Source organism: Xiphophorus maculatus, chromosome 21 (assembly GCF_002775205.1).
Source record: "Xiphophorus maculatus strain JP 163 A chromosome 21, X_maculatus-5.0-male, whole genome shotgun sequence".
Lineage (NCBI taxonomy): Eukaryota > Metazoa > Chordata > Actinopteri > Cyprinodontiformes > Poeciliidae > Xiphophorus > Xiphophorus maculatus.
Window position 1 is genome coordinate 9,519,238 of NC_036463.1, and position 72,089 is coordinate 9,591,326.

A 72,089-nucleotide genomic window follows, 5' to 3' on the forward strand; every position below is an offset into this window, starting at 1 on the left:
ATAAAAGAGCACATTCAGGCAGACTCGTGAAGTTATGTGTATGTTGAAATTATCAATGAAACTATTGTTTTTCTTTGTTTAAGTGCCTTTGAGTATAACTGACATTATATAATTACTACTTTACTCTTAATTATTAACTTTGGATTTATCTAACCACTACAAAACAACCAGCCATTATCCTTAATTTATGGTAAGATTCTAACAAACAGACATGCATTGACTGTTAAAGTTTAACAATAATCTAATACTTTATCTTGGAAGTTTGTTGGCTTTTTGTACTTTGCTGTGCTTTGGAATACAATGTAGTTAAGGTAAATTGTTCAGGGGACGAGTAGGGCTAACCCTATATTTAACCCTAACCCTATCTTTAACCCTAACCGTCAAGGACCTGGCAGACAGGAAAAATGCACTTCAGATGCTTTGTTTGGAGTTCATTTCGAGTCCAGTGAGGTAAGGGGGGCAGGACCTCCCCAGCACTTCCAGCCGAGTGAGGGGCCAACCCTATAAAGCCTCTGGTGTGAGTAAGGCTCTTTGGGTTAACGGTGTTGGTCCCCAGGCTGACACTTAGCTGGAAGTCTGACGGGGACAGAGACACCCATAGAAAAGCTCCTCTAATGCCAGCTCGAACTGAAATGCCCTCCAACATGCATCATACCTGGCCATTCCCTCGTTCTTGTCAAAAAGGCTCCGCAGCTCCTTCACAAAGTAGCAAAGCACTTTGTCCAGGGTTGAAATAAGGCAGTGTTGGAAACCCGTGTCCCGAAACGGGATAACCAACAGGTTCTCCACCAGCAACATGGTTAATGCCTGTCCACAGAAAAAGGACTTGGGATCGATCTCCCAGGGAATGTCGCACTTGAATCTGTGGACTTGCTTGATCCGTACTCCAAGCTGGAGGACCAGCTTGTCCTTCAAATCCTCCATGTGGACGATGTACTGCCACTCCCTGGACAGCAGCACTCGCTGGAATTGAGGGTCTGAGAGATGGCAGGTAACCAATGCACCACTGACTGGATGCCTACTGTATATGTCAGTTGTATGTGGACGTGTGGGGAGTCCACATACAACTGCACAAAGTTAAGCTTACCGTCAAGCACCAAGGACATCCATGAGTGCTGACTGCAAGCTGAGTGGTAAGTGATCCAGATCAGTTTGGTAATCGGTGGCGTTGTGGATCCCTAAGATGGAATAAAGGGATTGAAGAGGACCTACCATGTCCTGCAGAGCATACCTGGAGAACAGGAGGTGGATGTCCGGGTCCCGGGCTGATATTTTTCACGCCACATGGACAGACAGACTGGCGACACCGTTAAGATCTACCAGGTCTGTCATATCCACAGGATCCTCATCCTTCTGGCCGAACATGGTCAAAAAGAGAGCCGGCTTCAGGAGGTGGCTCTCACCAATATTCCTGATAGCCTTGTCGACAAGGGAGAGGATAAAAATCAGGTCTCCCCGGAGAACATGACATCAACTGGTATTGGTCAATATTTGCTTCTGCAGGGTCGGCTTGCTTTTATCCTTTCCCTTTGTTATCATCAGCTCCTTTTGGAACTCAAACACAATGCAATTAAACATCTCACAAGCATAAATCCCAAACAGGGACATCTTTGTGAGACATGTGTCTGGGTCGGTCAAGGAGACAGGCGTGAATATTAGTCTCAGTTGGTAACCACCATCCACATGTCCAATTGTGTACCCACAACTGTGTCTTAGGGCACTCAAGGCCTGTGGGGTACACTGTGTCAGGTCCACATGCTTTTTCAGGAAGTTGTAACAATCCTGAAGAATGTTGACCTGACAATGCAGCAGAGCTAAAAGTGCCATACCACGTTTTAGCTCCACCAGGCCATCAGTGTCGAACCTGTACGTGACGTCACGTTCAGGTTCGCTAACATAGGTAGAGTGAAAACACATTCTGATGTCAGCTCCCAGAAAGTCTGACAACTTGGCATACTGTGACACAGCATGGCTAAGTGTCTGTGAGTTCAGGGAGCCAACCTCATGAACGTCAGACTGGGTGACTTCCATGGTGGCCACAGCATGGCAGTCAAATGTCAAATGACTCAAAGATAAGTTTCAAGTTACTTATAATTAAAATACAAGCTTATATTAATTGCGCAATTACATAACTATAGTAATGTAACTAATGTAATGTCTTAAATAATAAAATGTACTTTATATGTAAAAGGGGATATAACAAATTTATGCTTACATGTCTCTATGTTTCCCCCATGTATTCAACATGTCCCCCATGTCCAACGTGTCCAGTCAACTAGTCCCATGTGTCCAACGTCTCCAAAATGTGCAACGTGCCTCCCGTGTCCAACATGACCCATGTGTTCAGCGTGTGGTCTGTAAAGAAAAAAGAAAACTGAAAATGTTTTACCACATTCATGAAAACTGCACTTTGATCAGTTCATTTTGAGAAAATAGGGCCACAGTGGTCAGAAAGTTTTCAAGAACCAAACTTTGCCAGGATAATCGCTCAAGTTCTTACATTTTAGATCCCAACATATAAAGGGCAGTTATTTGCAATAACTCATAGGGAATTACATTTAGGGGAAAACTAGTATTTGTAATAATGGCTCTCATAAATTTAGGGACAAAATACTGATATAGCGGGTCCTGCTTTTGATGTGGGACCTTAACAGCATTCAGAAAATTCAGTGCCGTCCATCTGCTTATTTAAACCAGGCAGTCAAGGAAGACTGGCTATATAGCTATTATCAGCATAAAATTAAATACATTTTACTTAGAACCAACAAGTGGCAGCAGGTACAAAGACCTAGAAAATATATTCTTGTGGGCCTCAGTTATGTGCAGATTTTTAAATAGTATTTCAGACCAAAAATGATAACCTGGACTGGCTTTAAATTGATAGGGCCTAAGCTGTAGTTGACAGCTACTGTAGGTCACATTTATGACCTAAGCAATTATCTCCTCAACCAAGTATTGGAATATTGGTTGTGAAAGATGGATATGGTTGACAGAGCTTTATTACACTGCGATCCAGTATGAAAATGATGAGTCTGGGTGGCTGTCTCTTGTGTCATGCCAAGAATCACAAACCATCTCTGGTGTAAGTAGCAAGGAAATTGACTTCATGTAAGCAGAACCAAATGTGTTTACTCAAAAACAAACACTGAAGCAAGCAGACCTTTCTGAAACATATGCTGCTCCACTGCCTGTCTTTATCAAACATCAACAGTGTTTTGATTTCAGTGTCTAAATACAGTCTTTCAAATATTCCAAAGTTTCCCCAAATTATTCTTGCTTCGTTTTGTTGTCTATGTCTAAATATGCGGTCAGAATGACCAGATTTGTAGGTCTGTACATCAGATCATTGTTTTAGCTTCTTGTGTCAACAACAAGTTTGTTCCTTTCAAAATGTAAAAATCATAATTTGCAATCCACATGTGGACTGAACTTAAAATATAACAATTTCAATAACCTTAAGGCAAAAATCAAAGTTGGATAAATTAGCATGCAGTGATATATTTCAAGTCAAATCTTAGAGAAAATTAAAACCTTGAAGTTTTAAATAAATATTAAATTCAGGAATTTCAGCTTTCTCCCAAGTATCAATTGTTTTTAAACATCATTCGTTGATTACAGAGGTTTAAAAACAAAAGACTGACTGAAAAAAACTGAAATTATCAAACTAAACAAAGATGGCAAACAACGCTATGCCCAAAATTATTCATAAACCTGGCAAATTTAAATTGAAAATGTTATGATGTGAGAGTTTAAGAATGGATCAAAATGCAGACAGGAGCTGGGAGTATGTATCATGTTAAACAATTTAATGGAGAAATAAAGACAAAAAAAACCATGGGAGCACAGGGACTTGGAGCCAAACAAAAACCAAGAGTCCAGAACAAAACACATTCAGGAAAATCAGGGGAAGTATCCAGGATCAATGGGAATTAACAGGAGGAACAAGCAAGGAGTATGAGCAAGAGAAGGGTTTAAATACCATCAAAATGGAAAACATCCATTTCGATAGATGTTTTCTCGTTCCAGTTGTTAACATTTGTGTGAAATGAATATTGCTGGAACAAAGCTGAGCTGATGAGCTAACAGGTTGCAGGTGTGAGGAGAGAGAGACAACATGGCACAGGGGGCGAGAGAGAGCACACGGGGCCTGGAAACTAAATCTAATACTAAGGAATTAACTCAATCGAAGAAATATAATAGACAAGAAATAAACTAGAATAACCAATAAAACAGAAACAAGATTGAACAAAGAAAGAGACGAAAGAACAAAAAATAATAAATAAACCTCAAAACATCTCAGGATCCTAACAGAAAATGTTTTTCATTTTACCAAGAAGTTTGTTTCTGAAAGGAAATAAGATTGGCATATAAATGTAAAACATGCAATGTGCATCAGTTTAAAAGAAAAAAAAAAGTATTTACATTTTATTAAGAAAATGGTGCACTGATGTTTATTATCTTCTCAATCAATGAGAAAAAAATATGGAATTACATCTATTAAAATCTTAATATGGTTGCAAAGAAGTTCTTCACATTTCCACTGGTATTTCAGCTCGTCTTTGGTAATATCTTGGAGCTTTCTTTCAATAATCTTTAGAAAAGATTATATCTACTTTAGGATTGATGGATTGTAAACAGAGGGACCTGAACACAGGCCTCTTTTTTTCATGCACTTTTATTGACCTAAGACACGTAGTCTCTGTGTACCCATGCTGACACACCCTGACACCAAATTACCCTACACTGCTATTTTTTTCATCTGAAATTCAACCTACAAAGAAATGATTGAAGGCGCAAAAGTCAGACTAAACACTCTGAAAGATCATTCAGAAGTCTCCAGAATAGCTCATAAAAGTTCTGCTTTGATTTTTTTAGCTGGCTATAAATGGAGCTCCTGTGGCTTTTGACAACTCCCCATCCTCCACCCATCTTCTGTTCCACTTTTGTCTTCTCCATAAATCAATTTATGTTTGGGAGTGTGGGGCTGCTGATTGTTTTTACAGAGTGTAGATGTGTAATTTGGATAAATGGTATGTACAAACAGTTTGCTATGACGATGGTAAACAGTCTGGCTGGTTAGAAAGGGAGTGTGCTGATGGTCTCAAGGCATACAATCTGCTATAATTGGTAGTGTAAAATCTGAGCATATTTGATTACTCACCTGGATGATAGGTGTGATGACAGGCTCGTAATAATTCCCCTTGTTTTGTTAAATCGCCCGGATCAAAGTTCCCATTTCTTGTCCCTGCCAGCCCATCATTGTGTTGCATATAATCATAGATATTAGGCTGCCAGAAGGGAGTCCATCCATACAGGTATATTATTTGTGATTTTATACATAGGGTTGAAATGGTACATTCTATTGACATTTTAAAATCTTCCCACAATCTTAGAGTGACGGTCAGGAGGAGTGTGGGGTGTCGGACAGCGGGGAAGTAGGGAGGGAGAGAAAAGGGGGCGGTGGGGACTTAGTTCCCCAAACCACACACATACGCACACAAACTCAGGATGAGTGAGACCTCACACAGGATAAAAATCTTGCAGAGTCCAATGGACCCCGTCTCTTGAGACCACGTCTACATAGTGTATTAATACTATAGCTACATTCACTGCAGCCAAATATTGCTTTGATTTTCAAGTTGATGGAATTTAATCCAACTGCTTGCTATGTCTGGCAAAGAACTTTCGCTTGCAGCGAGACAATAAGTATGCATCGAACTAAGAATTTTGTCTTCTACAAAGTTTAAGAAACATGTTTGCTTCTTATAGTTTTCTTGCAGTAGTTGCTTTCCTCTTGACATTTTTCTATTCAGCGAATATTTGTGAAGCATGATTAATGTTTATCAGATTCTTCCCCCTGAGCCTTGGGTGTTTGCAGCTGATACTGAGTTACCATAACCCTCCTGGTTGATACTATACTAAATGCTCTCTTTGCCAGGCCTTTGAGGATAGGTGGCCAGCCATGTTTTGGAAGGTCTTGTATGCTGTTTTAAGATTGAAAGGGATTTTATTTAGGCATATGGGGTTTTTTTAGAGTAAAGGGGGCTTGTTAGGCATTGTGCATCTTAAGATGTGCCTTTATAGCCTTTTTCTACCATTTTACAATTATACATTGCTTTGTGTTGGTCTGTTGCATAAAATCCCAATAAGAAACATAAATGGTTGTGGCACATAAAATTAAAAAAATATATATTTTTCAGAATATTTCTGCAATTATTGTCAATACAATAGATGTGTTCATTCTAAACAGAACAGGATGGGGAAGTTTAGTAAATCACCGGCCAAGGCAACAATAATAAAATTGCAATAAAACCGTATTTATATTAAGTTTCGGTTCACAACAAAGGATGCAAACTTTGTCCAAATAATGTGTTTCATTTAAAGCTGAGACACACTTAATGAACAGGTGTTGGTCCAGCAGAACACATCATACATTCTTTCTTTATTGTTCATTTGCATGGGGAGACATGCTCATTATGAACAAAAACAGAACACTATAACATTTATGGCCTTATCTAATTTGCAATGCATGTCCCCAGATGTAGCTTAAACAACACAAAACAATTTAAAAAGACACAAAGCAACATAGCAAGATAATAATAAAGTGAGGATGAAAAGAGCATATGTTAAAGAGGTCTCCCACTGCCAGTAATTTGACAGTACAAAGCATGAGTTAAGTGTATAAAAAAATATGTTTTTACTTTACAGTTTTTCTATGGATGTTTTCTCGTTCCAATTTTTAACATTTGTGTGAAATGAAGATTAATGATTTCAAAAATCTCATGGAGATGCACATGAGGCCAAAAAATACACAGCTGCGCTAAATCTGTCGTCACGTTTTGCCTCTTTCTAGTATTTTTCCACTAACTCTAAATTGCACTGTGCCTGAACCAAGATATCCCCAACCTCCGCCCTCTTCCTCAAACATAATTAGAGAAATTTACAGTGAGCTAGCCATGTGGTATCGTGTATATACAATGTGCAAGTGCACAAATAGTTGGGCCTCTTCAAGTGATGTGCCTGGGTTTAAAAGCTCTGGCTGCATTCCTCATAATTCCTCACAGAAAAGCTTATTTGGGCTAGATATTAAAGATAAGTTTCTGGAAGTTTAAACATTTTCAGAATTTTTCAGCATGAAGCCAAGCAGAAGTTTGGAAATCACCTATGTTTAGTTAGCAAATAGTTGGTTTAGTTTACTAACAAATGTCCTATGTCAATAGTGAATTCTAATTATTCTAAGTATTTTTTTAGTGCAAAGTTCAGTTTTCTTCACAATTTTGCCTTGTGGTTAAAGTTGCTGTATATAACTTTTATTAAAAATATATATTTTTAACATATTTATTCAAACTCTCACTAAGTTGTGTCAGTATGCTGTTTTTGATCCAAAAAGGAATTTCGAGTGTCTTTTATGAGTAATCAAAGGCAACAGAAGCCTATGTATGAGAAATATGAAATGTTAAAAAATATATATATATATTGAGGACCTACTGCCTTCTCCCAGTGCTCCAGCTATAAACAACCAGAGCCACATTTTATTGTGAAAAACACAAAGTGGTGCGTGGTTGGAGAGTGGAAAGAAAATATTTGGATTACAATTAAAAGTCTGAAGTATGGCCTTTATTAATTGGATATTATCTTGAAAGCACAATGCACCATGGTGGGATAATTTTCCCCGCAGCATGAAAATGGATGGAGCTAAATACTGGGCATTGCTGGAAAAAAAACCTAATAGATCTATTAAAAGTTGCAACACAATTAAAACTGGGGCAGAGGTTGTATTATCCAGCAGGACATCTAAACTACAGCTGAGCAACAATGTAATAATTTAGAAGAAAGGGTATATAAATGTGTTTGAATACCCCTTGAAACATGCAGACTTAAATCTTATTCAGAAACTGTGGTAGTATTTTATTTGCAGCTGTGGACTTAGAGACTTAAATCTGAACTCAGATTACTGCTTAAAAAATAAAATAAATTAAAACCAAGCATCATAAGAGGTAACTTAACTTCTTCAATGTAACATTTCAACAAAATACGTTTGCAGAACAATGCACAGTAGGATGATTAGGACAGTATGTGCCACAGGCAATTTCTTCCTGTATCAGAGCTGATGCAATACTTAGCTTCGTGTTTTTGTTTTTAAAGGTCATACCTTAAAAGTGTAACTGAAGCACCCCAAGTGATCATTAAGAATTTGTTAAAAATAAGCAAAAATCTTGACAAATATATCAGATTTTTACTAAATGTTTTAGGTATTTATTTGTTACATGGTCAGGAGACAGAAATGATAAATAGGTAGCTGCTATTGCCACATTCCCCAGTTTTGAGTCAACTGTGATCACACAGTGGGTGGGATTAAGGAATTTCAGTTGTGATTATAGTCACATTTCTTAAAAATCCATTCAGGGCAAGCTGTGGTAATACCTAAATCACTGCACTCCCCCAAAAACAGTATAGTTATTGACATATTTCTATTTACTTTAATGCATGTTATTCTGTTACTTTACTTTAAGCATGAAATATCAACAAGTTAAGATTCAAATACAATATCTTCTTTAAATTTCCTTGCTTTGGACTAAAATAAATCAAGCTTTCTTTATCCCTTCCTCTATTTGATAAAACCATCTATGTGGCATTTTTCTATCTCGGTCAGAGTGCAGGTTTTGCTACATTCCTGGTTACAATCAATGTCACCTTTCAGAGGGTATGAAGTCGAGCCAGTTCAGGGGAAATGATGGACACAAAGGGCTCTTTCAGCAGCAATAAGTCTCCCTCCCTAGTCTGACCCAAACCTCCCCCGCATGCCCCCCTCATCATAGCTGGCTCATAGCAGCTACTCAGACATTCAGCCTTCATCTCGGCTTTACAAGGAGCAGAAACGTGCCTTTGGTCAGGCAGCCAGTAGCGTAGGGTGAAAACATGGCCCCTAGAGGTGGGGACAACTCTCTAGAGGTTGTGGATGTTAAAATATAATGAGAATTGATAGAGATCTGAGACCTTAGATGTTTCATATCAGTGTAGCACTGGTTTGAATTTATTCAAACTGACTGAACATCACTATTTTAAAGCATGACACCTTACCCTGATCCACCCGCTATAGATTCCCCATCTGCACTTTTTCAGTCTTTACATCTCTGACCTGCAAAGTTTTCTTTAGGTTACATGTACATGTTTACACACTCCCTCCAAGATACACTGAACTACATTCTTACCTATGTATATCATCACACCACACCCCAAAACACACATGTGCAGCTCCCTTCAGAGCAACCAGGTCTGATTGATTCTACATGTGACATGTCCAAACTTGAAAACAACCTGAAACAGGGATAACACCATGTAGGTCTGACCTGCAGAAAGGAACTTTGACCTTTCTGCAGGTCAAAGGTCTGAACATAAATCAATGGTGAAACTCAGATATTTAGTTTAGTGTGCTTCTTATTGTTGAAGTGAGAGTGAATATCATGGTAAGATCAAAAGAGCTGTCTAAGGTCCTCAGAAAGAACATTGTAGCAACTTCTGAGACCAGATTAAAAAATATATCTTAAATGAGTTTAAGGCATAGAGATAGAAGTGTCAAGTACATTTAGTACAATTCTGTTCACTAATTTACACTTGTCCTCTTATGTCACTTCACATTTAATAAAAAAGTAAATTAAACTGAATTATATCAATTCCAAGTCAGGTAGATGCATGTCAAATCGATATTAGTTATTAATGAAATCAATATCATGAGATGCCCAAGTAGAATGGGCATCTCACGGCAATACCAGGCAGGTGATGTAATCCAAACATTGTTCTGCAGATGTCGGCAGGATTTACGGGAAGGGCTGACCTGGTTTGAGAAACCGGAACAGGCGCATAATCATCAAAATAATACAGTAGCAACCATTCTTAAACAGATTTTATTCAATCTTGACAATAACTTAAACATGTTGGCTTTCTGAGTTTCAAAATCCAGTCACTCACATCTCTCTGGAGAAAAGGCATTTTTTATTTACAGAAAAGCAAATGTTTGACATTTCCAATAAAGAAAAAAAAGCAGAGAGCAGTAAAATGTGAAAATTCTAACAGGTGAACTGAAATCTGCTGACTTGCTTGTTAGTGAAAATACTGAGAAAACTAAGATAGCCCTTTTCAAAGTTTCTTCAACAGAAGTCTTGAATAAGCTGCTTCAGTACAGAAAAACAAATTAACATGCTATCCAGCAGATAAAGAAGTCGAGTAGCACCAGTAGTAGAAAGCTTCAAACGTTTTATACCTGAAACACAATTACTCTAGTTAAATGTGCACATGCTTCAGCTGCTTGTTTGTGAAGATACCAGTGTGTATGACGGCTACCAGGATGGTAAAATCAGTATTATAAACATTATGGCAACCTACAGTACACATAAATGTTGTTTGATTTAGCTTTATTTCCAATCTACTCTATGCCATTTATTTCAGTCACTTTTCTTTACCATTTTCACTCTGTTTGACAGAGATTCTTTGAAAAAAAAATTTTTCTTCAAAGCGTTTCCTTTAAAAAAGAGAATTGTATCGTGAAATGACCAAAAACAAAAACTAACCAAAAAATAATAATAATTATTATTATACTAAAGCAAAAATAAAGAAAAAATAATTTATAGTAGGGCATTCAAGGACAGTTCAAGGATCAACAAAGGACACAGCGATGTAGCGAGTGCCATTGGTTGTGGGTAGACCTTCGTGGAGATGAGTCAGGCGTCCTGGGTGCATGAAGCTCCAGCCTTTTCTTGGTGATTCTATGGAGCAGTTGTACCGATGGAAACGGCAGCCTCCACCCTAATTTGGGTGTAAACAGAGCAGATGAAAAACATAATTGTGTATTTAAGATACATTTTGGAGCCCAAAGTACATCATACAAGAACTTTCACCAAGTCTCTTTAATACATCCTTGCTAGACCACAGGCATTTTCATTTTAAACTCTTATTCCAAGCAAGTGTTGTCCCACCATATCCAACATATGAATGTCAATAGATGCTTTGCTCCAAAAAAAGAGTTTTACTTCTGTCTCGCAAAATAAATTCCATTCGTCTGATTGGAAAAATTTACAACACAAAAACATCAGCTAGAAAAACAGTAAACAGTTGCAAACACGTAACCTTGAAAGGATTTGAACACCAGACCAGTAGCCAAAGAAAGAAAAATAGCCATCCTAATAGCAATATTAGAATAAACTGCTCCAGTCTAAAGGAACTAAAATGCCAGTCTGTGACTTATTTTCAAAATGCATCTTACCTGAAAATCTGTATTCTTATTGTTGAGAGCGATGTTGATGGTGAAGGTGGAGGAGTCGTGATGGGGCTTCAGGAAGGCTTGTCTGTGGGGGGTGTATTTAACTACAAAGTTCATCAATGCGTATCCCTGCCGTGATAGAACAGAATTACATTGTGTTACTTGCTAGTCAGAGGTTTATACTAAGAAATTAATGCATTTGGAAAATCTGAATGACACACAAATAGAGGCCTGTCAACAACATCAGGGTAAAAGTTTTTATAAAGTTACATGTGCAAAACAATTCCTGGACTGTGTCCTTTGTTTAAAAGAAATGTGTTTCTGGCAGCAAAACAACACAGCCAGAAGGGTGGAGCTGTGTGTGGAAAGTGTTGCGGAGGGGTGCTCTGTGAAGCAGAAGGTCAGCTGGAGACTGTAGCTCCAGGGAGGAGCTTTGTGGAAGTAGTTTATGAGAGATTCAAGGTTTCCTCAAACATGAATGAAGGAATCAAAGCAACACACCAGGTATGTTTTGATGAGGGTATTACATTAGAATCTGAAAGTCAATTTGACATAATATTCATGATATTATTACTCCCCCCGGGGGGGTTGATAAGACAAGTTTTAGCTTTTAGAAGAAAGAAGAGGGTTTTGAGTCATGTCAAACTAACTTTTGTGTAATAGCCGGAGAAAACTTTCAATGTGACGGGCGATATGAACTCTCGGAGAAAGTGCAGCCACTCCTTATCAAACCCAATTTGTTTCATGTGAATGTCATCTGTCGGAACTGTCTCGTAGCCTCCAGCGATCCTCTTGTCCTGAAAAAAGGACGAGAAAAGAAAGTAGTGTGATTAACAATGGAACAAATGACCCACCAATCTCAAAGTGTGTGACCACAGTGTTCACCGTGATGATGATGTTGGTGTGTCTGTGTGCCAATAAAACCACAGACAGGGCTGTTGTCTGTCAGCAGGAAGCTTAATGACCCATGCAGGAGAGTCACTTCCAAAACAGAGCTATTCAAAGTGTCTGTATGAATTCAGTCTGTCCCAGCAAACTCAGAGACCCACCGTATTACCAATAGCAACATAAAACAGGCCAAACCCCATAAAAATAAATGCTGATCATTATTTCTTTCTTTAGTGCAGCTTCTCATTTTAGACATGGAAACTATTGTCTGCTAGTTCTGTGTCTATGAGCTTTTCTGTTATAAAGTAAAATAGGAAGGCAGCATTGTAAGAACTCCCAAACCAGGGATGCAATAACACAATCTTGTAGCCCTGGGAAAGAAATTGGATTTGTATCCTTGCAGGGTATCTATTGAACTTTATTAGGTTTAATTGTAACTTATTTTCAGGAGATTTTATGTCACACCCAGTGATTGAAGTTATAACCTTTTTAGGCTGATTGACTCTTATTAAAGCCCATGCTGTCATTCAGCTAAGATTGTGATGTATTTTGAGAGCATGTAAATATCTTAGCCCCAAACTAGCTACTTCAAACTAGCTATTCATGCTTTTGGATTTTTCATTTATTTATGAAACTAAATACATTTAAAAACAAGGAACTAGCTGTATTCAGTTACTACTTCTCCGATATGACTTTTTATATTATATATACTCATTGCAAAAAGAAGATTGTAGGAATTGACACATTTTGTAAGTATCTTGGGTTTCTGTAGTGTATTACGCTCTTTTGAAAAAATTCCATCATTGTTCAATAGCTATTGGCAGTGAGGAATTTGTGGTGAGTGGTTTTGTACACTGAAATAATTATAGAAACCAAATTATGCCACATCATTTATACAGTGAAACCTTAGAACAGGGCGTACTTTTCTCTTACCATGACTGTAGATGTAGCCATTACTGTAGATGTAGCCATTAAATCAAAAGTTCTACATAAAAAACTAAATTTGCTTAGAAGCAGAATATTATTTTTAGACACACAAAATGCTTATAAAAAGCAAAAGATATCACAGAATACAGTGGCCACAGGCATGCGCTTGTATTGCAATATCTTTCACTTTTATGCTCAGGAAGTCTCCACCAACAGTACTGACCTCATGTTTGCCTCCAGACCATAAACCATAGTGCTCCATCTCCTCAACTATTTCATCACACGCCTTCTCTGAGAGCACCGGGAACCAGAACACATCTGGACAAGGCTGCAACACACATGAACACATGCATAGAGTGACTACAGAGAACAGACTTGACTCACATCTTCACCCGGGGTTGTAGCTGCTGTAATACAATACCCAGACATGCTAAAACCAGATGTTGGGATTTCCATGCGACATTATGTCACTGTCTTTTTCGCACTCTCAGTCTGTACATGTGAAGCCACACATGTAAACACAAACCTCCTCCAAGTGGTTCTCAGTGAAAATGTGTGTGTAGTTTGGGTGGATGTACTTCTCCTTCCAGTCCTGCATGTAGAGAGATTTTTAGATAAGCAGACATTTTTTTACACTGTTTGCCGACTTGCATACCTCACAGGACTAATCGCTCTCCCTACCAGTCAGGAACCTTTTTTGCATTACAGCTTTCTATTGTCTCATATTTCTAATTCTTCCATTACCGCTAATAAGTTTTACAGGTGGCTGCTGTTTATTTTGGGAAAAATAGATTTCACATGCGTGTAAAAATAATGAAAGACTATAATGACTTACCGCAGGGTTTTCAAATATCTGCCACAAGTCGTTGTTGTAACGAGATACGTTGTAATTAGCTGTGGAAATGAGCCTCCCAAACTCATGACGGTTGGTTATGTACATGAATACTCCCTGCAGCAAATAGGGAAATAAGTGCTCTTAAATTCTATACAAATGCTAAAGCTGAAAAATCTCTTGATGTCTCACAATTTACAACAGATGTGCATCTACATAACCATAAAACATGCAGATTTAAAGCTCGGTAAATCCCTTAGTGGTTTTCACTGGCATACAGAGAGAATAAAAATTGATTTAAGTGTGTCTAAAAACACACTGAAATCATGCTTAACTCTATGTTCAAGTAGACAGGTGGCATATAAATAATCTGAGATTATTTATTGGTCAGTCTTCTCTGAGTTGCTCTTGTAAGGACAAGACAGAGTCATTAAGGTGTTTGGTGGGAGGCAAGACCAGAAGGACATCTTGGGATGAAGCAGATCTAGAGAGGACGCTCTAATTTCAGTGTTGCATAGGGAGGGTGCTGTGTGGGACAATCAGACTAGGCTTTGTTCATGTCAGAAATCACAGATTATGGGTCTGTTTTGCAGTCTTGTGGTGTTGAGTTTCCAAATTGCAAATGTCTCGGTTTGTGTCTGTGAAAATGTGATTCAGGCCAAATGCATAAGAAGTGAAGTAAAAGGATGTGTTGTTTTGGAGCCTAGTCTGAGATCAGTCGGTGTGTTCAGTGGGGGAGGTGCTGCTAACGCGTGATTGGCTTGTAAGGGTAAATAAGGGTAAAGCATCAGAGTAGAGGACTTGCAAAATGACTCTTGAGCCCTTTAAAGTCTATCTAAACCTAGCTACTTACAAATTTAAACTTTTCACAAACAAAAGGTTCACATTATTTTCCAAAAAACTGTAAGAAATCTTTTTTTGTTTGTTTCTTACACTGTGACAGACATTGCAAAAGCCTTCAAACCCTTGAACTTTTTCTTATTATTTTTTGTTTTTTTTTACATTTACTCATGTTTCATACACAAACACAGAGAATGTCCTATCTGTTTTTCTTTGAGCATAGTAGAGAAATTGAATGAAAATAATTTATTTGTATCGATGCCATCATACTGGAAGATGAACCTTTGCCTCTTACAGCTCTAGACAGATTTTCCTAATTGCACTGCATTTACCTCCTTCCATCCTCCCTGCAAGTCTCACCAGCTTCCCTGTCTGTGTTAAAAAAACAAAAAATCATCCTCACAGCATATTGCTGCTCGCACCACAGAGACTTCTTTTTTTCAGGTTGACAGGAATTAATTGTGAACTGATTGCACTGGTTTTTATTTAGAGCTACTGAGAAGTGAATGCATATACAGTACATGCCACACTTTTCAGGTAAAAACATGAAATAAAAATGATGTATTCTTCTCCTTACATGTCACTAATTTGTTCAACTTGTATGTAGGTTAACCATATAAAATTCCAATAAAATACACTGAAGTTTGCCATCGTAAAATGACAAAATGTGGAAAAAGTTCAAGGGGTCATCATATTGTAGAAAATTCTAGATCTTAATGTTAAATGTTATTGGAACCTGACATTTTAACTTAGCACTGCGTATTACAAGAATCACAATCAATTAGTTTCTGAGTGCAATACCATTGAAAATTAAAATATCAGACAGCAGAACAATCAAAGCAAATATTGACCTTTGGGGACCTGAGCATATGGAATGATTCCGGAGAAGGGGAGTCTTTTTCCCTGTGACTGGTCTACAATAAAGGAGAAGCATCATGTAAATAAGACTGCATAAATTTTACTCAAGAGTAAGAGACAAAGTGACAATTAAAATATGTCCATGTCACACATAGTAGAACTTAGTAGGAGTGAAAACGCGCCTGCATGATCAAAAGAGCAAGATTCCCTCTGAAGCTGATGTTTTTTTGGGATTAGTATGGGAGGAATGCATGCATAGCAGGGTAGTGGTTCATCAGCGGTGATGAGAGGTGACAAGTAGGTGGCACAGAGCGGAGCTAAGTGAACAGTTTAAAGGTGTTCAGAAAAAAAGGAAGACGCAAGGTACATGTCAGCTGCCAAGCATTACAACTGTCTGAGATCATGACATTAATGGTAGAAAAAACAACCAAAGGATGATGGGATGCAAGTAGAGCAGAGTATCTTAATGCTCTGTAGACAAACCATGAACACAGTTGGGTCATGCCTTGGTGACAATACATTTCAAAACACCTACATACTTCCCTGGTTTTGGTTTCCATTGAGTCACTGACTTATTTTAAAAGTTAAATGTGTTGCATTTTCTACTTGCACCATTTAACCCTTTTGGTATATAAACAAAATCCCTTTTTAATACCTTAACACTTCTGTCACACTATTGCCTAGCTGCCTTGTATTTTTACTACTTCCAGCATAACATTAAACACTCCAACATTGCCATTCTATAAAACTAATACTGTAGCATATGCATATATCTTAAAAATATTTTCAGATGTGCCAAAATATGTGCCAAGTATAGAAACAGTGTGGCAGAAGCGTGTTAATAGCAAAACATATTCATTGTAATATTAAAAATCCTATACACCATTTTTTCCCATCTTCTTACCATTTCTCTGGAGTTTCTACACAAAGCCATATCTGGGTCCAGTTTCTCCAGAACAAAATGATTCCTTTCTTTAAGTTCATTCCTCAATACAGTTCCTTTGATGAGGTATATGTGCGCCATGTAAGGAATGTTCCACACACCCCTTAAAGCAAAAAGAAACATAAAATCTTTCACTTTACTTCCATACTATCCTAAGGGAACAATGAGAGTTTGGTGAGTTTATTCACTCCATGCATGAGTTAGGATTTAGCAACTACTGACTTGTAGTAACTATGTGGTTAACAAAGTTGATATATGTTATGTGATATTCAAAAGTTGTTTTCTTTTTTTGTTTGTGACTGTTTGGGATTTGTTCTTACGCCTTTACAAAGAGAGTTACAGTGAGAACGATTCTGTAACAGTTGTCCTGCAGTACAGCAAAGCAATTTGCTGTCATGAAAAACACAGAACATATTATGTTGTCTTGAGTAGCAATGGAAGGTGAGTTAAATGTAACACAATCACAGCACTATATGTAATACCTAACAAATGTTACAAATGTAACTTTAAAGGTGAGCTTTCAAGTATTTGCACTGATTCCAATGAGCTACTGGACTTATGTTGCTATGTATCGCTAACAGTGGCTAAGAACGTTTTCAAAACACTGAGACGCATTTGATAAGAGTTACATCAACACTCAGAGATTAAAACTTGCATGCTGTGTTTGAAAACTTGAAAAAAATTAAACGTTGTTAAGTGGTATATGCTTGACTCACACGCGTTTCCTTTGTACAATGTCGACATAATCCTCAGATCGTGCATAGTAGCCGTCCAGACTCAAGGCTCCCCAGAAATTTGACCAGAGCTTGCCATGACGAGTGACAAGTGGTCCAATTACTTTTCTGTGGAGGCAAAGTGGGAAAGAAATGGGTGCTTCTGTAACAGTGGCTAAAACTAGACCACCATCTCATGTACAGATGCCCTGCAAAAACCTTGTGCTGGAGCTGAGCAATTAACTTTTACTTGAAATAACTGCCAATTCAGTAACAAATCCCATAAACATTTAATGCAAACCAGGTCCACTTATTATGCTTGATTGAATTAAAATGATTCCCATGCCTCGTCTCTGGTAGCTCTAAAAATGTTTCACTCTGTCACATTTTGGAGGGGAAGTGCTTCAACAAATCTTATTATTAATAAAAATATTCTACATGTATTGTGGAATATTGTTTCGTTACAGCTTAATAAAAAAAAAAAAACATACCAAAATTGTTTTCATTTAAATTAGATAGGAGTATGCTCCATGACAGACTCGTGCAAAGCACATTTTCTAGTTTTTTCTTCTTTTTTTTCCCCCAACAGCCCAAGTGCCAGTAGAAAATTCCCAGGGTGCCTTTAAATATCCTAGAAAGTCTCTTGCCTTGCATGCTTCCAGTCAGTAACAAAAGCCACAGTGACATCCAGTTTATGGGAAGGTTTCTTCACAAGCATATGCTGCAAATGGGAAAAAAGGGTTTGCATGTATATATATTTTTTTGTTTCTTTTTTTTTTAAGTATTTATTTCCAAGCAGCATTTTAGGACTGGTGCACCCGACTCCATTTGTTTCTATGAGGAGGGGCAAAAGAACTGGAACCCAAAGCAACCTTTTTAAAACTTTAATTGACTTGGCTGTAATGTTCCTGTGGGTTTGCCACTTCAGGAATGAATCCCACACTTCAGCAAGCACAACAGATGAACTCTGTTATGACTCCTGTTTCAGCTGTCGCGTGAGTACCTGTTTTGTTCAATAAGGAGCTTCAGTGTTTGCCGGTTGGTGAGCATGACGTCGGAATCTATGCTGAAGTAGTAGCCACATGAAGCGTCCTTGCGACAAAGATCCCTGAAAAAATAAACATGGAACATTGTCAAAAATGTCTTGTTTAAATTCATAAGAGAATTTTAAGCACATAGCCTGAGTATCTTTAAACCTTATATAGATGATGAATTATATATGTAAAAAAGAAACATTGGTTGTATATTTCATACTTAGTGTCATCTAGCCAGATAAATGCAGAGAGCATGAATTGTTTATAGTGGGATTCTACTGATTTTGTCTTTCAGACTGGAGATGCAATACTGTTAAGGAACATACAGTTAACATCTGTAATTTAAACGTATTGAAGAAGTTTTAATTAGAGATGCACCAATAAATCAACTTGTGAACAAAATTCAGGAGGACTAGAAACTCAAAAATATATTTTTCCAGCCATAAAAAGCCCTGTATGTTAGCATTATGTGCTCACAGTGCGGCAGTTGTTATTTAAATGGGAAATGCAATTTCTATGGATTCATTCAAGTGTTCATTCAGGCTACGATAGCAAAAAAGTTAAACCTACGAATGGTTGAGAATCATTTTTCCTTTTTCTCTACTTTTTCAGTTTGGATAATTTCATAACTGACTTTTTTGTGTACAAAAAATGATGTCTTTTTAATTACAGTTCTTGAAAAAAAGCTTGTGCTGGCAGGTGACATTGGTGCATCAGTAGTTTAAATACAAAAGGTTTTTCAGAGCTAGTACGTTATGAACTGGTTAACTCAATCTTGCTTTGTTTATCAAACACAAAATTCTGAAAGATATTTGATTTATAACAAGCGTACATACATTCCCATGTTCCTGGCTTCTCCTTGGCTCAAATTTTCCTCTGGTCCCACAACTTTGAAGCTCTTGAACACATCCCTATTCTCCTCCCAGAATCTCTGAATGTGCTTCTCGTGATAAACCTCCTGGGCAAGGAGCCAATATTAACAGATTATTGGATGGGATTTGAACTACAGTGATCTAGAAAAAAAAAACCAAAAAGCAGCTGCACACACTCACGTTGTTATGAACAAAGAGTTTCAGTTTATCTTTTGGATAGTCTAGAGTGAGCAGTCGCTGGAAGAATTCAGGGAGGAATGGAGTTGGCTGTTCAATGAACACTCCGACCAGCACGTCTGGATACTCCTGTTTGGATAAAAGGAAAGATAAATCATTTCTGTTTTAAACAACTAATCACAGTGATACCACACTGTTTCAAATAAATCAAGAATATTTACAGTTTGCTTCAAACATATTGATATATAAACATTATGGCTCTGCAGATGTCTTCAACATTACTTAGTGCTATTCTTTGCATTGCATGCTTTTCTCCTACACTCAAGCCCAAGTGATGATTGAAGGCACATAAAAGATTCACAAAATGACACTGTGGACATGCTATACATAGATGGGAATAAAGGAGGACACAGAGATGAGGAAAGACTTTCCCATGATACTCTGCTTAGCCCACACAGGCCAGTCTGGACTTGTGATCGTCTTGACCAGTTCACAGCAAAAGGTCTGGGACAGGGATAAATGCCTTCTTAGCCGAACCGTCTAATTTGCACGTTCCGCAATGACTGTATTTCAGGCACAGGAAAGGAACCTCAAACATCAAGCCAACACAAGCTTAAATTGTTACACCGGGGCTGTAGACAGGACGGACCAATAAAGAAGAAAAGGTCGCATTGACAAACTGGAACATTTACAATGAGGTTTAACACGAATCAGACAGAAATTGGACTTGTCTGGATGGCACGCTACTAGTCTTTGGTGGGTTAAGACTTCCATTGTCCAAAGGTTCAAAGTTAAAAGTTCATAAAAGCCACACAGGACTGCCTGTGGACTGAGTTCACCCGAGTAGAAAGGCCTGGTCACAGTGTTCCCACATGACCCAATATCCTGGTCGTCTCTGTCCCAAACAAACAAAGAGACACAGCGGAATGATATGTCTTCTCAGGCTATTTTACTTCAGCAAATATTTCTGTATTCTTTGTGAAAGGTCAGCTGGATGCTTTTTATGTACCTCAGTTAGTGTTAATGTAGTTTTAAAAGTTTAAAACACCTTGCAAAATATTTATAGCCATTGGACATTCTCACATTTGTGACACGGTAACTGCAAACTCCAGTCTATTTTACTGGTATTTTATGTAAAGAAAACAAATCAAAACAAGGAAAGCAGTACATACTTGTAAAGAGGATAGGAAGTTATACATTTTTCCTTTTTTTTCCTCAAATCTGAAAGTTGCATTCAACCCTCTTCTGCCAATTAGTTTTTAGAGCTGCAAGAATTTTTTGGCATGTGTCCAGCAACGTTGCACATCCAGAGACTGAAATCTGTCAATTTTCCTTGCAAATTAGCTCAGTGTCAGTGATCGCAAGCTACTGTGAGCATCTGTTTTCAAGTTTTACACAGTCTGTTCTGAATTTTGGTCAAGAGTTCTTAACTCATGACTATGTTTAGGTCCACACAATTTCATTGTAGGTCTGTTTGCATGTTAAGAGTCACAGTTCTACTGGAAGGTAAACATTCACCCAAGTGTCAAGTCTTGTCATTAAAGGAAGATGACCATGTCTTGGTGGGTTTGTGGTGGCAGGAAATTTATAGTCAACATGTGCAGAATTCGCTGAGAAAAGACACATTTTTCTCATTTTACGCCTTTAGTTCCATTGTTTAAATCTAAACCAAGGTTCGAGATTTCCACAACTTTCTCCTGGATCATTTCCTGTATTGTTCTACATATTTTTCTACTGTATTCTAACAAGCCCATGAGACCTTTACAGAAAAGCTGCATTTACACTGAGACTAGAATACACAATTGTAGTCTCCAAGGTAATTGGTAGAAGTGAAATTTTGCAGGGGTATCAGAGTAAAGTGTCCTGAATACAAATGCAAGACATGTATAAATTCACTTAAAATTAAATGCAATTTTGCAATGGACCATCACAGAAACTCCCTAAAGCAACATTGACGTTTGTGGTTGAAATGAGAATGGTGAATGATCTTTTTGAAATGCAAAGTCCTGATGTCATTAAACTGTGAAGAAAAACTTTCAAAAACAAAAAAACAATGATAGATTCCAAGCTCAATGTCCAGAGTGACAAATACGGTAACATTCTTCACAGACTGAAGCACACTGCCTGAGACATTTCCAAAAGCCTGCCAGTCTTGCCCAACTCCAGCCTAGACTGACAAATTTTCAGCATGACCGCTATAACTCACTATTGTGGAAAAAAGCCGGATTGCGGAGCCCACTAAAAGGCAGGCTGGTCAACAGTGACTCCCCTTTAAATGAGCACTTCTCAAAACCTCAGAAACCATATCCTGCACCACAGCCATGCAATGCTTCCCTTTTCTCCTGAGTAGATCACATCATGTTTGTGCGCCTTAAAAATGTCCAAAAAGTATAAGGCTATTATTGCAGGAAAGAAGGCCGAACTGACAGCCTCACTTATCTGTTGAAAGAAGACAAACCGAGCTCTGCTCCGTCTGTCTAGACGGTTACCCGTAGCTAGACGGCTCGTACTGGAAATACAAGAAACTGTTTCATCTTTTCCTTACTTCACAAAAAATTAGGTCAAAACAATTTCCATGGCAGCAGTTTTAGAAAGAACAAGCAGTACAAACAGATGGAAAAGTACTAAATGTGAATCACTTACATGTAACTGAGAAAAATCCAGAAGATCATCATCACAGTGGCTGCACCCATGTTCATAATTCCATGCGTTGGGGACATAGTTCCCTAGGTAGTTCAAGTACATCTGTGGAAAGAACGAAGTCAGTGTATAATTTTTACTTATTTTCTATTCTAGATTTCTATTCAGTAAAAGTGGTCAAAATTAGTGGGGCAACGAAACGATTGGTTTAGAAATCAGAGAATGTTCAGTAGTTAATGTAATGGACAAATCTATATATTTTGATATATGTAATAAAATTCACTGGAATACAACATTTCAAATATTATTGCCAAATATACATGACTAGCTCATATGTTATTTTTTTCACCTCAATTAACATTTTATTAATTTTTTGTTTTCTTTTGTTTGAAGTGTTGTGTTAATATTATGTTTCATTTGACTCTCTGTCAGTCTTGTAAAAGGAGAAAAGAAAATTCCAGTTTTGCTTTTCCATGGAAGAAATCCAAAGCAAAACATTTTTGAAATGAAACTTGTGTACAGAAAATGAAATGAGGTCATTAGTGACAAGAAGTCACCACCAATATTGTTTTTAAAACAATATATTTCACCACTGAGTTGATTTGTCTAACTTTAATACATGAAGCATTGTGTAAATAAAAGCAAGTCGATTTTAGAAAAGTAAGAAATATGTTTGGTAATATTTTTTTATCTTTTTGTAACAATGTTTCTCAGCAATACGTCTCATAATATTGTAAACCCTGTTTATTCCCCTACACATCGTGCCATATAAGCAAGAGACATGGATTGCATTGAATATTCATAAAAAAAGAAGAAAAAATTAAGTGTTTGGTAAAAAAAAAAAAAAAGTTGTTCAAATTCTGACCACTGCAAAACCTTTTCAAGTGGCATCCTATTATTTTTTTTATTATTTTCTAAATATTCTGATCTCATTCACTGCTGCTGAGTGCTTGGATATTTATATTAACAAAAGCATGTTGTACAAGAGTATCTAATTTACTTTGCTAATTTCCCCATGCTAAAATAGACATATAATCTTCTTGCAACCAGAATGAGCTGCAGATGATTAAACATGAGGTAATGTTTAACTATATGCCAGTTATTCAACTGTCCAGTCCTAGAAAGGCATGGATTTAGTGTTCTACCATTAAGCGCTTCCACTCCAGCTGGTATGACATTTTGGGGAAAATGACTCAATAAATTGGTGGGTTTTGTTCAAAGCTCGTGTGGCCGTTAGTGGAAAAAGATTGTGATGAGTTAAAGGTCGGGAAATATCTGACTAAACTTCCATAGAACTGCAGCATTATCTTACAGACATCCTGTTAACTTACTGACTCTCTTGGACTGATAACTGAATGATGGCATTGCGCAAATGAGAAACACATGGTCAGAAGCATTAGCAAGCAACCTTGACATGGATGAGAAGCCAACTATTGTCAGGGTCATCTGGCAAGTATCCAGTAGGCTGCATTTTTTCCACCCAATGTGGGGGAATGTATCAAGTGAAATACACTGTTCATGATGAGTGGTTACTGAGAAAGACAAAGGACTAGGGTAAAAAGAAAACCATGCAACATCAAGGTATACCAGATTTTTAAAAGTTGTGGTTTCAAAACCACCAAAAGTTCTCATTATACTGTTCCTAGGGTTTTACAATCCTTACGGTAAGCTGCTAGAGAGACTGGAATATGTCTTATGGAGCATAGTGTAATGTAGTGCTGCTCCTCCCCAACTTGTTGTGGTCAGGTGGCTGAATAAAAGCAGCTAAACTTTTCCCTCACTTATAAGAAGGACAAAATCTTCTCTGGAAATATATCCAAGTGTGAATAATGACCATCTTTAAAACCTAAACTGGTTTGAACCTTATTGTCCTACTTTAAGTGTTTCATCGATCTTATTTCCTTACATGTTCTCCATTCATAATTACCATATTTTGTTAGTATTGCCTCAGTTAGTTATGTGCACACAGCCTACTACAAATGGTAAATAGATTGAATATTTATAGCATCACATTAACCAAAATGCTTTAGCACAAGTGCCACATTCACTGAGTTGAACTAGCTAACTAGCTTGGTGTGAAGAGGCTTGCCCAATGGCAAACCAACATCTGGCAGAGAGGGAGCTGGAATTAAACTCATAACTTTACAATTGCAGGGTAACTACTCATTCCACTGAGTCATAGCTGCCTCAAGGTGAAATAAAGCACTGTTAAAAGTGCACTCGCTTTACATAGTAATGCATAATTTCACAAAAGAACAAACAAACAAACAAAAAAAACAGCTTACATTCCAGCATAGTCAAAGTAAATACTGGTTTAGGATGACATAGCATAACTATGTGAAAAACTAGCATTTTGTTTTATAGATAGTAAAATGTATCTAACAAGAGTTTGATTCATTAAAAAGAAAGTATGGCCAATAGGGCACTTAAATTTTGATGTGGTTTTAAACCACATTTTTCAACCATCTTCATTCCTCATTCAGACAGCTTGACTAATTACACAGTTAATATCAAGTAGTTATACTCATGTTACTCTATAAAAAACCAAAGGATAAAAATATGTATGTATAATCAACACAATTACCTTAAAGTTCAAACAAACGTTACCAGGTGGTAATTCAAAATGTTTGCTTTAGCAAATGGTTAACAAGGAAAAAAACAATAAATGTTAAATATGTTATTTTTACAAAATAACATCTAACATTATTATAAAATAACTACTGTATGTGATAGATTATCTGAGTGGCAGTAGAAATAATTGTTGTTTTTTTTTAATCTGACTGTTAAAGAAAAAAAAAATTGATAATGATACACATTTTGCTTATTTTGGGGGTAGCTTAGAAACTAAAATATTCTTAAAGAGAATGCCATTCATGAGAATTCTTTGCAAGGCCATTCCCTCTTGTACCAAAGAGCAGAGCTTCATACTCACTTTAGTGTTTCCATTTCCATGGACGACAACAGGCAAAGAATTGTACGCTGTGTTTCTTACTCGCACTCTGTCAGTTCCAAACTTAAGAAGCACCTCATCTGCCAAAAAACATAAAGAACACCAGATTTCAAGGTTAGGTTTGAAAACCTGAAATATGCCACACAATGTCAATACAAAGTTAGTTCAGCAAGAACTAAGTCTTTGCACTAGTTCAATAAATTCTAATAATTACCTACCAACAGCCCCGTTCAGATTCTGGAAAATCTGGCACTTGTGGTCCAGAGTCATGTTAAGAGATTCCTGTAAGATGTGAACATAAAAATGTAATAGGCTGTCCAAAGCATTTCTTATGAAAAATGTCAACACAAAGAAAAACAACGACCTACTCGTTTCAATGGATCCAGGTAAATCTTAGTGTAAAAGAGCTGGTCGTCATCATTGTCGTGGAGATCCCACTGTGAAACTATTCTGTGTACATATGGGGCGTAGCCAATTATACCTGAAAATAAATGAACAGTGTGAAATGCATACCAATGTGTAGATGATATGGTGAGAGATGTTTACACAACTGGGAGGATGCTGGGTGGCTTAACAGCCTCCAACTTCATCCGAGGAAGCCATGACGCCTTAAACAAAGTGTGATTTTTGGCAATTATCTGAGGCACACATAAACACAGGGCAGAGACGTTTTCTTTTCCGCAGAAAGTAAAAGTGGTTTGCAAAAAGCTGCAATCTATTTGTTATGACCAGCTTACATCACATACTTAAACTCTAAATGTACATTCTCATGGTATACTCCTCTATAACTTGAGTTCCTTTTTCTTCTCTCACTCTGTCGCTCAAGGACAGCAACCACAGTAACAGATTGAAGGGTTTAGCTATGTTGCTGGTGTGTGTCGTTTTATATCCCATCATTGGAAAAAAACCTCAGACACTGTAAACAAGTCAATGGACAGACATGACATAATATAAATGGTAGGAACGAGGGAAGAAAGTTCAAAGCAAAATCATCAATTTTATGCAGATTATATTGTTGGTATGTGGTTCATTTTACAGATCCTGGGAAAGTGCAGTGAACATTCTGCCTTAGTCTTCCTATCCTTTAGAGCGAAAAAGACACAATGATTCTCTGATCCCTCTAAAATATTACCTCTGTAAAATACTAAAAAGACATAAACAATGTAGCATAAAACTTCAGGATTTAATTGAACACGGTAATAGATTTTTATGCTGAATTTACCCCAATTCAAATTTTCCATCATCAATTAGCTTTATCCTGGGATCCCCAGACAAGATCACAGTTTTTGGGATGCTTATTAAGGCCTTTTTGAATGCCTTGATAATACTTTGCATTAGAGCAGCTCAAGGCACTCAAATCCTGATCTATGTTGATGCCCTGCTGTCAATGCTTTTATGTTGTCTGAAACTAATTACGAGAAATGTTGTAGTGGAATATGCCGAGCAGTGTGGTGTACATGTCTGCAGTTTGCAACCTTCCTGAGCATTTCCAGCAAATTCCAAAAGTGCTAGACCAAACTGTGATCCAATCGAGGTCATTGGAGAACAGTATGACATTAATTGAGCTTTGCAACTTAATCATTATGCTGGAAGGATGAGTTTAACTAGTGTGGAATCTACGATGTAAAAATTGAAAGAACAGTATATAAAATTGAGACTTGGCACTGGAAAACATTTTGCCTGACAAAACTTTGTTTTATATCGAGGATCAAAATATAAGTGACCTAAAGTGACCTTCTTGTTCCTCTGTTTAAATATTCACAGTCTAACACCAATACGGAATCTCTCCATCTCAGCTCCATCCCCAGAAGACTACAGTCTCTGTGACACAACTGTGCACGTCCAAATGCTATAAAACTTTCCTCACTGGTCACTTGGGCGGTAGCCGTAGGAACACAAACAAAACCTGCAATTTCATGCAAACTGTGGCACACTCAGGGGCCCAAGACAAATCCACATGTCAAGTCAATGACAATGAACGCAAAAAGCAGTCTCTGATCAGTCTGAGACAGTAAGGCTCCACTATGGGAGGTCACACCAAATTGATGACCACAGGGAAAGGAGCAGTTCAATGCTCCAGAGAATTGGAAAGATGCGGTTTAGGTTTGCCACAAATAAGCTTTTGCTTTGTTGCAAAATGTTCTACCTACGTAGAATTTTTAAGTCTGCAAGATGCACCATTTGCAATTACTTTTAGAAAACACCCCAACATGTAACCGTAATTATGTCTAATCGACCACTGGGAGGATAACAGCTAAAAAAAGATGTCTAAGCATAAGGTTAAACTTTGGGCAAATTTCCTCCTCCCACATTCTGCTCACCATAGACAGGAAATACTTCACAATCCAAGTTTACTTGGGAAATATACTCAAATTTTACACCAGGAATTAGCAATAAAGGTCCTGGGGTTTTCTATTTTAAAACTAACACATGCTTATTGCTATTCTTTGTTGGTGCTGCAGCAGTCTTTACACCGAATACTAGAACACTGTGCTTAGCCCACTGAATTCCAGAAAGGCCTGCAAGTCTTCAGAGTTCAACAGCTAATGGTGGAATGTGTTACACCCAGAGAACAGGGGTGAGTAAGTGGTTTCAACCTGTGTAATCCATCATTACTTCAACTTTCTACGTATGCATAGAGTATGCTGCAATAAAATCTTCTGAAAATGTTAGACATAGTGTAAAGTGTGGTTAAATACAGGTATCAAGTTGGGGGTGGTGTAGGAGTTATTGTACCCTAAAGACATAATATAGATGGAAACCCACATGTTTAAAGCTCTGTGTGAAATCCCTGTACTTAAACTATAGAAATACATCTATATTAGTGTGTAAAAGACTGTTATAAGCTGAGACAGACAGTTTAAATAGCTATATAAACAAGCAGTGATTCCAGTGTTTCTTGCATTCTTCTAGATTATGCCTTCAGGTAAGGTGCTGAGACACTGTTTTTCCCCTTACAGGTTCTATTAGCGTTTTTGCATTATATCGTCAAACCACTGCGAAAACCATACAAAAATGTCTTAATAGAAATTTAAAACAAAGTGCAAATAGTGATTTGATTTAAAAATGTTAACTAGCCAATGTTAGCTATCCAAACCAACCTTATGTGAAAATGCATGTATCCCCAAGTTTCCATTTCAGCAAAATTCTGTTTTAAAATATCTGTTATCTCAGTGGTGCATAAAAAAAACTTTATTTGATGTGGTACATGTTATGAAAAGCTATTTATGTGTTAAAAATATCTGGTAGAAAGAATTTAATGCATGACTTGTGATACATATTTGATTGACAACTTTTACTGATATCATTGCACATTTTTACAGAACATCTGCAAATGTTCTTTAAAACAACAAAACAATAAAAAAATAGAAGTTTGAGAAATGTGGTTGTCTCACTTTTGTGCTAGTCAATGAACATATTTTAGGTGCAACGTTAGTTTGTTTCTGTGGGTGAGTTTGACAGTGTGAACAGGAATGATCAGGCTTCCAACAACAATCAAAACACTTCAGTCCTAAAAGACAAACTGAACTTTTGGAACCCACCTCCAGAGTTGAGGTAGCGCTTGCCACTTCGGACTAAAGGATACTTGTCCGCTAGCCTCTTATCTGGCCATATCAATCCCTCTGCAGCAAAAAGCACTTTGTGATTGGCTTGTTGGAACTTCCTGAGAATCTCCTCTGGTCCCCCAGCGAAGATAAGATCATAACTTACGGGGGAAGAAAGCAGATAAAATATAACAGATCGTTAGCCTTTTATTTATCCTGGAGGAGCAGTTTTGTCTTCAACATATTTCACTGAGTTTGACACGTAGTATAGGGTTTGGTAAGACTGAATTTTCTGAGAGCCTGTGCAGTGCCATGGTTTCAAATGGGGTTTATTTTTCCAGACATTAACACACCCAAAACAACATAATTATTCAAAGGGCTGATCTTAAAGTATCAGTAATTTAATTTATTTGGTGCTTTTATTGGTTTGGTGTGTGCAGTTGGCCTTTAAAATCATGATAATTTCACAAGAGTCATTGACTCGTTAACGTCTTCAATTAATGGGAGCTTATTCTGCTTGTGTGACAGCACGAGTTTGAAGGCTTGAAAGCATATACAGCTTGTATGTAGGTCTAAAAATAGTGCAGTATATGGCCCATTTATAGAAGATGGCAGGAAAAGTAAAGGTTGAGCCACGAGAGGAAGCCTGAGGAAGTTGAAAGTTTTGCTAACATCTGGCAGACACATGTTCATATAAAGATCCCTTGCGACTTGTTAAATCATAAATCACATACTTATCCCATTAACATAGGCCTGCTCTCCATAAAACCATTCAAGATTATGTCTGAGAATTACACGGAAATAAATTCAAGACAAATCCAGCTTGGAAATCTCAGATTTCCATTTATATGTATTTTATTGTATTGCTTTTCAGGCTGTCTGTAGTGTTTACCAAAACCTTGGAGCTTCAGTAATGGAACTAAAAAGGTTAAATAATATCATATGATTGAGAAGGATATGTTAAATGATTTTAACACTGAATTGAGTGTTTGATGAGTTAACCAGCAGCAAGAGGACCAGCAATATCTGCCTAAAAGAGATCCAGGACATCCTGACCAGAGTTTATTGGAAGCCAGTTCTACAAAAGTACTCCCACAGGATGATGCCAATGCTTTATGGAGGTGTGATGAGGATGATGGGTAGTCTTAGTTTTTGCTCCCTTCAGCATTTACCATGAAGACCAGAAAGTTACATTTTGGTCTCATCTAAACAATTAAACTTGAGCGTACTTGCTGTGGACTCTATTCACTAATTAGATTACTTTTGTAAGCAGTTGATTTCAGTGGAATTTACTTCGGGATATCATAGAAAATTATTCCATGCCACAATTTTAAAGATTTGTTTGATAAATAATTGTATAACCATGTACCATTTTCCTTCCACTTCCCAAACATAAAATATATTGTGCTTTTCTATCTCTGACGGTACCGACGCAACGTTAAAGTTTGAGGCTGTAACTTTACAAAAATGTAAAAAGTTATAGGGAATGAATAATTTTCCAAGGCATAGTAATGCAAAAGACATTCAGTAATAGGTTTTAGTCTGAAATTATGCTGCTTGACAAGTGTTTGTAGTCTTTTCTATTCATTTCAGAAATTATGCATGTTTCTTTACAATGAAAAACTGCTAAATTAATTCATACTTAACTTTATAGTTGACTGAATCGTAAAACAAGATCTAAGGCCGAATTAGTACCTGCCAACACTCTCCTGGTGGGCCAGGAGGATTTCAAGTATAAAACACACTGAATTACTTGTAATCCTCTGACATTTCCAAGTAGTTTATTAGACTACAACTGCTTCTTTCCAAAGAGAGAAAATTACTTTCTAACAACCTCCTTCAAGGTGCTATGAGCTGCAATTATAACTAAAATTATAGATTTGAGTTGTCACTGTAAATATGATTTTTTTCCTCTATTTAAAGATAAAGACTTGTGCAAAATGTTTATTTTTAATCCCCTCACTTTACCCATGGAAGTATTTTCCATCAGTGTTAAAAAATTACAGCTCAGCTACCTGTATTTGAGAATTGTTCTCCTCGTGTACAATAATGCCTATTTTTGAATGTTTGATTGGTGTTTTTGCTTCAACAAAATCACCTTTCACTAAGAAGTTCTGGCTTTCAAATATGTTATTACAGCACATGGTGGTTCGCATTTGCACCATGCTGGCTCCCTTTTTTTGGTTGGAACGTAAATGTAGATCAAATGAAAGGTAAATCAAACTAATGTTAGTAAAGAAACAAAACAAACTCAAAGCCAAGAATGTAATATGTTACAATAAAAAGACTGATGCAATATAGAGATACCTTTACATTAGTTTGGCTCATAACATACCTATCCACAAACAAAATGACAAGGTCTTCCTGAGCAGCCAGATTCTCCATGGCCTCCTTCAGTAGTCTGACTTTTTGCCCTCCACCAATAGAACGACCAACATCACCGCCTTTCCACATCTCTCCCATTCCCAAGACCTGATGCAGACAAAAAGACAGACAAAGTGTCTAAACTGTGAACTCGCTTGAACACATAAAGTTTGGCTGTGAAAATGTCCATTTACATCTATATCTAAGCAACCATAAGTCTGGAAAACCTCTGAAGGAGTTGGCCCCATGTTTCTATGTCATACGTAAGAGAGCTGGAAGGAACATCTCACTAATTCCTATTTATAAATGCTACCAAAAAACGAAAATATCCATGTACATTCTTTAATGGGGAGATTTATTTCATGTGTTTATGCTGATGAACAGTGGATATGAAGAGTCTACCCACACTTCTTTAAATACCATGTTTTGTGATGTAAAAAAAAGACTTTTTAGAACAACACATGTCTAATTCAACTGGAAAAAAATTCTAAGAGGGAAAATATGAATATATAGATTACACCCCTAATCCACATTTTGATTCAATTCCAGTCTTCTTGTATGCACTTCTGTCATCAGAAGCAGAACTAAATCTAAGAGATGATCTGTGAAAGAATCCCCTGGAGAGGGCTATGGATGAGAGGAGTGATCAGAATCTGACAGATTTGGGAATCTTTATATAACAGTGGACAAATACTGATGAGTTAATAAATGGAACACCTACGGAAGAAGACTGAATAATGATGCTGAGTGAAGTATTAGTTGAAGATATGCAAAACAAAGCAACTAGGTTTTTGCACCCTTTCAACCACCAAAATTTGAACTATTTTACCTCAAACATTTGTGTTTTAGTTAGTGTTTGAAATCAGGATTTATTTACAAAAGAGATGATGATAATTGACAGGAAAAATTAAGACAGGAAGTAGAATTTCATTAGTAATCTTCTGTGAAATTTATACTGGTAATCAAAGTCTTAAGTAACTTGATAGAGATATAAAGCAGTGTAAGAAATGAAGTAAATTGTTTTCTACTGTACTGATATAATGACAGTACTTCTTAACTATTTAGAAAAAGGGTACCAATTAAGTATATCTATGAAATTAAAAACATAATAGCTTTTCAATGAGTATTAATCATACTTTTCATTACGCCCACACTTATGTTTTTTTTATTTATATGTTTGATGAAATTCTAATTTTAAATTAAGTTTTTAACAATTATCATTTAATCACAATTAAGGGTGAAGTGAATTATAGGAAAAATTAAGATTTCAAAAATAATCTAATTTACTGAAAATGATAACAAAATTAAGACACCACTATACTTATCTTCTTTGGTTCTGTAACCTGATTACTGAAGATTTGAGATTAGTATTGTAATCAAACTACTGTAAAAGTACTGCATATAGGGGCACATGAGGTTAGCAGTGCAGGCATGTCACCACCAACCTCCAAGCTAAGAACAAACAAAAAAGTTTCTTTTAACCACAAAAGTCCATTATAGCGCTACATCATGGAGTTTCGCTTTGGGATGTAAGTTTTCCTCATCTTTGTTTCCTTTAACAGGCTCAATTGATTCTGGCAACTGTGTGTGGGAAGTATTTTCCTGCTGCGTGTGTGTTAGTTCTGTATAATTACAAACAATACGAATGTTTGGGCATGGATTTAGTAAATGAGATACTCTTACCTTCACAGTGTAGTTGAAATAATTGGTGGTCTGCATAAAGCGCTGGAAGCCATCTGTTTCCTTAGTTGCCACAGTTAAGACCACCAGCTTTTCTGAAATGGACACAACTTTGGTTAAAATTCATCACATATTTTTTGGCTGCTAAATTATAGGGATGAAGGGATATGTCCCTATACAGTGAAACTACAACATATAAAGTTGTAAAAAAAATTGGCTGGAGTTAAAACATATGCGCAAATATTTATTTTTCTAAGCTTAAATATAAGTATTGAGATTCCCTCTGCTATCCTATGAAGCATGTCCCTTGTAAACCTCAAACCTATGTCAACATACTGTTGACCATTTGGTTTAGCAGTCTGAACCTATGTCTTGATTTAGGAATGACTGTTGTAATTTTAATTTTATTTAAAAACAGTGGCATATTTTCAAACATAGACTCAATTATCTTTTTCCTCTTGGGATAGAGAGGTTCCCAGAAACCTCAGGGACATTTCCAGTTGCCTTGAGTGCTGAAGTTTGAGGTTTAAGGAAGGGTTAACCAAACACACATTTTCACCAGTGGTCTAATGTAACACTAGAAAGAGGAAGAGTTTTTTGAATAGCCTCCAAACCTTGAATCAAATATGCTCTGTTTGTTTGAGGAGACAAGTTGAGGAAATTTCCAACACCTCTACATCTTGTTCATCAGTTGTTATTACTGTATGAAGGGAGAAGACTAATTTGCTACTGGCAGACAGTAGAAGTCTGCTAAACGTGTGCTAGTTTTCAGAGAGGGTAACAAAAACGTATTGGCCCATTAAAACAGTTTTATAAGACTACTTGAAAATGAAAAGCAAATCTGACCTATATTTATTAGACAGCGTGATTACATCAAACACTTGTAAATAATTTATTAGTCAGTTAAACAACATTAAATTGGTTATGAATCGAGTCTGAAAGATAATTCCACTGTATCTTTTAAAGGGCTTTAACAGAGCTAATTGAAATAATATTTTGAGCCTCGTCATAGCTAAAGAGCAAGTACAACTCTGATCTCACTAACTTAACACAACAAACTATAATAATGCATTTCACACTGATGAGGTATTACATTATGACCACCTGGGTAATAGTGTGCTGGTTCTCTTTTGATGCCACAAGGAATGTCCTTCAAGGAATGGACTTTTCTAGATCCCTGAATGTATGATGCATTACATGGCACCATGATGTTGGTGGCAGAATTTTCTTTTACCAAGTTGAGGTTGAACCTCTTTAGATTCAACTTTATTATCCTGCATGGTCCATAGGTGTTTGGTGTAATTGAGATCTAGTGAGTTTTGGAGGCCTAGTAAACACCTCAAACCTGTTGCTGTAATCATTTGCTTTTAGGATGAGAACATTATCCTGATTTTTATAGGTCAGTGGTCCAATTCTCATAGCCATGTGCCCACAGCTGGCACTTTCAGCAGTGGGAAGGGGTCAGCATAGACACCCTGACTGGTTTGAAGCTGTGTAGCACAAAACATATCAAAATGTGATCTGCCAGGGTTTGAAAAACTTTTCTATCAGAACCTACTCAACTTCTTCCAAATTAGAGCTAAACAACGCCAGCAGTTTGATCAGAAGACATGGTTCAAACTTCATTGCCCACTTGCAACAAAAGAGCATTGGTCACTGTTACTTTCTTCAACCACTTCCAATAGGTACTGCAGGTAACACTGCAAAATGGGAAGAACTTCAGTTATAGAGATTCTGTAATCCAGTCCATCCCAATATGAAAAGTGTAAAGATTTGTGGAACTCTAAAATCTTTACACTTGAATATTCTCTTCCTGCTTCAAACACATCAACTTTAAGAACAAAATGTTCACTTGCAGCATGATATATCCCACTCCTTAGCAGATAGTATAATGAATAGATGATCTATTATTCACTTCACCTGTCTTTAGTTACAATGTTATGCCTGATCATCTTGTGCTAGGCACAAGATGATAATTGTTACTTTCTGTTCTAGTATTACAATACATTATCCCAAAAAAGGCAGTTAGGAAGACCATTGGTTTTACCCTGTGGAATAAAATGTAACCTATTGTGAGCAACATGCATTCCCTGTTCCAATTCTAAGTGTGAAGGAAGACTTGTGCAAAGCACTGCCAAGAAGATAATGTCCCTAAGGAAACACATTTTTCCTACATCTGTGTAAAACAGCAGGAGCTGTTTAACAGAGATGTAAAACAATTCCAAACAAGTTTGGATGAATGGATGAATGCATCAATTACAGGCCTCTATTTCCCCTAACAGTTAAATCTACACCCATTGTCAAATGTTTCTAATGTATGCTAAAGGGGAAAACTCAACTAACACATCACTTTTATTTAAAGAATAAGTATTAAGGTTCACCTTTCCTTTATGTTGCTACTGTATTTTGTAATTGCATGCTCACTGTTAAATCCTTGAGCAGTTCCTTACTGATGATAATACTTTTTTTGACTTATTAGTCCTTACTATCTATCACAGTGTACTTGGTTCTGTTGATACATATACTTTTTAGAAGGTGATCACAGATACTCAATTCAGTTAAGATCTACAAAGTTTCCTGGAAGTAGTTTAAAATCTGAGGACATTGTTATCAATGTTTCTTTAAAGCCTACAGTTTCAATTTACAAAAAAAAAATAGAAATGTTTCTGGACTTTTGAAAGAAGTTACTCTTGGTGGACATTATTTAACTCTGGTCAAGGAGTTATTTTTTAGAATTATGAGTAGAACGACTACCTTGGCTAAGCATCAAACCCAAGCATGTACAAGAGCAGAATGTGTCACTGTTGGCTCAACACTTTGTAGAGTTACCCTTGTCCTCTCCAAAGATATAATATTCAAAATATCCCACATTGTAACAAAAGTCATTCAGTTACTCATTGATGTTTTTCTTGGACATAAGCTTGGACAAGCATGTCTTGTCTCAAGGCCAAAGCTGAGAAAAAATTTTAAAAAATCTGTGAAAATATTTTTAATGTTGAAGCAACAAAGCTATATTTTCATCTTATTACTCTGAACAAATAGTTTGAACTTTAAACATTCACAAAGAGCCGAACAATGAGAGGTTCAACGTCAGCGAAGATAATGAAAACTAAAAAAGCCTACATTGACATGCTGTTTATGAGTATTTCATAAACTATGGTCATCATGTCACCAAGACATTTCACAGTAGCAAAGAAGAAAATGAAAAAAACAGAGATAACATCACTAACAACCCCTTCGACATTTCCTTGAACTTATGGAATCCCACCCTTTAGTTCCTTCATAAACATAAAGGCCAAATGAATGTATTCAAACATGCAAGCTCCCACGAAAGTACACCCTGATGCACACCGTCTCTGATTTAAAAGAGATGGGGAAAAACGTAGGGTTCTGGCTTTACATGAACTGCTCAAACAGTTTGCTGTGGTTTCTCCAGATACAACTTGAAGAAAAAAATGTGTCATCTACTGCAAATAATATTGGAAAATCTTTGTTGTATATGAAATGGACCCCTTTTGCTCCAAGTTATCTTAATGTACTCCTCCTCCTCCCAAAACAATAAGAATTTAAGTATTTCTAGTATTCCTTCAGTGGTCAGTGAATAAAAAAGACATGATTTACCTTAAGACACAACTGTGTTCACTCCAGATTAAGTATCAATATGTAATGAACTAAGAATGAAATAATGTTCTTTTGATTCATAAACACCCAAAAATGCCAGATGTCTCAAATTGTTCTCTTGGGGACTATAACTCGTCTTTTCATGACAGTGTTTTAGACACCAGTTTTTGAGTCCTACTCAAGTATTTGAATATCTATATGTAGAGATACTGTATATTGTAATGCTTCATTGTTATTGTTTAGACACAGACAAAGAAAGTTTATCAAATCAAATTATGTTACATTTTTCAACTGAATGCAAATTGTTCACTCATTTGAAGTGCTTCTTTTGTTTTCTTTATTGTCAGAGACTGACAAATGTTAAAGCACAGTTGAGATCCAGATATCATCAGCAAATAAGGGAGCTTTTTATGTAGCTGGTATTTTAGAAGATGAGTGTCCAGTCAGAATAAACAGCATTCTCTCCTGGCAGTGCTGTTTGAACAGCCCAGGAGGAGAGGAATGTAGAGCAAACAGTGTTACTGAATTTCTTCACCAAGAAAGGCATAGACTCTAAGCAGTCTTTCCATTGCACAATTTTTGTGGCCCACGTTTGGTTGAGATGTTTGGCTAAACTTTCACACTTCAGTGAGCAGAAGTCCTGATTTACTCACTAGAGAATAGCTAAGGTATAGGTTTCTTTTCAAAAAGGAAAGCATTGAGGGAGAATATCACAAGCTTATATAAAAGAGTAACAAGATTTATTTGTTGAGGCTTATGAGTGCAAACTGCTGCTCTATTTTGGGCATTCAAACAAAAGAAGGTTTTTACTACAAGAGTCACTAAAACTCTCAGTTCAGGGGAAATTCAAGTCATTTTAGGAACTTTGATACCATTCCTGTGATCAATGTAAGCCAGATCACCAGTGCCATCTTTTCTATTCGTGTTTGTATTTCTTCAAAACACAAATCAGAAAATGGGAAATCTTCCCAATCTCAGGAAATAGCGCCATCTCTTGAGGAAGATAATTCATCAGTAATTGTTTATGTTTTTAGCTAAAAGAGAAAAAAAGGAATAAGCATATTTGTGCGAAATATTAAGAGAACTTTGCAAGATGAACATAAAACTCAAAGAAGTCAGATTGGGGTATTTGGAAGTGAGTTTGGCACATTGCAGTAATCTAGTCAAATAAGAAAAAAAGGGAAAAACATAAAGACATCCTATTTATGTTATTTTAATGTTGCCCTAATGCACAACATTTTCATGACATTATAGGCACACTCTGAACCCACAGAAAAAATAATAATATTTTCAATTACATGTGTGAAACCACAGGCACTTTAGCCTTAGGATGTGGCATGGTCTCTAAAATATTTTGCCAAAAAACATTTTTATCACGTCAGAGAAAATACTGCATCAAGAATAGCTCGGAATTCTACAAAAGCAGCTTTGATGTTTGCTTCAGGTGGTGTGCCAGCAGTTATGATGGCCATTTTCTTTGGACCATTAAGTTTCCTATTACTGAGATAATCCTCACTGATAAATTAACATTGCACATTATGAGTCAGATTTACCAAACTCCATAATTTAGCAACTGTTAACAAGTCATAAATAAAGTCTGTGGAAGTGTTGATTTCAGTGGGCAAGGTCCTAAAACTGCACCTAAAATTGCACCTGATATACTCCAATTTTATTTTATTTTTGAAATAAGCAACCATTATGTTGGCCATGCTGACTATCCTAGGCATTCATGACTCTGTTGTGATGAACCAGCTGTAGGGTAGCAGAGAGCAGCAAGAAGGGTGTGAGCAGCACTGAGACCTTATCTGTCTCTTACCACAATGCCACGTCATGATGATAGTTTTAATATATGTAAAAAAAAATAAATAAATGTATTTATTTTTTTTTAAATAAATGCTACAAACTGCAGCTTTAAGATATTTAGCTGGAGTTTTGGTTTGGTTCAATTTTTGGTTTGTATTCAATTTCAAATCACACACACAGACCTGATTACTGCCTAAGCTGTAGAATTAAAAAAATCCCTTTATAGTACATATGAGGATGTTTTGTGTAACTCAGTAGTTTTTACAGTGCTTTACCTCAGACACTCTAAGTTAAAAACAAACAGCTCAACACATGTTTGGCTGAAAGAAGGCATGGACCCAACCATGTGGTGATAGAGTGACAATGTCTTATGGGATGATTATAGACCATGCCTGCCAGCAGGGTTTGTTAGACTGGCATTACAGTCAATAGAGAGTGTTGTTTTACAGAATGGTATGGACAACCTTAGGTGGAGTTTCCTTTACTTTTCCATAAAGTTCTCCTTGCTGTCACGTCAGAGATGTCTGGGTAAGGTATAATCTAGAGTCGCTTTTACTGTGTAAAAGAGAGACACTTTACTAGATAATGAATGATGGCGTTTACCAAGCCTCACCTAAGTATTCCTTCAGTGTTCCAAAATAAATGTTGCCATTTAGGTCTCCTGGGCTAGTTCGACGACATCTACATCATTTTTGTGTTTAATTGTATTTTTGTGTGTATTAACTCTGATTGTATTGCATAACACTTAAACAAGTTGTGCATTTTTTAAAAGCATTTAAATTTTTTTCTTCAAGTATTTTATAAGCTTTTAAACTTTGACTCCTATTTAAAATCTTTTTCTTGAATACATTTCAGACGGAATGTAGAATATATTGGCAATATCGATATTGACTGGTATTAGTCCTTTCTTAAAATATCTGTATCGGTCCAATAAATGAAACTGGGCTGATATTAACAACCAATATCTATTTCCATCTTGCTGCCATTGGTTTCTGGTGGAGGTTTGTCATGTGGTATGTGTTTGGTCATGTGTCAGTGGCAGTGGTGGAGTGAAATGAGCGACATGTTCATGTTTTACTACTTTCCACTCTGTAAAGCTATTTTATGTAAGGTAAATCTACCAATTTGCATGTATGGAATGGCGAAAGTGACTTTTTGATTACCTTTTTTTTGCACAAAAAATTAAAACAGATCATAATTTTAATTTTAACACTCCTTAGCTATGATATTACTCCTTCAAAAACATCCAGATTACAAACATTTGATAAGAAATAATCAGTTCATGGGTATTTTGTATGCATAATGAGGATGGATGTTAAGAAATGGGAATAGTATGTTGATATGCACAAAACAAATGATTTGGTAACTTAACATTAGGGCAGAACAAATCAAGGACTTGAAAAACACATGATCAAATTATCAAATTAAAGATACATCTCTCTAAATACCCTAAAAAATACTAAAATATTTGCTCTTATACTAAAATACAAAGTATTCAGAATCAGAGCAAGGCACACAACTTTGCAGAGTTTCTAACTTACACCAAGACCTACATGTTAAATTCACTACTTTGTTAGAATTGCTGTTCAAACAGTCAAACATAAGTGAAAGGGTCCTTTCAGGTGGCTGGACAGTGGCTGTCTGCATTGCCCAATTTTTGTAACCTTCCAAAACTGACCACACCAACAGCAATGTCCACTGTTCCTAGTGACCGGCCAGGTGCAAGCTGGTGAGAAATGGAGAGCTCTGCATTCCTGCTTCTTCCACTGCTCCCTTTCACTGTTGAATCACTGTCTGTATCTGAGCTCTGACCGGGGAAGGGTACTCTCAGGAAGGAGATGGGGAAAGCTGTGAGAATGTGGTGAGTTTTAGATTCTCACAATGAAAACTCACATCTCTGCTGTGAAATACAGTAAGCCTATTCCTTTTTTCTTATTTCTGACTCAGCTAATGCAGCAAGAAGCCTGTCCAGTATGATTAGTTTCACATTATGTTCCACTCACAAAGCATTCCCTACAAATGGTAAATCTTAATAAGTTCAAGGTTCGTTTTTGTCAGTTGTGCATGGAACCTACAGTGAAGTGTTTACCTTATAGTTAGGATCCTATAGAGTCCTGTAAACCAAGAAATTAGTCCTCTTTCATAAACTTTAAAAAATTCTAAATGTAAACCAAACATGTGTTGAAAGTGCCCTGGGGATTTAAACCACAGCCTCCTGGGTGTCCTGCAAGTGAGTTCACAAAGGCCATTTCCTCAACCCACTGTACTGCACAGTGCCAGTCCAAGGCATAAGAGAAATGAGTAGCAACAAGCAGGCCAGCTAAGGAGGGGGGTGGGGGGTACTAGTATTTGACTTTTCACATAAATTATCCTTGTGAAGTGATACAACCAGCAGGCTCAGCCAATGTAATTTTCATTTTAATAACTGTAGTCTTTTAAGAAAGTGTAAATATTTTATCTCAATTAATGCTGCTTTGAATGCAAAGAATGTGATCACTTTAGGTTTCAGTCATTTTAAATAGCTAAAAACTGCAGAAATGGTGCAACCATCTGACAAAATGTTATTCTTGAAAGGCTTCCAGGACTTCTTTTATGTATTCAATATTGTAAAAATTCACATAGACAGTTTCTTATCTATGTGTATCAAAGATAAGGAACTATTCCTGATATATATTCACACAAACTCATCTAAAAAAAATCCAAACTAGCCCTTAATTTAGTTTTAGACTCAGTAGTAAAGTATTTACTTAGAGATTGTAAACATAGCACAACATAGCAATCAGACTCTAACAATTTGAAAGAAATATCCTTGGTGGCTTGAGGGTGATTCAGGTTCTATATCAAATTCTGGTCAGGGTTCTACACAATCTGAGACCAGAAGTGGATCAGAGATTTCGGTACATTGTTTTACATTTAAATTTAGATTGCTGGATAAAAAGCAAACTCATTCTTCTGACTAAAAGTATGATAAACTAATGTTTTTGTTTCTAGTGGAGTGATTCTTCCATTATTTCATTTTTTACAGGCCTATATAGCAATGTATCTTCAGATTACCAGACTAAAGATAAACATTTAAACATCCACATATTTTACAAGACCTCTGTGTGAATGTCTGTCTGGATTTGAGGGTAATTTGGTACAATCCGCCAGAAGCAATTTGCCAACATGGAAAGGATATCTAGGTCAATAAAAGTTAAACATACGAGTTTAACAACCTATACGTTCAAAGAGGAACTCTTTTCAGTTGCCCATAAACAAACTTACAAGCACATCTCCGATTCTTAATTACGTTCTAAATGAGTTATAAACGTTTTTGTTTGTTTGTTTATTTTTTTCACTTTCTATAGTTTGGTAGCCTATATTATGTCTAACATCTACCCGTTGCGGTATTTACAGAAAAACTTCAAAGACCCTCCTCACCACTTAGCGCTTCTGGCACTAAAACTTTTACTGCCTCTCATATGTAACATAAAAGCTGCGCCAACAAGACAAGACTGCGAGAAACCGCACAATCAATTTCACGCCGTAAACATATGTTTGCTGCAAACACGATGACATTCCCACACGTGAATGCACCCTGCACGTTCATATAGGCTACAGTGACATCATTTTCGTGGTATAAATCTTAGGCATAAGCCCAGAAGTTCCCTTCACATAGTGAGCGGTATTCACACATTAACTCACTTTAAAATTAGAATAGGCGCAAAAAAAAAAGATGATGTCTTACCAATAGGAATAGGCGCAGGAGTTTGAGGCGCATTACTTGATAAGACGGAACTTCCAAACTTCATGTAGAATGATAACATCAAACAGAACCTGAAGGGATCCATGGCTGTCGCTTGTGCTTATTACCGGTCAGTGTGACCGACTGAGCTTCTAATTCCCTGTCCGTCAAAACCAGCCCCGGAGGGGTCTAACTGTAAGCTCTCGCGAGGTTAGAATAATTGAACAAGTATAATAGGGCGTTTGCTGGACGAGCAGACCTGCAGCCACTGGAGACAAGTTTCTTCAGCTGCGGAGGGGGGTTGTATATAAGGAGCACAATTCAGAGAAATTAGAGCCCAGCAGGCGTGGTTCACTAATTGCCGCAGCAGCCACTTGCGTTTCCGCAGCAGAGGGCATGAGGAGGGAGGAGAAAGGGAGGATAACGGTCCTCCTCATGGACACAGGGACGTCCTGCGTGAAAGTGCGACTAAACACAGCTGTGTTTGTGCCCCACACCCACTGACTGTGTCTCCACTATGGTTTCCTCCCCTCTGAGTGTCAAGCTGGCCATTTTAGCTGTGCACTCACGATCATTAAGAGAAACTCACGGAAATCACACCTACAGCACAGGAAAACTTTACAATTGTGACACCTCCATTTTAAAACCTAGCTTTCAATAAGACAAGAAAAAGTATATGCCCAATAGCAGTTTTTTTTGTATTGATTCAAAAAAAAACATTTTAGGTGTTACATTGAAAATATATACTCCTGCAAACAGTGTGCTCTGTGAGAAAAACCTGTTGAACATTTGCTTAGTTACTACCACACATTTAAATTCTTTTATTCTTTTGGTTTGTTTTGGGGCTACGTAGGAGGTGTTAAGAACCCGCACAACATAATGCAGGATTACGAAGAGATAAGGAAATCATAGTTGTCTAATTGTATCCACTCCTTTTTACAGGAGTAAAGCTCATGTCACAACAGTGGTATTTGTAGTTAGAGAACTGAGTTTGTCAAGATTCCATCAACCAGTGTTGACAGATGTTTATTTAGCAGTTGGTACCTTTTCTGTTATATACATCAACTTCTATGGTATGAACCAATTGTCCCTCCTTACTTTGGGAAATGGGTGAATGAAGCAAAAACACAGGCACTGAATGTGGCTTCCAATTACTGTCAGACTTAATCTGTGTCCCAGCTGAACCTTAAACCAAATGCTACATCTCATTTGTTTCTCTCCATGCCTTATTAATAAGAAAAGACGTACCTCCCCCGACTGGTTTCTCCTCCTTGCAAACACTTGACAGGACATTATGATGACTGGCAGTAAATTATTTCCATAACATAAGCAGAGGGAATGAATTGTAAGAATCCAGATTTACAAGGAGTGAGTTTTTTTATGAAGAGGATTTTGTTTTCCATTGAAGTCATAATATATATGGGCTTTAGAATAGAGTTGCCACCTTAAGCTCTAACATAATTTTTTGGCAGTGAGTGGCAGTGCTGATGACTTCCAGCATATGTAATGACATCATGGGTTTCTGAATCCGAATGCAGAGTGAGTAGAAATTCAAGCTTTTATGTGAAGTAAATTACACACTTCCAGTGAGGCCCTGATAAACCTTGGAAATGCAGAGTTGTGCCAGAAAACCAACATAGGAAGCTTGAATAGGACGTCAGCCATTCTTCTTAGCATGCAGCTCACGCTAGAGTGAGTCTGGAGCAGGCATGTTTATGGAAATTGGTATGTCATGAGAAAATTACCACTTTGACGCTTGCTGTCTGTCTCCTGTATTGTAACACATCAGAAAAAGGTCAGTCTCCCCACTGTGAAACTCAAACACAAAGTAACAACAACAGATTACCCCTCGTCTTGGTTGTTGCTTAAAGGTGTCAGTTCTAAATTTGCATTCAAAGGTGATCTTCAACAGCTCAAGACAAATACATGACATAAATACATTCATTTGTTTGTTCAGTGGCTTGTGAGGGACTGTCTGAAACGTGAAAATAATAGGATATGGGGGGGCAGAAACGGTGACGCATTTTTGCAGAATGATATATTGTGTTGCTTCATTTCATTGGCTTATTTCGTTTCAAACCTGCCAACGATTTTGAAATTAATTACATTTATTAGTTTGAGGAAACCATTACATGTGTTAATATCCTTTGAGCGTATTATTGTTCCATCAATGTCATGTTCTGAGAAGTCAAATACCCACAGTGTATTGAAAAAGTATCCATGCTCCTTATTTTCTTTCCACACTTTGAAATATTTAGATGACAAATTTCATTGCGTTTTGTTGAGTTTTATGAGACAGACCAATACAAATTAAGCCATTTTCGAGAGGGATAAAAAAGATATGTAGTTTTCACAATTTGTATAATCTGCATTTGTGTTCAGACTCTTTTACTTTAATATCTTTAAATAAAATCAAGGCACCCAAAAGACTGCAAAAATCACCTAACAGAGCACCCTCGTGTGTAGTTTATTCTCACTATAAAATCAGCTGATTTTATAAGTGTCTCTTTTTTGAAGTGTCTCGTTAAATGCTCAGAGTATTGCAGAACTCAAAACATTTTGGTTGGACACGGCTGCCCATTTAAAATGACAGTAGTAGGGAACGAAGATAGCATTTTTAAAAAACCTCCTGGAGGTCCACTGTACCTATGAAGGAGCTGCAAAAATCCACTGGGTAGGTGACCAATCCATGAATTTTGCTGAGAGAAGTCTTGAAAATAGAGTTTGGACCAGCAGTAGAAAAAAAAAAAACTGCTGAAAGAAAGCCACAGGAAGTCTCATTTGTAATTTGATACAATTTAGGGCATGTGACCATGATTTAATTTATTCTGAGGTAAATGCTTTGTGAAACAAACACTGCACATAATCCAGGATACACCATAACCACCTTAAAACATTGAGGTGGCAGCATCATGCTGTGGGGTGCTTTAGTTAATCACTTTTTTTTTTCAAAACTTTGTAGGAATAAAATAAAATAGGAAATACCCTAATGGTGATATTCCGCCTATTCAGAAGTTTCTCACCAACCTCCAACTCAAAATACAAATTGACTACACAGCACACTACTGTAGTTTAGATATTTATTTAAAGTAATACAGTATTACAGCATTTTTTACCATGTGATTAGGTGGTACTTTGTGTTGGTCTAACCAATTAATATCCCTATAAATCACATTAAGGTTTACATTGGTAATAAAACAATGCAAAACCTCAAAACATTTTACAAGACAATGTGTTTGTACAACTCTACCATTCTGAGTTAGTACTTGCATACATATAGTAAACTGTAGGTAGGTGGTGGCAGTGAGACTGTCGACAATTTTAAATGTGGAGTAGAGGAGGTGTGGGCGAGAAAATGACATTTAATTGCTCAAAAATTGTAAAACACCTCAGTAAAGAAGTGGATGTGGTTAGTTGGAGGAGGACAGAGTAAAAGGCTTGGAGCCTGTGTGGACAACAAGGCAAAGCTGCAAATAATTATCTCCACTCTGCCCAGGTATCAGTAGATGCTGCAATGACCCTCAAGCAATAAACATTTTAGCCAAAAAAACCCCCAAAAAACACATGGAATTTTTTCATGTCACATTGGACAGTGTCAGCTTTTCTATTTTGTTTTATTAATTATTGTATCAACTCACAATTCTGCAGACTTCCCTGATGACGAGCATTAATGATGCCGTTTCTTGACAGCAGTGATGTATCCTCTGTTTTGGTGCTGTTGTGGAGACAGTGGGTTTGCAAGCACTGTATAATTAGACTACACTTAGAAAGTAGACTGCGAAAAGGGTGCTGAAGAACAAGCAAAAAATGTCTTCAAGTGAACGTAGCCATGTTAACATTTCGTTTTAACTTATTTTGTTTTCTTCAATAGCTACAAAACTGTTAGGTTATTTAGAAAGTTGTTCATCGGCTACACAAGACAGCAAATTTCTTTCAGAAGTAGTTGAGAAAAACCTTGGATTTCAACCTACTTTCTACACCACTTTCAACTTCTTTTAGTGGTAAATCTGGATGGTTTTGTAATCATGCTGGTGAGTCACATAACCTAGAAACTCAGCCCCCTAAACCTTTTCTCAGGAACCCACAATTGCTCTGTGATTGTTAAAGAATGGGTTGTATTTTTATCCCAAACTCTTTGATCACTTCACAGAAAGTTTAATTATAATCCAGATTGGTGGAAAGCATATTGGTCATTTACTTTAGTCAGCTCATCCTCCTAAAAAAAAAGTAATCTCTGTGCCATGCCCTGTTTAGTTAAGACTCTTCTGGTCACACTTATGGGAATGCAAAGCATCTATTGACCTGGGGTGTGGTGGAGGGGTGGACTATAAAGGACCTCTTAAGAGGATTTGCTATATTTGCTATTGGTTTGTTTAATAAAAGACTCAAGAACTTTACCCAGTGATTTTTTTTTTACATTTTTGTACTCATGCAAAACTTGTCTGTAAGAGGTTTTGATTATTTCACTTCAAACTTTATCTAGGATTTAAAAAAAAAATGTGAGCAACAGTTGAAGATATTTGCACATCTTATACCTCAATTAATTTTACATTTGGCAAATTGAGGTACTTGGACAGTGTTCTCAGAATTACACATAATGAGTTCTTTAGGCAGTTTCATTAGAATATCCTTATATGGCAACCAGATGTTAAAACCACAAAGCTTGTGAAAATAAAAAAAATAAATAAACCTTCCTATAAATCTTTCCTTAGAGTACACTCTGATTGCCATAAGGGACAGTCACACACTACTAATTAGCTTTTTTAGTTAAGTTTGGAGACAACAAAAACAATGCTTTGATTCCAATCATTGAAGACAGTCCTGCCAGTAAATGTGACACATCATATATTTATATATCCAGCTGGTCATGGGGAGAAGTTTGGGCATAGGGCAGCTTGAACATTGTTTACAGGGAAAACAAAAGATATTTTAATTTGGTTACTATGTCCCTCACATTGTTAGAGAACTATGTTATGTAGATTTATGTTAAACCTGTTTGATTATGGGGTGGCACGGGATTCAGAGGTAAAGAGGCTATTAATCTTTGACGCAGTCGTGCATAGTTTCTTTGCTGCATATCTTCCACTCTCTGCCCTTTTCCTGTCTAATTACTGCAATTAAGGGTCACTAGTACAAACAGTTCTTTAAAAGCCCTTTCTTGTTATTTACTTTTACGTTCTCATTTTTGTTTTGATAGAAAGATTGTTGTTCCCTCCGCAAGTCAGGTATTCAGTAGTCAAACCTTTTTCTGACGGAGAACTAAGGTCACAGATTTAAAGGAGCTAACACACCTCTCAGCTGTTTCATACTCAGTATTACACACAGAACATCGTGGCCTGAATGCAGAAACAGAACAAACAGACAAGCAAAGATAAAACCCTGAGTTTTTCAAACGTACCCTCGTCTCCATGACTACACTTTAAGATGTTGTTCATAAACATCTATAACAGGACTGAGAACAAGAGCCATCCCATTGAACTGAGCTTGTTCAATGGGAACAAGCTCAGTTTTGTGATAAGAGCTCTTGCTTTAGTTGTTCAAGAACTGGATAAGCCATAAAGCATACAGATCCACAAAGCAAAATGAGGTCCATAAAACCACATTTCTTACACTTCAGTAACTTTACGACGGTGGACAAAAGCCACAGATCTTCTAAATCTGAATCTCAACTAATGGTCAAAAACTTTTTTTTTTTTTTTTTTTTTTCAAACACTGTAATATGTTTCCAAGGAGGTTGAGAAGTGTGACCTCTTGATATCTGGAACATGCTTTCTGGTCTGTGGTTTGCCAAAGACCTGCTGTCAACTAGACCCATTAGATAAGGATCATGGCTGAAAGAATAAGGTTTCGGACACAAGTTGCAGAAATAAACTTCTACTGTTGGGTGGCTGGGCTCAACCTTACAGATACTATGAGGAACTCCATCATCATAGAGACGTTTGAAGTAGAAAAGCTGCTGTTCTGCAGATTTTCAAGGCATGTCCCACTTGGAGGAGATTAAGTAAACTCAGAACTCGATGGAGGGACCCTCTTTTGGTCTGGCAACACTACGGGTGAGTGTTGCTGGGAACAGACATTTCTGGTTTCTTTCCTGAACCTGGTGCACCAGCATCACAGTTTTGGATAAACAGAAAAAAAGATTTGGCTGAAATTTTTGTTTAGTCTTTCAGCAAGTCACTTTTGTCCATGTACCTAAAAACAGGATCTGAAATGTACTTACCATACCTTGACCAGGCATATTCATAACATGGTTACTGTGTTAGTGTAGCAAAGAAGAACCCCTGTTTAAAAAGCCTTGGCATCTAAAAACTCAACACCATGTGCTATCTATAGGCAATCTAGCAGTTTTTAAAGCTTAAAAGTAAACAGCTTTAATTTGACCCTAATTGTCTAATTAGGGTTATAAGAAGAGATCCAACTTAAAAGGATGATAGGGCTGTTTATTGCAAATTAAGGGTGAAAGTAGTTGCCCAGGAAGCACAGGATCTGCCATGCTCGGTCGCCATCACCCTCAAATGATAGAGAAGGTTAACTAAACAATAACTTTACACAAACAGAACAAGATGACAATGTGTTTTTTTTATATAAAGAGAAATGTGATTAAAGTTCTTTCTTTTATTATTTAAAAAGTGATTGAGCTTTTAAAATAATATAGATTTCCTTTATATTCAGTGCTAACTTTAAATTATTATTAATGTATCAGACTCTGTGATCTATGTTTATCGTTTTATTGAATGGAAAGATTATGTTTTAATGTGGGAGGCTGCTTTAGCCAGAGGAATTGTAAACAGGCAAAACTTGTTTCCATTCATTTCCTTCCGTGTCACGGAGTGCAAATAATGTGGCAAGAAAAATCTTAGGTTCCAATTTTTTTCTTCTTTTAACTGGCTTTGTAAAATGACGTGGCCAAACATTTTCCAAATTTCGCCACTAATTAGCTGATCAGTTGTGATCGTCTCCTGGATATTCCACTTATATAGGACTTCTGAGATTCAGGCTCCGACATGGAGAAGAAAAAACATCAGAACCAAAAGAAAACTTGCACAATCAGTTGGAATGAGGACTAATCGCCCTGTCAAGATTTGGTTGCGATAAATGCTGCTACACTTGACTTAGAGTGTGTAATCCTAGATTCCTGTAAGACTGTTTGTCTTCTTTCCATTTAACTTAAGAGGCAAGCATTACTTTCATCAGATGTTTCTGCACACTATTAAATTTTCTTCTGAATGTTAATTTTCATAAGTTTGAAGATTATTCTACAATATTTGTTGTGTTTTTTTTTCTTTGATAGTTTTTCTTCACTGGATATTTTTTGATTTTCTTCAACTGGGACTTAAACTTGAAGCAGTAGTGTGTTTTTAGATTTTTAAGTTCATTTGTTTTTAGTGTTTTGAGCCTTGTGTGTGTGTTTTATGATTGAGCTCTCCATAATGATTATGGAGAGCTCTCTTCAGGGTTGACTGGCTGCCTAGGACATACAAACCCAGAGGCAGAACCTAAGTCCCATCCTCTGCTTCCATCAACAGGCATCCTGCCACACTTAAAGAAATGCTTTTGAATCTATGTTTATTGGATGTGGCTTTGGTTGAGTTAGGAGTTGCCATTAATTCTGTTTGTCCATTTTTGGTTTTAGTGTTTGGATAGGCAGGGAAGCAACAATCAAATGTTTTACTCTTAGATGTTTCCACCTCTTTTTTTGTCAGTGCTTTTTGGAATTTTTAGTTCCACCACTAAGACTAGTCTAGACTGTCTAAATTATGTATCCTTTGGGCCACTTTAATTTATGAGCCAAGTTTTACTGAAATCTGACTTCTTTTCAAACCTGTCAAAAATCCAGATGGCTTTTAAACTGGCTTGTTAATTATTAGCCTGTAGCTTTGCAGCCATCGTCCCACATCATGATGCTGTCATGACCTTGTTTGACTGTGGACATGGGTGAGTGAAATAGTGCAACCCACTTAGCCAATACAGTATGCTTGACTTATGAAGAGCTTAACTTTAGCTCCTCTTTTATACTTGATTTGTCTTTCTCATTCCAGAGTAAAGTAAATAATTATGTGACAATTACAGATTTTGTCTTTAACCTACTAGGTGGGTTGTTTCCTTAGGCTGTGCTTGCACAGCTGTGGATTCAGCCATGTGTTTGCCCCCCTATGTTTGAAACACAAATAGCTCAAATTCCAGTGAGTGCCTTTGTGAACACCCCGACAGAGTCACCCCATTACAGAGCACAATGCATTCCACAGAGCTCCCAGTGCATGCTAAGTTGCAGAAATGATTAAATTAATTTTTTTGAATGACTTGTCACAGGATGAAATGGCTCCACTGGCTCAGATCTGTATATGTTTATGAACCTCAGTTTGCATTAAAAAAATAAATCATAGCATTTAAAATTATATTTAAGGTCCATATTCTTAAAAGTAAGACAATCCAGATATGTTTAATGAACAGGGACTGCTTGGTTAAAAACTAAATGTTTTTTTTTCCCAATACAATGGGAATCTGTCAGGGGTGTAAACAGGGTGTAACAAATAGTCGCTGGCTGGTCCATCTGGCAAATCCTATTCAGTCAAACAGAACGAATCAAAAATGTCTCAACTGCTGTTTGTTTAAATTGCTTGACTCCCATATAGAGAGAATACAGAGACTTTACACTTTATGAGAAGCCAAGCTTTGACATGTGTCCATAAGAACACGTTAAAGCTTTGGTCAAAACAGGGTGTTCCACTTGACATCTTCTCACTTGCACCAGCTAAAATGTGTTTATTTCCCACAGATTGAGATCTCTCAAGCAGCAAATCACTGTGTCGTTGACATCTATGTATTCCTGTGATTGCTAAATCTAATTCACACCAAATGTTGACTATTACTCAACCTCTCATTTTGTAGTACAATATTCAGTTTAATCAAGAAATGAATGTTTTCCAGCAGTGAATCAGAGATGTTTTCTTTCTGGGGGCAAGGGGAGTTTTCTGGTTGTCATTAGATATGCAGCCAAACCCTTTCAGAGAGAAATGAACACGTAGAGACAGATTTTCTTTTCCCATTCTTCCTTGCGTTACAGCTCAAAATAGGAAATTAAGGGAGATGCATAGTGAGGGCTACCAAACCAGATATCAGAGAGGGTGTATGTTTATTTTTGAGACTGGAAATACAGTGCCATAAACAGCTTCCAGAAAGTCTTCAATAAAGTAAAACTGTAAAATTGAACAAGTTGCAGTTGAACAATTTTGCAAATTTTATTGAGGTGGTTTTACAGACTATTTGCGCAATTTAAGCCAAGCTCAGTTTCAATACATTGCAAGGACTAGACATTTTATTAATTCACAGTATTAGTGCAAAGGTAGAATACAGGCTTTATCTGTTTAAAAGTTACACTGCGTCACATTCTGTCCCAAACCAATGGTTACGCACAAACAAAATGCATCTGAGCATCTCAAACTTGTACTGTGCTGTAAAATGATCAGGTCAGTGGAAATGATATTTTACCAGGTTTACCTTGGTAATCTGTATGCCATTAAATTAGAAAAAGACAACCAACTCAAGATCTAGTCATAAAGTCTCAAAATCAATAATGGAAATAGATCTGGTGAATTAAATCCACTTATGGTAATTCTACAAGTAAGTGTCGGCTCACTGAAGGCAAGAGTAAAACACTGTTGACAGAGGACATCTTAGGTTTACACAGGTATAATCCATTTCTCTAACTGGCAGTATTCTTTACAAAAATAAAAGTCTACAGAATTTTAGGACTTAAATATGACAAAATGGCTTAAGATGGGTCTTTTTTTCAAAGTTTGCAAATTGATTGGGATTGTAAAAAAAAAAAAAAGCCAAAACAAAAAAAATTATAAAACGCTTAAACAGGACTATAAAAATACTGGCATTATTAAGAACATAATCCATGTCTTCCTTGTTACATTTTCACTTGATCCAAGAGCAAGTAGCTGCCAGTGGCTTTAATAGAACCTATTGGCTTTGTATGCTTTCAAATATTTAAACTGCAAAACTATCACAATGGAACTGCAAGAACATGGACACACAGATCATGCCGTGCATGCTCCACAGAATGGAAACAAAAATAAATAAATAAATAAATCACCTTGATGTATGTAGAATTAAATGCAGGTGTGTAATTTTCAAAATCAGCAGTAATCAGAACTACAGTACAACAGCATGCATTTCAACCTGAGTTTGTCCAAAAATACAGATTAGTGTGGAAAAATAACAAATAGATAACCAACTTCTATTAGTGAGTTTTAAAATTGTTCATTTGGAAAAATGAACCACTACTAAGTAATTATCTAGCTCCCTCTCCTGGTCACTGCTGACATGTCATAAGAAGCTACAGTTCATCCCTAAAAAAATAAAATATCCACTGTGTAAATAATATTATAGATGCTGCAAAACCTTAAAACATTACAGTATATGTATCACTTAACACACACTCAAAGCTTGTTTGCTTTTCACAATTCCAAACTTCTACATTACATGGATCCTTTACCACACCACCTAAAATTGGCAACAAGTGTGTTAAATATCTGAATGGACAAAATTCTATTAGCATACTTTTTCAAAGTGTATAACAGAACATGGCTGTTTTTCCTTTTCTAAATCTTAAACCAGTGTCTTCTTACTGTAAACAAATATTTCATAGTAGTTATTAAAACTCTTGGGCTCAATATGTAACCAGTAACCGTTATGTAAATACACCCTATAAATAAACACAGCAACATCCATACAATCACTGCTATTCAAAAAAATTAAAAATAATAACAGAATCCACACAGTCACAGAAACATGACAAACAAACCTGAGCAGCTGAAGCAAAAACAAGCCTTCTACATTTCATTGTTCATGCAATGTTAGAACTTTTGGGCTCATTTTTGTATTCTATTTATTGAAGGTTGTTTGATCGATCTGTATTTTGGGACTGATCATCATGGCTTGTGGCCTTGTTCCACCAAGAATGTGATGTAGAAATCCTGCTTGGCTCCTAGTCTCAGTTGGTAGTCTCAAAAAACATGAAATCCTGTTGTTAACGAGAACAAGAAGGAAGTGTTAATGAAGCCAAAACTAAAACTGGTATTCATGTAACACTTATTGGGTGGAAATGTATCATAAAACGGCTTGGAATACATTTACTGAATGGAAATCGACAGTTAGTCAATAAATCATATTTTACCTTTATTTTATTGTATATGCAGCTCATTATTATTAGTTTGATCCAGGTGCTGACTCAACTTTTAAGTCTGGTCCACAAAACACAGTTGCAGTGAAGAATTTGGGGAGGTCACTCCAAAAGATTAATAGTAACCAGCTTTATCTATTCAAAAGTCAATTTCAATGCGAGTTTGGGATAGTGATACTAAACTGTATCCAATGCTTAACTCTAGATCTTGATTTTATGTAAAACTAAAAACATTAAACCAGAGTATAACGTGACCATGTAATGAAAAACTAAAGGCCTAAAATAAAGCCCTCAATCCAAAGTCAACACCTTCAAGCTCATCTGAACTTTGCAGGTGCCAAAAGGGAAACCAATGCCTTATTTTTATGGATAGATGAGACAATAACTGACAAGATATGTTTGGAAGAGTGAGAGGTGAGATTTTCCAACCAATAAACATTGTTTCAAAGGTCAGTCAGACTGTTGGTAGCATTATGCTGTTAGGTTCTTTTGCTGCAATCAGTGCTGGCACAAAATTGAAGGAATTATGAGTAAGAAGGACTTCATCTCTATCCCTCTCTATATGAATTGAAGCACACACCAAATCTGCCTTTAGAGTGGATAAAATAGAATAATAGTGAGCTTTCGGAAAGCCAAGCCCTACTGGAAATTTGCAAACTACCCTCAACAGTAAAGTCCATGTTAGAAAAGTAGCCGAAATATCCCTCCGATTCTGCCTCGTTACACCTTTAGACAACCAAAATTACAAGATTGCATTTTTTAAAGCCAGAATTATGCTAGCAGCTTGCTGAAGACTAAAGAAAGCCTGTGGTCAACTTGCCTCAGGATATTTACTTAAATACTTAAGTGAGCGTATGTAAACAATTGACCCTGTGTGGGGAAGAAAACAATCTCTAAATTCAACCCTGTGTAAGAAAAATAATCAAATAAATCATCAAACCCCCAAATTAAAATGGCATTCCTGGTCTTTGTAGGTCAATGTAAACATTTCATTCAAACTGTACCTCAAACAGTCTTGGATTTAATGTCACTGAGTTCGTTTTAGGTCATAAATAATACTAAATGTAGCCTCAGTGGTAATCTAATTAGAAGCTCCATGAAGATCCTGACTACCAGCAACAAGTTACATTCCCAATGAGAGCAGGGTCAAACGAGGCTATGGTGTCTCCAGCAGCCGCACTTATAGAGATTCTTGCTTGCAAATTACAACGTGAGAATCCCCAAACTGCATCCTTTACAAGATCTTGACATTACAGGTCATCATCACATTTCAGGCTGATTTACTGCTATAAGTACATATGAAAAATGTTTTTATGCTGCACTTACAATGAGAAAACATGCGCCGATCATTACAGCTTTCATCCTCACATCCAGATCCATGGGAAACTGGATGCCGAAGTTGTCAGCGTCTGTGAATGCCTCCCGTAGCAGTCCTGTCCACTGTTTGCTGATTTTTCCAATCTTGCTGACTTCGTCCATTGTCAAAATCTGCGATAAAAAGCATCCAGGACATAGAAAAGGAGTATGTTGAATTAGGATAAGGATCAGTGAGCAGTTTATATTTATGTATTTCGTTACTCATGGCCAAAGGAATGTCTTTATTTCTGTAAAGTCTTCAAAGACCTGAGGGAGAAATCATGGCCATAAAACATGTTTCATTTTCCCCATTCTCAGGGTCTTGTAAAACGTCTACATCACTGACCCCGATCCCCCTTCACGGCTCAGTCTAATAAAACTATGCGAACCACAGGACAAAAGCCAGATTGTACTGAAATGTGAGTGTGTCCTGTTCCTCACTGCAAACTCCCTGACATTTGTTAAAGGGAAAAGCTGTTAGACTGTTATGACATTTAAATAAAGAGCCCCACCTCGAAGTCAACATCAGGAAGGCAGCTCCAGCCACAGAAGGGCCCATGGATCTTCAGTACAGGTTCATTGTGTTCATTTGCTACAATAAATTTAGGAGACAATGGATGCCACTGCTGTATCACGTAGCCCACTGTGTTACCGGGCGGAGCCTGCACCTCCAGCTGTAAGAGGCAGAGAAATGTGACTGGTATTTACACACCCTAAACCACCACGGTTTCAAAATACATGCAAAACAGAATCAACAAATATTGTGTCATGCATAAGGATCATTAACCTTGAACGTTTTGACCTGATGCCACAAAAGTAAACCTATTTGATTAGAATTTTATTTAAGAGTTCTTAAATAAAATTTATTTACGCAGGTTGTCGTCCTGCTTGAAGATAAACTTACTCCTGAGTCTCAAGTCTTTTACAGCCACTTTTTGCTTTGTGTTTAGCTGCATCCATCTTCCCATCAACTCTGACCAGCTTTCCTGTCCAAGCTGAAGAACAACATCCCCACACCATGGTGCTGGCACCACTGCTTTACCATGGAATGGTGAGATTAGGATGTTGTGTGGCTATAGATATCTTACCACACATAGTGTTTTGCAAGGTCAGAATGTTTGTTTTTGGCCTCATCTGACCTAAGCACCTACTTCCACATGTTTAATGTGTCCTGTTGAGAAGATTTTGCTGGCTTTACCTTCAGAACTGTATTTTTTGTCACTTGTCAATAAAGGCCAAATTTGTACAGGTGAAAAATTATGATTTGTCCTATCATAAGATTTTCCCATCTGAGTTATGGCTCTCTGCAGCGATCACTGGCCTCTTCCCTGTTTTAAAGCTCTCCATACTCAACCTGTGCATTGAACCGGACAAACAAACCTTGGTAGGTTTGGGTGGCATTTTATTTAGGGACATAGAAGTAAAATGTCCTTTGAAACTTTCATCATTTTATTATTATCATTTTTTTTTTTAAAGCATGCATAATTTTTCTTCTACTCCACATTAGCCTGCTACTTTCTATGGGTCTGCCACATAAAGTCCTAACAAAATTAATGTAATAATGAAAGTAACGTGCCAAGTATAAAAAATGGGGCTGAATACTTGTGAAAAGAAGTGTAAATAACATCTGAATGCTCCCATTTGATTTCTAAGATCCAATTCGTGACCAGGTGATTGAACTCACTTCTTGTAAACAGCATGGGAAGAAGCAAGACATGCACTTCAGCGGCCTGGTGACGCTGATGATCTCCTGGCCAAAGTTGTCAAGGACATGGATGTTAAAGGGCCGCAGGGGGCCGCAGCACTGCCGGCTCAGACAGTCATTCTCCTCGACGGCGTAGAACACATTCTGACCCATGGAGTTTCGCACCTCATACTTGTTATTGCTTTCAAAACCGACTAGGGCTGTGTGAATTGAAGCATACAACATTAGCTGTTGTTGCGGCAAAAGAAAAGGAAAATACTCATGCTATATACTGTACCTTCAACAACCTCAACCTTCTGTTTGATGAGGAGCTGATCCACCTGGAAAACCACATATAAGTATTTCTTTTTTTTTTTTATGCAACCAATAAAAATAGAAACAAAGAAGGGAGGTTGTTGGGAGGTGTTTTAGACATTATGTGACAGGGTTAACAAGGCTTGGACAAATGAGACAATGCATGAAGTGATACCAAAGGTGTATGGTGACAGATCATGTGACACACAGGTGTAGTTCATTTCATCAAGCATGCAACTTCTGAAGGTCACTGGTTGCACCAGAAACGTTTTAGGTGCATGTATTCAAAGTTTAAATCTATGCATGTATTCACCCTTTTAGCAAGAGGGATGAATACGTGCATATTTTTAAGTTATTGTTATTATTACATAAAGATATTTCTTTATTTCACTTCACCAACTTAGAGTATTTTGTGCAGATGTATTATCTAGAAATTAGATTAAATAAAGACATTTAAATACATGTTGTATTGTAACAAAAATAAACAAAAATGCCAAGAGGGGTGATTACTTGCGCAAGGCACTGTGAACATACTTTTAACTTTTTCAGTGCGTATCAAGGTGCACTTTAAGGGGAACATGCTCTTACAGTTGTCAGGTACTCTAATCCTGGGGGACACCCTGGTATTCCTGGGCTGGGCACCGCGTACATGTTCATGTCTTCAGAATGCCGGGAGACCTGTTGATGTGCAAGAAACTGTTTAAAACAGCAAACTGGCGCCATCTTGTGATAATTTAGGTCACAGTCATAAACAAATGCTGAACCATCGCAGTTGAGGAAATTCAGACAGTGTCTTTGCTTCTTTAAAAAAAGAAAAAGAAAACAAAGTTAATATCTTTAAATATAAAAAAAGAAATGAGGGCGTGTGTTTTCCCTCAAGTCATCGGTGTCGCCCGGGGGATCTCAGTGCTACAGGGGTCTACGTGCTGGTGGGCGACACAGACATTCCTGGTTATATCTGGAAGTGAAAAGCTTCCAGATATAACTCGGCGGCGTGGGAAATCCTCTTACTTGCTTTAGTTTACACGCGAACAACAGACTTAAACGCGAACCCCCACAATAGGCACGCCAGCCGTGTCCCTCCTTTGTGGAGGTTGCATCAATGGAGATCGCGGCGACGGGTCGTGTTATGCATGGTTTACTCCTAACGTCTCGTCAGTTGGAGAGAATCGAGCGCACACCGACGTCTCATCTGCCCACCTCCTCATTGAAACACTCGCGCAAAGCTTTCCGTAAGACTACTTTTCCCACGCGTGTCGCCCACAGCTTGAAACTCCACATTAAAACCGAGAAATAAAACGCGAGAAAAATAAATACTCACCGATGTTTGACGTGCTACTTCCAATAATAACGGGTCACTCAGAATGGAAGCAAAGCTGTGGAATAAACCTCTAATCTGATTGGACGACGTCACAGCACTTCCTACTCTCCTGCGCCAATGGGAATATAGCACAGTAGATCTAAGCGAACAGAAGCAAATAGAAGCGACTAGAGCGGAAATAAATAGAGCACACGAAGGTGTTGAAAGCTGGGAGTTTTAATGCAGGAAATCCTTAAATAATAATAACAACAACATACATCTATCAAGTGTTTCATTTGTTTTTCTACCTTATTATCAACTCAGAGATAAAGTTTGAGTCAACAATAGAGACTAAGAATGTATCGTTTGGCCACTGTTGGAGTCAAAGTTGATTCCTAATGTATATGACTATATTTACATAAACACAACTAAATTTCAGCATAGTGAGAGAGCATTTTTTTATATATATTTGTTTGTTGTAACAAAACATGACATTTTAAAACCGATAAAATTAATAAAAGTAAAAATAAGTGTGGTAGATCAGAGAGTGTAGGGAGGGGCAAGATCATCTAAAGATTTAAGAACAAATAAAGAAGTTTGAAAATGAACTTTAAAATGGACAGGCAAGCATTGCAGAGAGGATAAAATCGGAGGGACATGCACTCTTCTTTGTATTCCAGTTAAAACATGTGCAGCAGTATGAACTGAAAGGATTGTAAAGATGATTTAATAAATCCAAGGTACAAGTACTGGTAATTACAGCACAAACCAGTCCATTTGTTACAAAGGCATGGATTACTACTTTTAATTCATCTTTCGACAAGATAGTTTTTTTAAAGCATTCATTTATTAAATTTGTCAAAGTGAAAAATTTAGAAGCAGATTTCTGGTTAGTGGGATAAGCGTTCAGCAGTAGGTGTGTTTGCCATATCTGAGGGTTCCATAGCTTACTCCAAATTTTGAAGGATGTTTACAGTGTCAGGAGGAGCTTATGCTGAAATTTGTCAACCTAAAAGTCAAGTTCTTCCATGAGTTACTCCCGTGCAATGGCCATCTGGTCATTTGCATGCTGAAGAAAACCATTCACTGTGTCCTTACAAATCAGAATTCCAGATTTTTGGTGTGGATTTATTTATTGTGTTACTTAACTTAATGAAGAATAATAAAGAACGATGACCCCTGACCTTTCTCTCAGTGTTTTAATATTACAGTCTACATAATAAATTTGGTGTCTTCTATGTGATTATATAGAGCAGGGGTGTCAAACTCAATTTCACCAAGGGCCACTTCAGCATATTGGCCACCCTCAAAGGGCCACATTGACGATATAAATCAGGAATGCCCAAGTGCAGTCCTCCAGACTGCAACTTTTAGATGTGTCCCTGCTAAAACATACCCCAGACAAAAAGTTGACTTCCCTCATTAGCAGCAACTCAGTTCTGTAGAGGCCTATGCATGAGTCAATGATCCAGGTGTGTTGGAGAAGGAACGCACCTAAAGTTGTAGAGTGATAGGTCTGGAAAACTAGACTTGGGCAATCCTAGCATAAATGTATGAAAATACAATGTTAAAAATAAATTAAACAACACCTCATATTGTTAAATAAGTGATTTTATGTATTCAAGTTTTAAATATTACATTTGAGTTTGCATGGATGTAAAATTACTGCTCTGTTTAAAAATATGCTCAGTATTTTTAAACTGCTCAGCTAAACTTCGCTCTTTAGCTTGTTAGCTTGTCGATGTTTCAGTTTTATTCGCTGGGAAAATTAATCTTTGTCTGCTTTAAAGATAAGCAGACAAAGAATAAAAACAAGTTTTGATATTAACTCTCAACTTCATTCACAAAACTTTTTCGTTATTTATTACACAACGAACATGTATTTCACATAAGAACAAAACAATGAGGTGATGCTGCCTGTCCTTGAACACAAAGCTGATCCTCTTCACCCTGTCACCAACTCACACACATCCTCATTGTGTTCTGTAAATAAACACAACACAAGCAAAATCAATAAACTATATGCATATTCCAGTATACTAAGTTTTGGTTTTACATTCATTCTATTTAAATTTAGTTTGTTCGTGCTCACCAATGTTTTCTGGCCGGATGTCTGGCACCGTTTTCCCCTGGTCAGTTCGTCCATGTCTGGTTTTAGTTCTTGTGCTGAGGAAATCCGCAAAACGGCGTGTAGGTTTTCGTCAGTAATGCGCGATCTGGTCTTGGTCTTGTTTAAATTCATTATTGAAAACATCTGTTCGCACAGATAGGTGCTTCCAAACATGGACAAAACAAGAGCTGCATGGAGTCGAAGCTGTGGCATCAAATCAGGGGGCAGGAGACGGTAAAAGTCCTCGATTGAAACATCACGGGACTTCGCTCTTTAGCTTGTTAGCTTGTCGATGTTTCAGTTTTATTCGCTGGGAAAATTAATAATCAGCTTGAGGTGGCTCTGCTGCACTCTAGTGGCGAGAAGCCGTAATGTTGGCTGGTAACAATCGGGAAGGCATTATGGGAGATGTAGTTTGTAGTCAATTCGTGCTCAAACCCTATTTTAAGTCAATCAATGGGGCTGTAAAACGGTGGTGGGGAGAGGGCCACATAAAATGACGTAGCGGGCCACATGTGGCCCTCGGGCCTTGAGTTTGACACATGTGATATAGAGGCCTCTAAGCCTTTAAATAATATTTTTGAGCAAAAAAAATCATCATATAAAGATGTAGATGGCTCTTAATGATGGATTAATTTTGATGTGGTAAACGTTTAATATCTTAATCTCCTGCAGGGATCTGAACACAGTCCTACTTACAATAAATCACCCAGACAAGGGTGTACAGAAAATGGATGGATGGATGGATTCTGTCTGCAGTTATAGTGTTTTCCTGAGGTTGAGATGGGAGCAGTAGTGGAGAAGCGGAACCTTTATTTGGGGGGCGTTGCTTCCGGGTTGGTTTTAGGGCGGACTCCCTGTTAGCCTCAGACGCATATGTGAATGCTAAAAGCAGGACTTCCGTCGTGATTGTTGAATTTTATTTCATTATTCTTAATGTTAGTACACAGTGAAAACACACGAAAACTACTCTGTAAGATGTTTACCTCTTATTTTATCAGGAAATAACACCGCGTTGCGGTTCCTGTGCACCAGTAGACTTTAGATTGGCAGAATGTCAGCCCGTCCTGGGGAAGTCCAGCTGGTTTAGGTGATTAGAAGACCATACTCCTGTTTTTAGTAGTTTTTTTCTAGGTTTGTTTGAATAATATTCAGTGCAAGTTGCTTGTTGACTTATAAAGTAGTTCAGATCATGAGTAAAGCCCAGCCAAAGTTAAAGGTAGAGAAACTATTCTTTCTTCATGAAGTGTGGGAATTCAGAAGTTAAAGTTGAAACAATGCCATGTTACATTTAATATTTTTTGTAAGTCATGTTATTCTGTTTTGGATCATTATTAAGTTAAAATCAGTGTACATTTTGATATTCATACCAGCTAATATACATCTAAATGCAGTAAAACTAAAAACAGTTGCTTTATCCTGTTTAATACACTGTAGCCTACTTTGGTTGTTCTCATCCAAGTGATGGGATAGTAAAGTGAAAAAGGTAATGTATGAAGTTACTTGTTAATAGTCAGAAAAGTTAATGAGGTTTATAAAACAAAGGTAATTTAGATTATCAATATTGTACACTGTAAAAAGGTTGTTGGTTAACAAATGAAACAGACAATCTGAAAATCAGCGGTTCTGTCATCATTACTGAATCTTATTTTATTATTCTTTAGATTGTGATTGGCCAGTTGAATGGATTCTAACAGCCTTTATTGCTCACACCTGATATGCGTTTGTTGTGGATGATGAGATGCTACAGAGAGCTGAGAGGACATGGTGTACTGGTAAAAAATAGAAGTATTTGGAACCTGAGTGAAGTTGGCCCCCCCACCTTCTTCAAATTAGACAAAATTGGTGTCAATCAACTCGGCTACGTTTGTGCTGGTTTGTGCAGCAAAAATTTTCGTTTGTGCCGCTATCATTTTAAAGATATTAAGAGGGCTGGTTGACCTTTGATGACCTCTAAAAACATTTCTATATCTTTAAAATGATAGCGGCACAAACGAAAATTTTTGCTGCACAAACCAGCACAAACGTAGCCGAGTTGATTGACACCAATTTTGTCTAATTTGAAGAAGGTGGGGGGGCCAACTTCACTCAGGTGTATTACGAAAATGTAGGTGGTCATAATCAAAATTGTCATCACAATTTTCCACAATGGCATTGCATTTACAAATGTTCTTTAAATGCAATACCACTGTATTATATGGTATTGCATTTAAAGCTAATAAGTTGCTTGCGAAGTTCACTGATAATACATTTCAAGCTTGCAATGTTGCATATTGATTTATTAAAAGCATAAAGTAAGTTGTTTGATTGCACTAGAGTAGGAGAGTTGAATAATAGAATATTCTGCACAAAACCTTATTTTTTCTTCCAAATGATATCAAAGCACAAACACAAAAAACTCTAAATTTGCACTATGGCACTTTGCATCCACTAGAGTGCAGTGTTGAGCTAAAGGCACAGGGTAACTTTGGCCAAATGCTGGAGTTACACCTTTAGTTGCAAAGGGCTGCACTCAACCCTACTCAGCGCGCACACAGATGCACACGAATGCACTTGCTGCCGCTTAATAAATTGTGCGCCGTTGTTGGGTCGAGTATCCTTATTTGCGAATACAAATTACCTGATTTTCTCAAGGGCTACTGATTTTTTTTCAAGCAACGCTAATGAGAACAAATGATGACTCGCATGCAGATCTGCTGACACTTCAGGTGCAAATGCCTAAAAATGTGTCTTAATTGATTGGTTTTATGGCCATCGCTTATAGTGGCCTTGTGTGGGTAAAGCAATAGACAACTTTGGTGTTTTAAAACTGTAAAATAAAAATGTTTAATGTATTGGGACTCAGACGGACATGTTTCTTTAGCATATCAACTGCTCACAGAGAAACAAAACACATGTTCTTCATCAGTGTGATCAAAACAAAGTGATGCAGTGACTGTGAAACAGTCGCTCTCATCTGAATAAACAGACTGGACAGTCAGGGGTCTTTGAAAGACAGTCAGATTGACTTACTGACTCCCACAGCCCACTTACTCCCACTGGGGTAAAGCCTTTGGATAATATGCATGTGTGTACCAATCATAGAGGCTTTGCACTTGACATTCCTACCTATTCTAAGATTCCTTTTCTTCTTCTCTGCTCTTATTTTTTTGCGTAAAGGTACTGCTCTTTATACGCTTGGGTAATCTTTCGTGCACTCCTAACGAGGTTGTCAGATTGGCCGCATAATGAGGAGCCTAAAGATAAATGTAAAAATACCCCCATTACACCACTTTCATCCTCTTGTTCATTAGGTTAGCATATAAGGTTACAGTGCATCTAGCCCCTATGTTGTACATGGAAAATTGAGTGTGTCACTGAAGGGGCAGCTTAACCTTGAAACGATTTTGATCTTCAGTGTAGGTATAATTTATTTTTCTTATGGAATTTTGGTGACTGACAGAGGTTTTCTTGAAGTATTCATACCCTAGTTTAAAAATATTCCAATTAATCATTTATATTTTTTATTCCCCCCAAAAAACCCGGCTTTTGTTCCATCTTTGTCTCTCCACCTCTGCCCATCCCTTGCCTCCCTCTGTCTCTTCATTTCTCTCATTTCTGCACCCCTGTCAAGTGCTTTGTTTGCTCTGACTTTCCATGTGGTTATCTGAGCGCAGACAGTATGCCTCGCCCTGGCACAGGACCTCAGTTTCCAAGGCAACTTTATAATTGTTTTGGATGCGTTCCAGACGCCACTGGATACCAAGGCATTATTGATGTCAAAAGAAACATGTATGAAATGAGGAGATGTGGAGGTGTCCATATGGTTCCGTACACAGCCATGCAAAGCCATTTAACGCTTTTCTCTTTTTTCGTTTTTCCTTTTTTTTTTTTGCAATGGGAGTTTTTGTGACATCGCTGAATAGATCCCACATGTGCCGCATGATATTTCATAATTTTGATCTCTCCGTATCACAAAAGGAGATAATAGCATGTGAAGTGAGCCGCTGAACTGTGCAATATTTCTCCTATTCATGTCATTAAGTCATTGTCACAGTATGTTCTGCCAACCTTACTGAATACAATGTGTCTATTATGCTTCTTTAGCCCAAAAAATAGGAAGCGAAAATAAGAATTTGGTCCATCTGAGCTCAAGTCCATGGCAACAAAAAGGTTGGAACTGTGCTGCTACTGGCTTTAATTCACCACAAGCAGGCTTTGTTTTGACAGGAGAGGCTGTTTGGTTGTCACCATAACCATATTGCGACTCCACAACCCACCCTTCTTCTTGCACACCAACATATGCACAGCATCACTGAAGCTCTTAGCCACGAATTGTGATCATTAAAATAACATATATTGTCAACAGCAACGAGATGAACCTAATCGCTCCGGCTAAATTACCAATCTACAAATGTCTCTCATAAGTTGCTCAGGGAAACTCTTGGAAACAGTATTTTTTCATGTTTAATTGTGTAACTAAAATAAGGCCCTGACTGATCTTTTTTCCCTTTTTCTCCCCTTCTGATCTCTAGCCTCCCCTCCCTCGGCTTAATTTATGACCTGTGAGGAGGAACCCAGGGAGTGAGAAGTGAGTGAGACTGGTTTGAAAGCCGTGAATAGGGAAGGGGGCAACAGGCCCTCCAAATAACACAAAAGAGGCAACCACAGCTGTTTGGAGGCAACACAAGCCTCCGCAAGACACTGTCTTCTTCCAGACCTACACCCGTGCTGCCTTTGCAAGCAGCATGCTTGTGTTTGAAAGCTGTAACTTCACTTCTTGTAGGTGAGAACCAATACATTTTGAAGTTCAAATGTGTGGAAAGAGAAAAGTATCTGCATGAAAACATTTTCTGCCTGAAAAGAGTGAAATATCATGTTGTGGCAACACTGTACCTGTGGCAACAAACTAAAAAAAAATCTGCTTTATTAAAACAATTTTTTAATAGTTTTAGAACATTGATGTTTATCTTACCCTATACAAAGTTTAGGGTAAGAAATGAGTTTGATGTTTTCAATTCAATACTGTCGGGAAGTTTGGGTCAACTGAAGTTCATCTTCCACTGCATAACTTGGAAGTGCTTTTTGAAAGTCAGTGTCTTTCTGTTTGACTTTGTTTACAGTGGCTTGCAAAGTATTCATACTTATTGAACTTGTCACATTTTGTAAAATTAAAACCAGAAACTATGAGGCATTTTGTTGAGATCTCATGTAATAGACCAAGACAGAGGCATAATTAACTGGGAGAAAACTGACACATGGTATTAAGACTATAGTAACTCTTATGTGTTTTTTTTACAAATAAGCTAAAAGTGTATTTAGTCTCTCGATTCGATACTTACTCATACTTTTCATTTCAGTATCAGTCTTTTGGGAGATGTTTCCACCAGCTGTGCACATCTAGATACATGTTTTGCATGTCCAATTGCAAAACAAGTCAACACATGAATATTTTCTGATGTAAGTCATTACAATGGAGCTTGGAGGTTGTTGCCAAACTAGAAGGTGAACCTTCACCACAGTCTCAAATCTTACATTTTATCCACCTTCACATAGAACCTGACCAGCTTCTGTCTTTGAGGAAGAATACTCCCTACAGCAGATGCTTTTTTTCTTAAAAAACTTTACATTTCATTCGGCCAAATCACCTTCTTCCACATGCTTTGACTCTGCTGTGTCTCTTACCTGCACAGTTTTTTTTTTTAGAATACTTATTCAAATAGTTGTCCTGTCAACAGATTCCTTCATCTGAGCAGTGGGTCTATTAAATTCTTCCTGAGTTTCTGTGGATATCTTGCCTGCTTCTCTTATGAATGTTTACCTTGCCCAGTCCAGTCGATCAGTTTTAGTTGATGTACATGTCTAAGTTTGGAGTTTTATCATACTCTTTCCACTTTGAGATGATGAATTAACAGGCACTCTGAAAAATATTGAAAGCTTATGATTTTATAATCTAACACTGCTTTAAACCGCTCCACAATTTTATTAATTGCATATCTGCTGTAGACCTTGGTCTCCATTTTGTGATTTATTCAAAATTGTTTTCTTACAATATTGAATAAGTGGACAAAATTCTAGACTAGACTCTCAAATGGCAAAGAGAGTCTAGTCTTTTCTAGACTCTCTTTGCTAACTAGATGACTTCTGAAGGCAATTGGTGGAACTGAATTGTACTTGGTGACAATAGCAGAGGGGGCTGAAAAAAGTTATACATCACTGTTATGATCTTTATCTGTTAAAAAAAATGCTCAAACCATGCATCATTTTTCTTAGGTTTAATAATTATCTATGACTTTGTTTTGTTCTATTTTTGAATAGACATGACAAAATATGAAAACCTTTAAAGGGCATCAATACATTTGCAAGCTAGTTATGCAGCTATTAGGCTGCCATTATATTAACCTTGTATTGACAGATGTTTTACGTCTTTGTGCAAAGGTCAATCAAAATTACTTGGGTAGATGAAAATAATTAGTATGTTTTTGAATGCAAATCTCTGAAAAGAAAAAAAAACAAAAATAAAAACCTGAATAGTAAAATAAAGTCCCAATGTTAGAGGTTTCAGTTTGGCTTTTCCTCCTCATTCTGCTCTTTTCTCTCCTTTTCATCCATCCACACAGAGAGTATCCAGAGCCATCTGCAGGCCACGGTCCATCCCCAAAGACAGGGGATCACAAAGGTGTTATTTTTCAAAGCTGGCCCTGTCCGCCTCCTGCCGAGGGTGTGCGGCTGTGGTTCAAGGGAAGGTGGGAAACTTCTGAGGCCCTGTTCCCCGCTTGTAACCCCTCCCTGTCGCCCGCCTCCCCAGGGGCAGCCTTTTGAGGGTGTCATAACTGCGGCCTGTATAACACGGGTTACTGCTGACGGCGGTTGGTCACAGTTGATGAAGCCTTTAAAGCTGCTTCCTTTCTCATGGTTTCTGTTAAAATTGTGGAGAGCGGGACCCGCGGCTTGGCTCTCGGACAGTTGCAGCTGTAGGAATAGAGAGGATTTTGGGAGGATGGTAAAATACTGCATTTTGACTTTCGATAAGTAGAGGGTGCTCCTGTTCCATGTTTGATGTTGTTCGGCGCATTGCAGACCTACACTGCTACCCAATATCCCCACTCTTCAAAAAGAGGAAACAATGAAAGTATTATCTTCATTTTAGGGTAGTTTGTAAGTTACTAAAAAGGTCAGTCTTTTTCTTTCATTGTTGTCTTATCAGCATGAATAAAAGCTTCAGCGAATTGTTTGAAATAAGCTTTAAGTGGACAGAGCTGCAAATCACGCAGCTGTTGCGGTGCCATCCTGTTGTTTTGCAGCATCTGGAGAGGCTGAACGCAAAGTAAAGTGGGACAGAAAGCCATGACAGTGTGGTGGTGATAGCATGAGTGGGGAAGCACTTGGTGCTCACCTCTTTCTCCAGAGAGCCCCCATGGACACAGGGTCCTGCTGGCACACAGTAAAACGTGATTGTAGAAAACACCCATCACACTGAGACCAATAAAGGGGAAAATCAGAGAGGCTTTTATTTTCAAATTTGGTTGCAGCAGCAGACGGGAAAGAAATGGCTTTGCAAATGCTATTTTTCAGTTATTGTTTGTGGATTGTTTGTGCAGTGCAAAATTTTATGTTTTACCATTATTAGGTACTTTGTAAATTCCATTGTCATTTACATTTTTCCAGTTAGTTATATTCAGACTTTTATTCAAACAAAATTTTCATCAGCTGGATTTTTTTTAAGTGATTGTTTTTACTGGAGTTTTTATTTCTCTTTTTTTAATGGAGATTGCAATTTATATGTGCTTTTTATTTACATTTGCACCTATTATTTTTATAGTCACACATTTTGAAGGCAAACAGGCAATATTTACAGAATTCAGTTTCAGAATAAAATGCACAACTGAATTTTAAAAAAAGGAAAATGGTTAAATTAGAAACAGCTCCATGAAAACCGACAGTTTGAGTATTTACAGTTTCAGGAGTCCGAGGAACCTGGTCAGGCCAGAAAAAACACAGTGAGGCCCGCCATGTTGCCCTGCGTGAGTCAGTGTCAGTGCAAAGAGCAAAGGCCGGTGCGGTTCAGGACTTCTCCTTGGGCTGTGTACAGGCAGCATGTGGACGAGAGGGCCTGAGGTGCACAATGCTCCTCTGTTCTTTGTGCTGTACTTCTGTCTCACTGACTTTCTGTCCTGCAGACATACACTCCTCTTCCTCTTTCATATTCACGCAGGCACACACACACACACACATATGTACGCTGAAGAGTTTTCTCCACACAGTTGGGAAGACAGGGGTCAGTGACTGGATGCTCCCAGCTGAGTGCTGCAGTGCAGCCCTTCTCTGAAACATGCACACACACATCCACGCGTGCAGAGTTAATGTCTTTTTCCATGTTGGCTCTGTATAAAGCTTTGGCTTTTGTGCTGCCTATACTTCACCACCCACAAAAGCCAGGAAATCCCAGGAGTCGAGGAGATCGTAGCCTTCCTCCAGCTACTCAGGAAAAAAGGAATTTCCTAACAGTTTGTTAGGTTTATTTAAACAATTTAATCAGCTTATATACTTTTTTAAATAAGATGCAGTTATTTCATGCAATTTGTAAATTTTAACATTTTTCCACATTAGAGCAGAGAGTTAGCTTTTCTTAAGCCCTGTATTTTTTCATGAAGCTTGAATTATTCCTAAATTTAACTGACTAGTGTTGCTGATTTTTAAAAATAAAACATATATTTATTCTAATACCTTTTTTTATTAAATTGAACAAATTTTATAGTACTTAGATTAAGATTTATATGTATCTTCAATTTAAGCTAAGTGACTTTATTTAATAAATAATTCTTTTTTATTCTGATATTGCTTCTGTCAGATTTTTTTTAGAGACATTTCTTCCAAAATCATCCGCAGTAATATCAAAAGCGTGAATGTGTATTTCATTAGTACTAATAACTGTAAATATGTCTGCAAGCCCATACTGATGCATGAGAAATATTTAAAGTTTATTAAATTTATTATATTCATTTATATTTTTTAAAATTACAGTAAAAATATAATCCCCAAGAGTACAAATTATGCTGAGTAATTACATGAGTATTTGTCATCACGGAGACAAAGCACCATCCTTTTCTAAACTGATTGACCATGTGGTCAACAGATGATTAAATTGACAATCTCTCAATTCTCGTCTATATTAATCACCCCTTCGGTGCTGGTGGATCGATTAAAAAACGCTGTAATCTCACAGTCGTTAATCATTAGTGTCAAAATTGGAGAAACATAATCCAGCCAGGCTGTGGGTATGTGGGGGGTTAGCAGAGGAAGTGGAATGCATACGGAATGGGAAGACTGATCCCTCTGTTTCTTTGACGTCAAGCATCCATCTACTGGTGTTATTCCTTAATCTGATTCACTTGGCTGCTTGGAGGACCAGCGTTGCCTGTTGGAACGGTTTTACTCGTGTGATGGATGCTATTGTCAAAAATGCCAAGGTCAATCTGCGACATGGCAGAAAAAAAGGGAAGACTTTTTTTTTTTCTTTAATCTGAAAGTGCTTCCCATGTATCATCAAGGCAGCAGTCTGACCTTCCTTCTCTCTGTAATAACATTCAGTGAGGACAACTGCTGCGTACACGCTCATGGGATGGCGTTGATCTTTAAAACGGGTCACAACGCTGCCGAAGAGAGACTTGTGTCACTCATAGCAGTGTGCAGGCACATTACTTACACTGAGACACATTCGGAAATAGAGTTTCACTATCTGGCATGGATACCAGCTAATGAAAGTATCAAGATATCTTGGACCTCTTTCTGTGCAGCAGCCATTTGATGGTTTGGCTGGGTTTTGACAAATCAATTGGTAAATAACTTGGGAGTAATGAATGACAGTCCTGATAAATGACAAACAGCAGTTGTGAACTTGTCATCCAAAACAGAAATTCAATATACCAATTTATCAGTTTGACTGACAATGTCACCCTAACTCGGTCTTGCTGCTCTGTCCTCTATTATTCGACCACCTCAGCAATACAAAGATCTGTTTTCAGCATAGGCAGTTATTAATACCCCATTTAGGAGCTAGTAAACATTTTGTAGTGTAAACAAAAACCTCTGGTTTGTTCTAAAAGCTTTCAGAAACCACTGACTTAGTTCAATGGCAAGGAAGGCTGCTATACACTTCATGCAATCCCAGACTGTTCTTAAGTTCACTCTTGCAGCCTTCCATGCTATTGTCAGAAATGTTGATTTTAAAATTATTATAAACTTGTCTTTTAGCCTGTGTCCCTATTTCAGCATTGTACAACAACAGTCTCATATTTTGGTCATTATTCCTTCAACTTTGAATCAACTTCCTGGTCCCTAAAGAACAACATGGTCACTACAGCATCATACAGCCATTACCATGTGTTGCCATGGAGATGGTATGTACAGGGAGAGAGTATTTCCTTTCAAATACATTTTGCATGTAGGCCAAAAAATTCAACTTTGGACTTTTCTGACAAGTGCATCTGCACTTTGTTCTCCACATGACTTGTGGCAAATGGTACCTCAGTCATAAGGAGTTGCATATGGGACTTTTTATGACTTTCTTTAACAATGAGTTTCTTTTCACTACTTTTCCAAAAAGTTAAGTTGAGGAATGCCAGACTTAAAATGTGGTCTTTTGTCTAGATCCTCCCGTCTCACCTGTGGATCTCCTCCGTAGTTACCATGGTCACTATGATAACTATGGAAATAAACTACTCTATCATCTCTTTGATGGGAAAGTGTTTATGTGACAATTTCCGTAATCTGTGCTCCCACTTACGAGGTCTGTTGGAGCGCTCTACTGTTGGAATTCCGAGTGGAGCCTTGCCTTTTGACACCAATAGTGAATACATAAGTCAATATGTTGGCAGGTTCAAAATATAACATAAACCGTCTTAAAAAAGCAAAAGTATTTTTATAGCATAAAGACAACCCTTTACTCAAACAGAACACTGCTTTGTGTCAAAATCGGAGCACCATACATTCAAGATGCATATTATCTTAAATGTTGGAGCAATTTGCTTGAGGTAAACAATGTCCATAATGACAAAACATTCTTGTTTTACTCCACTATTAAACCACATATTGGTGCCAACAAGTGTCTCAGATAAAAGGGATAAAACAACTGTCCACACTGATCAGTGTTCTACAACGGTGATTTCATTAATGTTTTCAGAGTTAGATTCTTTTCAAAGTGCCTCAGAGATTTTAATGGCTTTTATGTAAAAATACTGTCATGCTGGTAAACTGACCCTTTTTTCAAATTGCGTCTGTCCTCCCCATCAATCCACCCTTAAAAATTGGTCTAGAGTGGGGATACTCAAATTGCTACATCTGCACAAGAAGTTCAACAATATTTTCTGAAATTCATCAGCAACGTAATAGCAAATTAGTTAAAATATTGACTACATTTGGGGTGCTGTGGTGGCGCAGGGGATAAGCATAACCCACATAAGGAGGCCTTAGTCCTCGACGCGGCTGTCGCAGTTTCAATTCCCGGCCTGATGACCTTTGCCACATGGTTTCCCTCTCTCTCAATACCCTACTTTCCTGTCTGAGCACTTTCAAATAAAAGGCTGCTAGAGCTAAAAGAAATTATATATATATATATATATATATATATATATATATATATATATATATATATATATTTATTTATATATATAGACTACTTTCAAGTTCAATCAATTAATTTATGTCCTTCTGAAACATGTTTGATTTTAAATTAAGCTACCAAATGTTCTTGTTGAGGTAATAGCTTTCATAAAGTTATCCATAAAATTACTAATTTTGAACTCACTTTAAAAGATTGACTCCCACTGTCATTTTAATAGGTTTCGTCTGATTAGAGGAAAACACAACATTGTGATTTTTGGCGAGCGGTTACCACCCAACAAGGTGGACATCACACAATTAATTCCTTTCTTTTTCCTAAGTGATGTAAGGAAATGGCTGCTAACCCCAGTGTCGTTTCCCCACTGTGTCCTCATCTCCGACTGTCCACTGATTTACCTCTCCCTCTGGGAAAACTGACCACAACAGGCACCTGTGGATGACCCCCCTATGCACAGTCAAATATGCTCACAGGAAGAAACCAGAGAGGAGAAAATCAAATAGTTAAAACCTCAACCACCACATGCTGCTGGCTCTCTGTCCAGCTTCCTCTTTTTCTAAGGCCAGGGATGAGAACTAACCCAAGTCCGAGAAAATGACTTCAATTAGAAGTAATGTTAATCACTATCGCTCAGAACAAAAGCCAAGCTGAGAAATCCCTTGATGGAAATTGTTATAATTGCCCTAACAACAGGAATGAATATTTCTTCCTGCTTAATTACATGTGACTTAATATTTAAATATACCATTTGTGGGGTTTAAGGTATCTTAATGTCTGCCATTAATTTTAAATATCTAGCATTTGGAGCAGCAGGGGTGCAGACAAATACCTTTTACTGTTAGACTGGTTACATGTGGCAGGTAACG

The 72,089-nt window shown here is 37.3% G+C and overlaps 2 protein-coding genes across 5 annotated transcripts; both read right to left on the reverse strand.

Moving 5' to 3' along the window:
- Positions 1-9,889: 9,889 nt before the first annotated feature.
- Positions 9,890-42,015, reverse strand: plod2 (procollagen-lysine,2-oxoglutarate 5-dioxygenase 2). 2 transcript variants are annotated; one of them, XM_005797808.2, is made up of 20 exons: positions 41,672-42,014; positions 32,524-32,615; positions 30,812-30,948; positions 28,474-28,637; positions 25,300-25,412; positions 25,150-25,213; positions 24,914-25,011; positions 21,985-22,086; positions 19,345-19,470; positions 19,129-19,250; positions 18,262-18,366; positions 17,262-17,387; positions 16,507-16,648; positions 15,596-15,658; positions 13,908-14,021; positions 13,599-13,664; positions 13,296-13,400; positions 11,908-12,054; positions 11,261-11,386; positions 9,890-10,803 (listed from the first exon to the last, which is right to left on the reverse strand). In XM_005797808.2, exons 1-20 carry the CDS (start codon positions 41,772-41,774, stop codon positions 10,648-10,650), a joined length of 2,271 nt encoding a protein of 756 aa, XP_005797865.1. In that variant the 5' UTR covers positions 41,775-42,014; the 3' UTR covers positions 9,890-10,647. The 2 variants fall into 2 exon arrangements, with proteins under 2 accessions (XP_005797865.1, XP_023182462.1); XM_023326694.1 differs by lacking the exon at positions 15,596-15,658 and having other exon boundaries at positions 41,672-42,015.
- Positions 42,016-50,784: 8,769 nt separating this feature from the next.
- LOC102231305 (phospholipid scramblase 1-like) lies at positions 50,785-57,606 on the reverse strand. Of its 3 annotated transcripts, none has more exons than XM_023325901.1 (7): positions 57,536-57,606; positions 56,803-56,892; positions 56,198-56,240; positions 55,900-56,120; positions 54,728-54,889; positions 54,186-54,347; positions 50,785-52,700 (listed from the first exon to the last, which is right to left on the reverse strand). In XM_023325901.1, exons 2-7 carry the CDS (start codon positions 56,869-56,871, stop codon positions 52,671-52,673), a joined length of 687 nt encoding a protein of 228 aa, XP_023181669.1. In that variant the 5' UTR covers positions 56,872-56,892; positions 57,536-57,606; the 3' UTR covers positions 50,785-52,670. The 3 variants fall into 3 exon arrangements, with proteins under 3 accessions (XP_023181669.1, XP_023181670.1, XP_005797867.2); XM_023325902.1 differs by lacking the exon at positions 57,536-57,606 and adding an exon at positions 57,226-57,486; XM_005797810.2 differs by lacking the exon at positions 57,536-57,606 and having other exon boundaries at positions 56,803-57,209.
- Between the last annotated feature and the right edge of the window lie 14,483 nt (positions 57,607-72,089).

Excerpts from the sequence above, each read along its gene's own strand:
- LOC102231305 (XM_005797810.2), bottom strand. The coding sequence starts at position 56,937 with ATGGCGCCAGTTTGCTGTTTTAAACAGTTTCTTGCACATCAACAGGTC. Across the intron at positions 56,121-56,197 it reads GAAGGTTGAGGTTGTTGAAG|CCCTAGTCGGTTTTGAAAGC; the intron begins GTACAGTATATA and ends CAATTCACACAG. Across the intron at positions 52,701-54,185 it reads TCGGCGCATGTTTTCTCATT|GATTTCATGTTTTTTGAGAC; the intron begins GTAAGTGCAGCA and ends CGTTAACAACAG.
- plod2 (XM_005797808.2), bottom strand. The coding sequence starts at position 41,774 with ATGGATCCCTTCAGGTTCTGTTTGATGTTATCATTCTACATGAAGTTT. Across the intron at positions 28,638-30,811 it reads GTCATTTTGTTTGTGGATAG|TTATGATCTTATCTTCGCTG; the intron begins GTATGTTATGAG and ends TTCCCCCGTAAG. Across the intron at positions 17,388-18,261 it reads CTCCTTATTGAACAAAACAG|AAAAGTAATTGGACCACTTG; the intron begins GTACTCACGCGA and ends TTGCCTCCACAG.